Source organism: Eriocheir sinensis, unplaced genomic scaffold (genome assembly GCF_024679095.1).
Source record: "Eriocheir sinensis breed Jianghai 21 unplaced genomic scaffold, ASM2467909v1 Scaffold145, whole genome shotgun sequence".
Lineage (NCBI taxonomy): Eukaryota > Metazoa > Arthropoda > Malacostraca > Decapoda > Varunidae > Eriocheir > Eriocheir sinensis.
Genome location: NW_026110795.1, coordinates 560,959 through 628,090, shown reverse-complemented (window position 1 = coordinate 628,090; position 67,132 = coordinate 560,959). Strand labels below are relative to the sequence as shown.

General features: G+C 45.1%; 1 protein-coding gene and 3 long non-coding RNA genes across 11 annotated transcripts; 3 read left to right on the top strand and 1 right to left on the bottom strand.

The window, feature by feature from the left end:
* Positions 1-14,117: 14,117 nt before the first annotated feature.
* Positions 14,118-18,439, top strand: LOC126990109 (trichohyalin-like). Of its 5 annotated transcripts, none has more exons than XM_050848662.1 (3): positions 14,118-14,358; positions 14,531-14,662; positions 18,074-18,439. In XM_050848662.1, exons 1-3 carry the CDS (start codon positions 14,251-14,253, stop codon positions 18,404-18,406), a joined length of 573 nt encoding a protein of 190 aa, XP_050704619.1. In that variant the 5' UTR covers positions 14,118-14,250; the 3' UTR covers positions 18,407-18,439. The 5 variants fall into 5 exon arrangements, with proteins under 5 accessions (XP_050704619.1, XP_050704618.1, XP_050704616.1 ...); XM_050848661.1 differs by having other exon boundaries at positions 14,507-14,662; XM_050848659.1 differs by having other exon boundaries at positions 14,483-14,662.
* LOC126990110 (uncharacterized) lies at positions 17,340-17,888 on the top strand. Its single transcript, XR_007744019.1, has 2 exons — positions 17,340-17,407; positions 17,606-17,888. It is a non-coding gene; the product is annotated as an uncharacterized LOC126990110 (long non-coding RNA).
* Positions 18,440-19,201: 762 nt separating the features above from the next.
* LOC126990106 (uncharacterized) lies at positions 19,202-25,160 on the top strand. 3 transcript variants are annotated; one of them, XR_007744017.1, is made up of 7 exons: positions 19,202-19,471; positions 19,973-20,063; positions 20,433-20,564; positions 21,480-21,582; positions 24,269-24,313; positions 24,587-24,879; positions 25,026-25,160. It is a non-coding gene; the product is annotated as an uncharacterized LOC126990106 (long non-coding RNA). The 3 variants fall into 3 exon arrangements; XR_007744016.1 differs by having other exon boundaries at positions 24,587-24,882; XR_007744018.1 differs by lacking the exon at positions 19,973-20,063 and having other exon boundaries at positions 24,587-24,882.
* On the bottom strand, positions 24,908-38,916 carry LOC126990105 (uncharacterized). 2 transcript variants are annotated; one of them, XR_007744015.1, is made up of 7 exons: positions 38,703-38,916; positions 36,410-36,507; positions 34,573-34,661; positions 33,500-33,606; positions 28,664-28,746; positions 25,784-25,943; positions 24,908-25,119 (listed from the first exon to the last, which is right to left on the bottom strand). It is a non-coding gene; the product is annotated as an uncharacterized LOC126990105 (long non-coding RNA). The 2 variants fall into 2 exon arrangements; XR_007744014.1 differs by having other exon boundaries at positions 25,836-25,943; positions 38,703-38,915.
* Positions 38,917-67,132: the final 28,216 nt, after the last annotated feature.

The window sequence follows — 67,132 nt, the reverse complement described above, 5'->3', positions numbered from 1 at the left end:
TCAGACTGCACCAAATTTTTCTTCACCAACGTTGTAGTGCGAGAATGGAATAAGCTTCCACCATCAGTGGTCCAGTGTAACACGACTGACTCCTTCAAAAATAAGCTCGACCACCACTTCCTTGAACTTAATATCAACTAGAGTAGAAAGCAACGTTTTGGAGCCTTCTGAGTAATGTAAAATCACTTAGGTTTAAGGACAGACTACCAAGTCTGGACCATGGGGTCTGTGTGGTCTGATTTTCCATGTAATTCTATGTAATTATCTCTCTCTCTCTCTCTCTCTCTCTCTCTCTCTCTCTCTCTCTCTCTCTCTCTAGCTACTAGGAAGAAGGATAGATAAATGCATTTTCTTTACAGTCATTTTCAGTTTTGTAATTTTCGTCGTGCAAATCATGCGAGGCTGAACAGTAAGTAAGTTATTGTGGCGCCCGACACGGACTGACGCACTTATCATAACACTTCCCTTTTGACAAGCACAACAAAAATGGAAGGGAAGCAAAACACAGTGTGCGAGAGAAGAATCACTTTATTAATAAGAGAAGACAGCTATATAGGTGCGTAACATTGTCAGGAGGCGCCGTTGCAAAGGGCAGCCATCATCATCAGCAGCAGCAGCCAAACGTAAACAAACCAAGCCTGACACCGTGCTGGACGCCGCCCACGGGACCCCGCCACCCAGCGCCCTTTCCCTCCCACTGGTGACGTGCCCTCCAGGCTGCTGGCCCATCACTGCCCCTGAAGTAGATCCTGCCCTCCAAACCCCGCCCATGCATGACCTCGCACACACCCACACCCCTCCACTGCACTCCACGCCTCCATCTTGCTTGCTTACTTACTTACTTGGTTGTGTTGTTTAGAGGCCTCACAGTCGTGGCTGCTGCTGCTCCCGGTCCTGCTCAACAGGGCGATTTGGTCCGATATGGTGTTGGTAGTCCTACATCTTGAGGTGTAGCCCGGCACTGGGACTGTTTGTAGCAGTTTGTCCAGCCCATTCTTTAACCTGTTTACCGGGCAACCTGTTAGGTTTGGGACTTCCTTAGGCAGGCTGTTAAAGACTCGTGGCCCTTCATGGGACAAACTGGAGGCCAGCAGGGTCCTGCCTCCACCTGCTGGGGCTCTTGTGGGGAGGGATCTTCTGCTGCACTTTCGTCCGGTCCCCTGATTGACGTGCTCTTGCACCATACTAGGCTCATTGCCAACCTACCTACATGAAAAAAAGTTATCTTCAACAAAAAGTATTCAAGAATGCATTCACAAATACTCTTGTGAAGTATTCATATTTGTATTGAAATTATCAGTATTTAAGAGTATTCGTATAAATATGAAGTATTTGTATTCGAATACACAGTTCTTGTATTCACCATCCCTGTCTGCAATTCACTATTCCGCTAATCGCTAATCTGCAAATTTTCCTGCTTCGCCGGTCAGCTATCGCAAATCCGCTAATGCTAACACTAATAATTTTTTTTAGTCCACTAATGAAGTCCGCTAACCATTTTTTAGTCCGCTAACCCTTTATTGGTAGTTGAAAACATAATTTCCGATAACATTACATTACAGTTTATATATTTATTTATTATATATATATTTTTATATATGAGAAGTTTTAAAAAAGCCAAACATAAAATCCTCCCTCTGGCCCAGCCTTCAAGAGGTGCATGTTTCCCTTGACAGCTTCTCAAAGTTATCATGACGGACCTTTGCAACAGGCCGCACCATTCAGCGTTACGCCGCCATGGACAACTCAAGCAGATCTCACTCTCGCACAGCCATGCAAAAGAGAGAGAGAGAGGTAGTGACCCTCTCTGAGGAGAGTGACGTGGCACCAACGTCGTCTGGTGGGGAATCCCTGCGTCGCGCTCAAGTTAGAATCGATAGACTATAGTGGACTTATTTTTAGTTGAGCTATGAGACAATGAATGTGGTTAGCAGCTGCCATATCCACTCCACCAGTTCATCATTGAAGAAAGGCTAGCCCAAGAATCTTGACATTTATCCTCCTTAACTATTTGGGTGTTATTCCAGAATTCAGATGTGGTTAGCTTAGATTAATTGGTCTTTTTTATTGACCTTTTCCGTTATTTTGAGCACTTTTTACCATTAAACATTTACTGGTCGGTTCGGTCAGGCTGTGGCACTGCTCTGTTGTTACTGGTGGGTGTACTTCTGGAGTTTGCCTGAAGGTGATAAGCCATGTTAATTATCACTATATATTGTTAATTTTAATGCCATTTGCTGTTGGAGGGTTTGCCTTAATTATGTCTCTGATGACCACTGATTGCTTCATTTCATACTCACCACTGTCACCAGACAAGTTCACTTGCTGCCTCTACAGTATAATTATATAGTCCTCCAATCACTGTGACTGCACCTTACACCTAAAATCAAGTAATTTTGAGAGGCAAGAAGGAGAGAAGGCACACTTACGACTTTCGTGCTCTCCCTCTCTCTCTCTCTCTCTCTCTCTGCCAGAGCCATCCCAATCTCGTATTCCTCTTCTTCCTGTCACCCGCTACAAACACCCGTCCGCCAGTTGACAGCTTGACATCGCAGCACTCTACAGACAATTTTATGAGCCCATCATTTAACGCCTTTCTTTTTTTTCACTCAGAGCAAACCTTATGTCCTACCATTAACTCAAAACAAAACCAAAGGGGAAATAACTCGGTCACTCGGTGCCACTGAGCTCTCAATTTCACACACACACACACACACACACACACACACACACACACACACACACACACACACACACATTCGTAATCGTAATACTAATATACATATTCCTATTATTTTCCCGTAACATTTATTTATTCATTATTATTTTTCTTTGCAAAAGGAGGGGCCCATGCCCCTCCCCCCCTCGGTACGCCACTGCTTAGAAGGCTTACGGTGCGTCCTTTACCGAGGTGCCAGTCTTGTGACGTCGGCGATCACGGACCTCCATCTCTCCCTATCATCAGCCATTCTCGTAACTTCTGCCACACTGTGTCTTCCATCCATGTCTTGTAGCAGGCTATCCATAAATTTAATTCTTTGATGTCCTCTTGCTCCTCTTCCTTCCACTCTTCCAAGCAGGCAGTCACTTTCTAGTCCTCTCCTTCTTAGCACATGACCCAGAAACTTTAGTTGTCGCCTTCTTATACTTTTCATCAATTGCCTATCTACTGCTGCTCTTCGCAGAACTTCCTGGTTGGTCACACTGTCTGTCCAGGGAATTCTCAACATTCTCCTTAAAAACACATTTCCGCCGCGTCTATCTTTTTCTTCGTATTTGCTATAATTGTCCATGTTTCGCAACCATATAGTAAAGTTGACCACACAAAACATTTTAATAATCTCAATCGCATTTCGATATTCATACTCAAATTATTCAGCAGTTTCCTCATATTTCCGAATGCCGTCTTTGCTATACATATTCTCCAGCCTATTTCCTTCTCACTTCCTCCGTCTTCACTAATCATGCTCCCAAGGTAATTAAATTTTTATACTTGCTCAATAAGCCTTTCACCAATCCGTATCCCCACTCGAAATTTGCTTTTTCTTTGTAACCAACATAACCACTGTTTTACTGCCATTGATTTTTAGCCCTTTTCTCTCACAACTCTCCTGTATCCTGCTCACCAGTGCTTGTAGTTTCTCCTCTGAGTCAGCCAAAGGTACAGTGTCGTCTATATACTTTATATTGTTAACATTTCTACCTCCAATTAAAATTCCATCCATGCCTTCCAATTCTTCTATCACTCGTTGACCGTATAAAGAAAAGAAGTCTGGCGACAGGACAAACCCCTGTCTGACTCCTCTTGTAATCTGTACCCAGTCTGTCTCCTCCTATCTCCTCGTCCCTATGCTGTCAAATTCCCATCTTTGTTTTTTCATCTCTTCCGCTGGTAATCTCTGGAACAGCCTTCCCTCGCCTCCTGCCTATAACTTTAGCTCTTTGAAGAGGAGAGTATCGAGACATCTCTCCTTTCGAAGTTGACCTCTCTCCTGGCCTCTCATTATTTTCCCTCTGAATCTCAAGTTGTTGTTGTCCTTATCTTCTTTCTCCGTTCTTGTTTTTTATTCTTCTTTATCCGTTGATCTTCGTATCCTTCATTTACCTTTCTTGTTGTTCTTCATCTTCTCCACCATATAGATGGTTCTTGTTTTTTTTTTTTGTTTTTTTTTGCTTTTGTTTCTACTTTTTTGTTCTTTGTCTTCCATTTCCTCTTTTTTTTCTTTTTCTTCTTGTTTCTTTTTCTTTTTTTTCATGTTCGTCTTCTGGTTGTAGCGTTGTTGTTGTTGTTGTTGTTGTTGTTGTTGTTGTCATTTGAGCAGGTTCTAGCGGGCTTTTTTTTCTTGAGCTTCCTCCCTTGCTATAAAAACAAACTTTGCAGACAATACGGAAAAAACGACGTAGCCGGCACTCACGTGATCAGTAAATTTCTGTGCATAACACTAGCATGTCTGCAATGACACGGAGAGAGAGAGAGAGAGAGAGAGAGAGAGAGAGAGAGAGAGAGAGAGAGAGAGAGAGAGAGAGAGAGAGAGAGAGAGAGAGAGAGAGGGGTGGGTGGGTATGAATGATACATGAAGCTGCTGCATATATTTATTTTCCTGGGGCGGTTATTGTAGATCACTACAAGGATGCTACTAAATCTGTTCCTCGTTTAAGTTATATCAGCTGACTTGGCTCACCAGTGATATGATTTTAAACAAAGAAACATCGTGGGCAAGAGGCAAACTGAAAGGATTGCAGGTGTAATAATGAATTCGTGCCCGTACAGATACATTGGAGTAGTGATTGCATCGTCCACGGAGTGAGCGAGAAAATCCAGGAACGTTTGACTTAGATGACGGTATACTTGATAGTGACACCGCGGCTGCTGCTGCTGGTGCCTTGATAAGCTGCGTACATCTCATTGGTCTTGGATGTCAGAGGTGAAGACACTACCCTCTTGCCGCAGATAATTAAGCTGGTGTCTGACGGGTACATCTTCTCACTCCTTCCGTTCAGCAAAAGCCAGTCACTTTCACAGTTCCTTGTCCCTAGAATCCTTGATGTAACTTCATCGACCTTCACGCGACTTCCAGAAGGAGCCTTTGGACAAAGAAAAAAAAAAAAGTTCCGTTAGCTTAGAGGTAGATATGGAACAGGCCTCTGATGTTTCAGTGGCGACCTGCTCGAAGAAAAATGGGTGTTTGAAGGGGGGATGAGCAAGTGATAATGTTATAAATCACTGGAGTGTTGGAGGAAGCAAGCGCATGGTACGTGTGGAGGACTCAAGTATAATGTAACCTTTTGTGGAGTTGGTGGTGATTGTTTTAACCCCTTGAATGCGGATTTCCTACCAGAAGACATCACCAACTACAGGAATGGAACAAAAACTGGCTGCTACATTTCAATGAAGAAAAATGTAAGGTCCTGCATCTTGGGAGGGGATATCCAGCACACCAATACCACATGGGAAACATTCCACTATCCACCACAGAGGCAGAGAAAGACCTGGGAGTGTATGTTACCAGGCTACCAGTGAAGGGATATCCAGCACACCAATACCACATGGGAAACACTCCACTATCCACCACAGAGGCAGAGAAAGACCTGGGAGTGTATGTTACCAGGCTACCAGTGAAGGGATATCCAGCACACCAATACCACATGGGAAACACTCCACTATCCAACACAGAGGCAGAGAAAGACCTGGGACTACACGTTACCAGGCTACCAGTGAAGGGATATCCAGCACACCAATATCACATGGGAAACACTCCACTGTCCACCACAGAGGCAGAGAAAGACCTGGGAGTGTATGTTACCAGGCTACCAGTGAAGGGATATCCAGCACACCAATACCACGTGGGAAACACTTCACTATCCACCACAGAGGCAGAGAAAGACCTGGGACTATACGTTACCAGGCTACCAGTGAAGGGACATCCAGCATACCAATACCACATGGGAAACACTCCATTATCCACCACAGAGGCAGATAAAGACCTGGGACTATACGTAACCAGGCTACCAGTGAAGGGATATCCAGCACACCAATACCACATGGGAAACACTCCACTATCCACCACAGAGGCAGAGAAAGACATAAGAACATAAGAACATAAGAACGTAAGGAGTCTGCAAGAGGGCGGTTGGCCTATACAAGGCAGCTCCTGTACACTCAGCCCCACCTTACCTCACCATGCACGGCTTTATCTAACCTCTTCTTGAATGTATCTATGGTATTGGCACCCACAACATGGCTCCCAAGCCTGTTCCATTCGTCAACCACTCTATTGGTGAACCAATTCTTGCCTATGTCTTTGTTGAATCTGAATTTGTCTAACTTAAAACCATTGCCACGCGTCCTACCTGGCTCTTTCACTCTCAAAATTTTATTGACATCCCCTTTATTAAATCCCTTCATCCATTTATAGCCTTCAATCAAGTCTCCTCGCAACCTTCACCTTTCTAGAGAGTGTAGATTTAACTGCTTCAGCATGTCTTCATAAGGCAAGTTTCTCACCCCCTAAATCATCTTTGTCATCCTCCTCTGTACAGATTCTAACATCTTGATATCCATTCTATAATAGGGGACCAGAACTGAACTGCATAATCGAGATGAGGTCTAACTAGTGCTAAGAAAAGTTTGAGGATGACTTCAGCGCTCCTATTGCTCACGATCCTTGAGATGAAACCTAGTACTCTGTTTGCCCGATTTTTAGCCTGAATGCATTGAGCCCTAGGACGGAGGTCAGCGCTCACTAGGACTCCTAAGTCTCTCTCACGCCCAGACCTGCTCAGAGGAGTGTCATTTAAGGAGTAATTGTGTAAGGGGTTATTCCTACCTACACTCAAAATGCTACACTTCCCGACATTGAATTCCATCTGCCACTTCCTCACCCAATCATATAGTCTGTCAAGCTCATCCTGGAGAACGGTAGCGTCGCTGTCTGATTGGATTACTCTACCGATCTTGGTATCATCTGCGAACTTACTAACATCGTTACTAATTCCTGTGTCCAAGTCACTGATGTAAATAATAAAAAGCAGAGGAGTATGTGTTACCAGGCTGCCAGTGAAGGCCAAATTCGTGCCAATCGCAGCGGACGGGTTAAGGTTTGATGAAAATAGATGACATGACCAAACAAATCTCTTGTCGACACCCCCGCTGGAGTGGCAGTGTTGTGGAGAGTGTGAGACACTAATACCTTTCTTGTGTTACATCAGTTTTTACCTGGATTCGGTATTCGCAGTATTTTTCTGCTGGAGGGGAAGTTATTGTGCCAGTCTGACCAACAGCTGCCGTGATTATCTGTGGATGGATACCATAGTGATTATGATACCAGGCTTGAGGGTGTATCGAGCAGGGATTATAAGCAGCTCTCGTATGTGCTTGTACGATGGGTCGAATTCAAATACAAACTATGTTCCATAATTTATCTTACTATTATTAAACACAAATAAATATATATACAATGGATAATATTATACATCTACTGTCAATATGTCCATCTGGCGAGAATCTCAACTTAGCAAGCAGCACAGTTGTATATTGCCGAAGTAGCGAGGCTCAGATAAATCCACAATGTTCCTTAAGGGGCTACTATTACTCTGGGCAAATTTTCCGTGGATCTTCAGTCAAACCACGATTTCCGCTGGGGTGGTTCTCATTTGTTTCGTGTTATTGTTGATGATGATGATGGTGAGTAATACCGTTTTCCTTCGGTGAAATCTACCGTAGCTTTGGAAGATCGTGGACACGTCAGACAACCACGGAAATATGAGAACCACGCCAGCGGAAATCGTGGTTTGACTGAAGATCCACGGAAAATTTGCCCAGTGTAATAGGGTGGTATTATAAGACAGTTTCACTTCTCACATCAACTCTTTCTAAAGGTCAAAGAAGGTGTCGGTCGGGTTCTAATGAGTGGTTCTTTAGGCTCATGCTACTGGGGAAAGGTCAAACTACCGCCAGGGTCATAAAACTACTCCTGGAAATGCCCTAACTCAAACGAAAGTCTTGTCAACAATGTGAACTTGGGCGACGAAATGTCTTAAAATACGGCCCATAGTCCCTTTACCTGGTGACAACTTAGCAAGCAGCACAGTTGTGTATTGCCGGAGAAGCTCAGATAAATCCACAATGTTCCTTACCCGGTGACACCTCGTGGTTGCAGGCGTGAAGGAGATGTTGTAGCCCTTATAGGTCCTCGTGGGGTCGGTGAAGAATCTCGCGTTGAAATTGAAAGATGGCGATGTAAAGACTTTCCCTGATTGAGATCCACACAACCTGGTGATTAAATTAAGAACAAGTTTATCTCTCTCTCTATCTCTATATCTATCTCTCTCTATCTCTCTCTCTATATATATATATATATATATATATATATATATATATATATATATATATATATATATATATATATATAATTTTTTTTTTTTTTTTTACGTCTACGCCTATAGCGCCGGTAGGCTCGCTTGAGGGGCCTGGATGGTGTTCGGCCCCAGCCCATAATGGCGCAGGCAAGTGTTTATAGTGGCGCCATCTTCTCTTGGCTCATGCTGCCCCCTGGAACTCCTTCTTGATTCACTTGGACGGTTTCCTCTAGAGTCCGGGTTGATGGGTGGTCTTCAGGACAGCATGTGGGTAGTTTTAAGCCACTCGGCGGTGACTGAAAAATCCCAGGTGGTAGCGTGGGGATTCGAACCCGTGTCGTCCATCACGTGGTGAATGTGGGCCCAGCACGTTACCACTCAGCCACCGCCTACCCAGCGTCGTCTGTAGTGGCATCGTCAACGTTACCAGATTGTCGTACTTGGCGTATTGTTTTTGCCGATTTCTGACCAAAAACTATCGTACCCACAAAGATAACGATATGCATTTATAATTATCGTTAAAAGCGGTAATTATTGCTGCTCTTTTTTTTTGCAATATTTATGGGCCAGGGGTGGGTTTCATCAAAGTTCCCAAGTCCTTGGAGGTGTGCTCAAGGAGTCCCAAGCGTGCGAGAAACCTTGGGCATGTTTCACGAAAGCTCCCAAGCCTTGGAACTCTGCCTATCTCGCTCGCCGCCTTGGGAGGCCGTGCGGAGTCTCCCAAGCGCTCCCAAGGAAGGCTCCAAGCGTCAGACTGTAAACATGGCAGCCCGTGAACAACCCCGCCAGCACCGACCAAGGAATTTTCGCGCGAGAAGGGACATCTTTAACGAGTACGATGACACCGAGTTCAAGAAGAGGTACAGGGTGGATCGTGGCCTGTTGTTCGTCACTGACTTGGTGCGACACGTGACTGGCAACAGGACTGAGAGGAGCCGTGCGGCCACAGCGGAGCTGAAAGTGGCGTTGACTCTGCGATACCTCGCCACCGGGAGAATGCAGCAGTGCAGCGCAGATGACTTTTGAGTTTCCCGGGCCACAGTCAGCAGAATCATCACCCAGACCGTGGATGCTCTCGTGACACAAGAGGATATGAGGCGGTTCATGGGCTTCCCTTTAAACCGGGGGGCGCAGCAGAGAATGAAGGCGGAGTTTGCCGAAATTGCTGGTTTTCTCGGTGTGGTGGGTGCTGTTGATGGCACCCACGTAAGAATAGTGGCCCCACATGAGCACGAAGAAGTGTACGTCAACCGCAAGTACTACCACGGCATCAATGTGCAAGTGTTATTTGATGCACAGTACAAGCTGGGGGCCATGGTGGCGAGGTGGCCAGGGTCTACTCACGACTCACTAAAGGTTTGTTTACACCGTGGTGCCGTTGAAGATGCAGACGGAACAAAAATACGTGCACATATTCCTTACAATGAAGATATTATCGCTGTATTTCAACTAAATATCAATTGTTTATATTTATAACTCCATAACTATACATAAGAAGTGTTATTTAGGTTAACTGAAGACATATTAGACGTCAAAGCGACGCGAAAGATTGGCAACGCTGGTTTCTCCCAAGACCGCCCCCAATCCTACTTGGAAGTGCTTGTGGCGCGGTGATGAAACACGCCCAAGGAATTCTCCCAACTGCGCGTGACGTCACCACGCCTGGGAGACCAATATGATGAAACCCATCCCAGAAACAGGAAAATACAGTGTTATGCGTACGGTAATCTGGTAACGTTGGGCATCGCTCCCATCTCTCGTTGCCAACCAAACATGTGAATTAAGTATGGAAACCCACTCCGCTCTTCCTCTTTAATATAAGAACATAAGAACGTACGAGTCTGCAAGAGCCGGTAGGCCTGTACGAGGCAGCTCCTTTGAACCTAAGCTCCCGTGTATCTAATCCCACCTAATATCGCTGTCCATGAATTTATCTAATCTATTTTTGAATGTGACAATTGTATTGGCACTCACCACATGACTGCTAAGCCTATTCCACTCATACACCACCCTGTTAGTAAACCAATTTTTGCCTATGTCCCTGTTAAATCTGAATTTATCCAGTTTAAACCCATTACTTCGTGTCCTACCCGGTTCTCTTACCAACAAAACCTTATGAATATCCCCCTTATTAAAGCCCTTCATCCATTTATAAACCTCGCCATAACACCATAACTCTCCGTGTCGAGGGACAAAACGCCCAACCATTCCACCCACCCCAGTCATTAACACTAATGCAACGACTACCCATTAAACAAGCGGACCATCCCTTGACACCTACCCTTACCTGCCGCTGTATAAGGGGGGAGCTTCGTGGTGCAGTGGTTAGCACACTCGGCTCACAATCGAGAGAGCCCGGGTTCGATTCCCGGGCGGAGTGGAAAAATTGGGGCGGTTTTTCCGATATCCTACACCCCTGTCCACCCAGCAGTGAATGGATACCAGGTATTAATCGGGGGTTGTGTCCCGTCTCCTGGGGTTACATCAAGGATTCTAGGGACAAGGAACTGTGAAAGTGACTGGCTTCTGCTGAACGGGAGGAGTGAGAAGATGTACCCGTCAGACACCAGCTTAATTATCTGCGGCAAGAGGGTAGTGTCTTCACCTCTGACATCCCAGACCAATGAGATGTACGCAGCTTATCAAGGCACCAGCAGCAGCAGCCGCGGTGTCACTATCAAGTATACCGTCATCTAAGTCAAACGTTCCTGGATTTTCTCGCTCACTCCGTGGACGATGCAATCACTACTCCAATGTATCTGTACGGACACGAATTCATTATTACACCTGCAATCCTTTCAGTTCGCCTCTTGCCCACGATGTTTCTTTGTTTAAAATCATATCACTGGTAAGCCAAGTCAGCTGATATAACTTAAACGAGGAACAGATATCAATAGTAGCATTCTTATAGTGTTCTACAATAACCGCCCCAAGAAAATAAATATATGCAGCAGCTTCATGTATCATTCATACCCACCCACCCCCTCTCTCTCTCTCTCTCTCTCTCTCTCTCTCTCTCTCTCTCTCTCTCTCTCTCTCTCTCTCTCTATATATATATATATATATATATATATATATATATATATATATATATATATATATATATATATCTCCGTGTCATTGCAGACATGCTAGTATTATGCAGAGAAATTTACTGATCACGTGAGTGCCGGCTACGTCGTTTTTTCATTATTGTCTGCAAAGTTTGTTTTTAAAGCAAGGGGGGAAGCTCAAGAAAAAAAAGCCCGCTAGAACCTGCTCAAATGACAACAACAACAACAACAACAACAATAACGCTACAACCAGAAGACGAACATAAAAAAAATGAAAAAACAACAAGAGAAAAAGAAAAAAAAAAGAGGAAATGGAAGACAAAGAGCAAAAAAGTAGAAACAAAAGCAAAAAAACAAACAAAAAAAAAAACAAGAACCATCTATATGGTGGAGAAGATGAGGAACAACAAGAAAGGTAAATGAAGGATACGAAGATCAACGGATAAAGAAGAACAAAAAACAAGAACGGAGAAAGAAGATAAGGACAACAACAACCTAAGAATCAGAGGGAAAATAATGAGAGGCCAGGAGAGAGGTCAACTTCGAAAGGAGAGATGTCTCGATACTCACCTCTTCATAGAGCTAAAGTTGTAGGCAGGAGGCGAGGGAAGGCTGTTCCAGAGATTACCAGCGGAAGAGATGAAAAAACAAAGATGGGAATTTGACAGCATAGGGACGAGGAGATAGGAGGAGACAGACTGGGTACAGATTACAGGAGGAGTCAGACAGAGGTGTGTCCTGTCGCCAGACTTCTTTTCTCTATACGGTCAACGAGTGATAGAAGAATTGGAAGGTAAAGATGGAATTTTAATTGGAGGTAGAAATGTTAACAATATAAAGTATATAGACGACACTGTACTTTTGGCTGACTCAGAGGAGAAACTACAAGCACTGGTGAACAGGATACAGGAGAGTTGTGAGAGAAAAGGGCTAAATATCAATGGCAGTAAAACAGTGGTTATGTTGGTTACAAAGAAAAAGCAAATTTCGAGTGGGGATACGGATTGGTGAAAGGCTTATTGAGCAAGTACAAAAATTTAATTACCTTGGGAGCATGATTAGTGAAGACGGAGGAAGTGAGAAGGAAATAGGCAGGAGAATATGTATAGCAAAGACGGCATTCGTAAAAATGAGGAAACTGCTGAATAATTTGAGTATGAATATGGAAATGCGATTGAGAGTATTAAAATGTTTTGTGTGGTCAACTTTACTATATGGTTGCGAAACATGGACAATTATGGCAAATACAAAGAAAAAGACAGACGCGGCGGAAATGTGTTTTTAAGGAGAATGTTGAGAATTCCCTGGACAGACAGTGTGACAAACCAGGAAGTTCTGCGGAGAGCAGCAGTAGATAGGCAATTAATGAAAAGTATAAGAAGGCGACAACTAAAGTTTCTGGGTCATGTGCTAAGAAGGAGAGGACTAGAAAGTGACTGCCTGCTTGGAAGAGTGGAAGGAAGAGGAGCAAGAGGACGTCAAAGAATTAAATTTATGGATAGCCTGCTACAAGGCATGGATGGAAGACACAGTGTGGCAGAAGTTACGAGAATGGCTGATGATAGGGAGAGATGGAGGTCCGTGATCGCCGACGTCACAAGACTGGCACCTCGGTAAAGGACGCACCGTAAGCCTTCTAAGCAGTGGCGTACCGAGGGGGGGAGGGGCATGCCCACCCCTCCCCCCTTTTGCAAAGAAAAATAATAATGAATAAATAAATGTTACGGGAAGATAATAGGAATATGTATATTAGTATTACGATTACGAATGTGTGTGTGTGTGTGTGTGTGTGTGTGTGTGTGTGTAATTGAGAGTTCAGTGACACCGAGTGACCGAGTTATTTCCCCTTTGGTTTTGTTTTGAGTTAATGGTAGGACATAAGGTTTGCTCTGAGTGAAAAAAAAGTATGGCGTTAAATGATGGGCTCATAAAAATGTGTGTAGAGTGCTGCGACGTCAAGCTGTCAACTGGCGGACGGGTGTTTGTAGCGGGTGACAGGAAGAAGAGGAATACGAGATTGGGATGGCTCTGGCAGAGAGAGAGAGAGAGAGAGGGAGAGCACGAAAGTCGTAAGTGTGCCTTCTCTCCTTCTTGCCTCTCAAAATTACTTGATTTTAGGTGTAAGGTACAGTCAAAGTGATTGGAGGACTATATAATTATACTGTAGAGGCAGCAAGTGAACTTGTCTGGTGACAGTGGTGAGTATGAAATGAAGCAATCAGTGGTCATCAGAAACATAATTAAGACAAACCCTCCAACAGCAAATGGCATGCTCCTCCCTTCTCCTTTGTTGTTTTACTTGCAACAATAAACTATATCAATCAATCATCAATCATAGGAATACTATCGAAGAGCTATTTTTCTCCCATTTTCGGACACCGCTATAGCACAACTCAGGGAAAGGTTTGCATTTGAACACATTAGGAGTTTTTGTTGGGAAATCTAAGTATCGTTAGTTTTGTGGGTGGGACATTTTTTTGCCTGAAATCGGGAAAAATGAGCAGCTGAGTACGACACTTTGGCAACGTTGCGAGCAGCGTATCCATATTGTCGTACTCAGAACATCGCATTTTCCTGTTTCTGACCCATAACAATTGCAGATAAACATCGATAATTAACCATCTGAACTCTAGTTGTGAATGTATATCGTTATCAGTGTAGGCACGGCAGTTTTGGGCCTCAAGCAGAAGAAAAAGTTATGCCCAGTACGACAATATGGTAACGCTGGCTGTGAAATTGCGACTCTGCGAGTCAGTGCTCCGTCCACCACCATCAAGGTTGGACGTACGGCCGTGCTCTCCCTCCTCCTCCACCTCCTGAGTATTCCTGGCGGGCAGCGATGGGCAAGCAGAAGAGACGCAACGCCTTCTTCTACTTCATGATGGCCGAGAAACCCGAGGTGGAGAAGCGGCTCAAGAGAAAGGTGGAGAAGCGGCTCAAGAGAAAGGTCGAGAAGCGGCTCAAGAGAAAGGTGGAGAAGCGGCTCAAGAGAAAGGTGGAGAAGCGGCTCAAGAGAAAGGTGGAGAAGCATCCAGAAAGGTGGAGAAAGCTCAAGAGGGCTCAAGAGAAAGGTGGAGAAGCGGCTCAAGAGAAAGGTGGAGAAGCGGCTCAAGAGAAAGGTGGAGAAGCGGCTCAAGAGAAAGGTGGAGAAGCGGCTCAAGAGAAAGGTGGAGAAGCGGCTCAAGAGAAAGGTGGAGAAGCGGCTCAAGAGAAAGGTGGAGATGGCCAAGCTGGTGACGGCGGAGTGGCAGGTGAGGTGCCGCATGGCACTCACTGGTTCCTCCTTTATTCTTCCCTCCCTCCTTCCTTCCCCCGTGCCTGTCTTATCTAGGAATGCTTAGCTAGGAATAAATAGTGGGGAATTAAGAGGACTTCTTATGATGTCCCCCACCTCTTAGGACTAGTTAGCCAATATCTTAGTTAATCAAATCAAGGTGTCTGTCATAACGCGCTTTAAAAGTGGCTTTTGTTGGGGCAGTTACCACACTCTCATTGTCATCAGGGTTGTGTGGGCTGCCGGGTGCTCCGGTAAGGGCGATTAGGCGAGGTGTGGCACTGTTACGTAAGACTTGCAATCGAGCTTCAAGGGTTCATGGCGCGGGTTCATGGCAGCGTTGACGTGCTTACCTAGCGAAGATAGAGTCGGACTGGGGTGCTGAAGGGGGCCGCGCCATCTAGTGGCTGGAGGGGGCCCGGGCCCATATAAGCTAAAATATCAAAATATTCAAATAATACACATTGGCATGGGTTAAGTCCGGGGGGCCATGTGTCATGCCCCGGGATTTTCTTTTTCTATTTCCTCTATTTCCCAACACGTCCTCTGCGTGTATCGAAACACACGAGAAATTAATCAAGGCAAGGTGTGGGTATTCGCCGGCTGCCTGGGATTGAACCCGCGACCAACGTGACGGGAGAGCCACTCCTTACCGAGTCGGCCGAAAAGGTACCCCGCTGGCTAAGTGGGTTATGGGAGGCTCGTTCATCAGGCATAGTTGCCGCACTACACATGTACCTTGGGGGGCCCATGTGCCATTGACAGTTAACTTAGCATATAAGTTGTGATCAATATTGAAAATTTAATGAATTAAAATATGTGGGTCCTGCAGAGCGCTTCGGCGGAAGTGGGACCAGATAAATAAGAAACACGAGTAAGTACATTGGCACACGGGCACATAGGCCAGTCCGACCCTGAGTGAAGATGCTTACCCAGTGAAGGTATAAGATGCAAGAGAGTCATAAGGGCCTGGTGCCTCTTCTCTGTTTCTGTTCAGCCTCAACCTGGTCATATCTGTTCTTAACCCGGTGGTAGCAGCGGGGATCATGTTTCTTAAAGGCCCCTCCAAGCGAATTAATGAAAAAAAATCATCACTCACGCAAACCATTTCATAATATATATCAACGCATTTGTGATCAGTTTATGCTTCATCTATTTTTTGGGGGTTACGTCATGGCAAAAATTTGGCCCGTTGCTGGTACACGGTAAAGCCACAAATTTGGCCAGTCGCTGCTACCGGGTTAAACATATTCACACTAGTGCTGTTGATTACATGTTCAATGAGGCTGTTCCACTTGTTAGTAATCCTCAGGGTTGGCATTAAGAAACTCCCCCCCCCCCCAAAAAAAAAAAAGAAAAAAAGAAACAGCCAGCCAGGCAGGGAACTCACAGGCACAGGTGGGCAGCACAAGTCGGAAAACATACACTCCATAAAATGCTTGCTTGCACCCTTGACTCCCAGTGGCACCAACCAACACCTGCCATTATTATTGTATCAGAATATTGGTAAACATTAGAAAAAATAAATGCATTTCATATGTTACACTCCCATTGAAAATTATGATACGTTTTTTCTACAAGAGAGAGAGAGAGAGAGAGAGAGAGAGAGAGAGAGAGAGAGAGAGAGAGAGAGAGAGAGAGAGAGAGAGAGAGTCTAACCAAGATAGCCAGCCAGACAGAGCACAAAATATGTACAACATATGCACACCTAAAAAGTAAACTTTCATGTGTTATATAATGAATTAGCTTGCGTGAGTCCCCCATCCAGTACATTGTCCCGTCCACCAGGCTCAGCCCAACAATAGGTCTGGCTTGGCCCGCTCAGGCATCACACATATCACGCTGCATTGAGTTCATTGTATGCTGCACATCATGGTATTACATGTATATCCATAAGATGTTTATTTCAAGGATTATGAGTGCTTGAAGAACAGCTATTTGTGGCCCAAACTCCCCCCTGAGTGAGCCCTTGTGGTCAAAACACCCACCCTTCAGGGGTTCAAGATCATGTGGGATGTGCTCACTACTCCAGGTCCATAACTCATAGAGAATGAACTCCAACACTTAAGCCCTGAACTTAGATATTTAGATGAATTGTATGTTTTTAATCAGTTTCTCATATTCCAACTTTGCCCTGAGAGTCAGTTTTTTACCTAGTTTTTAACCCGTCCGCTGCGATTGGCACGGATTTGGCTTTCACTGCTAGCCTGGTTACGTATAGTCCCAGGTCTTTCTCTGCCTCTGTGGTGGATAGTGGAGTGTTTCCCATGTGGTATTGGTGTGCTGGTTATCCCTTCACTGGTAGCCTGGTAACATACACTCCCAGGTCTTTCTCTGCCTCTGTGGTGGATAGTGGAGTGTTTCCCATGTGGTATTGGTGTGCTGGATATCCCTTCACTGGTAGCCTGGAAACATATAGTCCCATGTCTTTCTCTGCCCCTGTGGTGAATTGTGGAGTGTTTCCCGTGTGGTATTGGTGTGCTGGATATCCCTTCACTGGTAGCCTGGTAACGTATAGTCCCAGGTCTTTCTCTGCCTCTGTGGTAGATAGTGGAGTGTTTCCCATGTGGTATTGGTGTGCTGGATATCCCTTCACTGGTACCCTGGTAACGTATAGTCCCAGGTCTTTCTGTGCCTCTGTGGTGGAAAGTGGAGTGTTTCCCATGTGGTATTGGTGTGCTGGATATCCCTTCACTGGTAGCCTGGTAACATACACTCCCAGGTCTTTCTCTGCCTCTGTGGTGGATAGTGGAGTGTTTCCCATGTGGTATTGGTGTGCTGGATATCCCTTCACTGGTAGCCTGGGAACATATAGTCCCAGGTCTTTCTCTGCCCCTGTGGTGAATTGTGGAGTGTTTCTCATGTGGTATTGGTGTGCTGGATATCCCTTCACTGGTAGCCTGGTAAAGTACAGTCCAAGGTCTTTCTCTGCCTCTGTGGTGGATAGTGGAGTGTTTCCCATGTGATATTGGTGTACTGGATATCCCTTCACTAGTAGCCTGGTAACATACACTCCCAGGTCTTTCTCTGCCTCTGTGGTGGATAGTGGAGTGTTTCCTATGTGGTATTGGTGTGCTGGATATCCCTTCACTGGTAGCCTGGTAACATACACTCCCAGGTCTTTCTCTGCCTCTGTGGTGGATAATGGAGTGTTTCCCATGTGGTATTGGTGTGCTGGATATCCCCTCCCAAGGTGCAGGACTTTACATTTTTCTTCATTGAATTGTAGCAGCCACTTTTTGTTCCATTCCTATAACTTGGTGAGGTCTTCTGGTAGGAAATCCACAGTCAAGCGGCTAAGCAGAATTTTCCAGGCTTTTTTCCCCGATGCAAGTAGCTATAACTTGAGCGGGGTGATGAATGTACCCTCTTTACCCCCCTCCCACAGGCACTCCCGAAGGAACAGTGGAAGAAGTACCAGCTGATGACCGGAGAAAGCAGGGAGAGGCTGGAGTGCCGAGGGGTGCCGCTGCGGTGCCTGGACGAGGCGGCCCGGGAGGAAAAGCACCAGGCCGAGGAGATGAAGAGGGACATTGCCGACTTGGTGGACATGTACCGGATGGGCAATGGTGTCTGGTGTGTGCGTGCGAGTGTATGCGTACATGTGTGTGTGTGTGTGTGTGTGTGTTTACCTAGTTGTGACATATGGGAAAAGAGCTATGTTGGTGCTGTCCCGTCTCCATATCCACTCTTATCCAATTTTTCCTTAACCTGGTGGTAGCAGCGGGGATCATGTTTCTTAATGGTCCCTCCAAGCGAGAAAAATGAGAAAAAATCACCCCTCTTACAAACCATTTCATAATATATATCAAAGCATTTGTGATCAGTTTATGTATCATCTATTTTGGGGGGTTTATATCATGGCACAAATTTCGCCCGTCGCTGCTACACGGTAAAGCCACAAATTTGGCCCGTCGCGTGCAAGGTGCTGGTACATATTACGTCGCGTCCCGTCACGTCACGTCACGTCACGTCAGGTGAAATAGAACCAGCTCTATATATTGACTTGACGCGACGCGACGCGGCGTGACGTGACGTGACTGGACGGAACCGGTGTAAACGCATTTTTCAAATATCCATACAAATCAGTGTTAAACTGGGGTGGCGATTCATGACTTGACGTGACGTGACGTGACGTGACGTGACGGGACGCGACGTGCTTGGTGTAAACGCAGCCTAAAGCCACAAATTTGGCCCGTCGCTGCTACACTGTAAAGCCACAAATTTGGCCCGTCGCTGCTACACGGTAAAGCCACAAATTTGGCCCGTTGCTGCTACACGGTAATACCACAAATTTGGCCCGTTGCTGCTACACGGTAAAGCCACAAATTTGGCCCGTCGCTGGTACACGGTAAAGCCACAAATTTGGCATTCGCTGCTACACGGTAAAGCCACAAATTTGGCCCGTCGCTGCTACTGGGTTAAATTGACCTCTCTTTTGGACACTCCTCTGAGCGCTTTTTGTGGGAGCAGCAAATAGCAGGCTTTTTTTTCATTAGTGTTTCTTTTTTTTTGCCCTTGAGCTGCTTCCTCTGCTGTAAAAAAAGAGAAAGTATATAATCCCTGTGATCACTGCTCTTCATCCTCACATGGAAATACCAGCAACAAGAACAATGCAACTCACACCAATCCTTAATTTGTTCCCTTCCTCAGCCTTCCCCGCAGCCATCGTGCTGCCTCGGGCAGGAAGCACTCGCTGGAGACTCACAAGCTGCTGGGTGACTCGGAGGGCTTCGGGAACAGCCTTGAGGAAACTGCCGAGAATCTGAAGCAGCTCTTGTCCAAGGTGAGGTGTTAGTGACGGGGTGCAGGCCTCCCATAGTTCCCAGTGTGTTGATTTACGATGTTTTGCATATACAGGTAACTCTGGATTTGCGCGAGTATTGTGAAGAGGTCATTGCGTAAATCCAAAACACTGTAGTAAATCCAACAAGAGGTAGGTTTGTATTGCCTCCTGTATCACTCTGACTCCTCTCCCTCTCGTGGTTCCTCCTCTGGCTGCCCTTCCCCTCGTGTTAGCACAGCAGCGAGGGTGTTGTTGAGTAGCGTGGGTACTGTATTGTTGTTCAAGTGGCGCGCGGAAAGAACTGAGCTCAGCTGTGTGACCGTGTGAGTCCAGTTGCTTGAGACATCTGGTGGACACTCCAGAAAATATCGCGTATAAAAGAAAAAAGATGTGTAAATTAAACATTTATTTAGATTTTGGACCACGCGGTATTTAAAAAACGCGTAAACCAAACTCGCGTAAATCTACAGTTACCTGTATTAACTCTCATGATCTATACAGTGATGATGCTCCCAGCCAGGACTGGGATGAGGACGTCCCTGTCCACACCCTGCAGCTCAACAAGCACACCACATGTTGAACACTGTCACAGGTGGGTGCTCAAACACTGAAGGTTTGAACAAGACAAATAGAAAAGAATATACACGTAAAGTTCTTGAGAGAGAGAGAGAGAGAGAGAGAGAGAGAGAGAGAGAGAGAGAGAGAGAGAGAGAGAGTTAAAGAGTTAGAAATGAAGAGGAAGGGTATGGATCAACTTTCTCTCTCTCTTCTCTCTCTCTCTCTCTCTCTGTTGAGGGGTGCAGGCTGAGGTGGAAAATGTTATGGCTAAGTTGAATGCATCTTGTAAATTAATATAACATAAATAGTAATGTTGAATCTCTCTCTCTCTCTCTCTCTCTCTCTCTCTCTCTCTCTCTCTCTCTCTCTCTCTCTCTCTCTCTCTCTCTCTCTCCCCCCAAAGGTCAAGATCTTCTCCCCGGACCTGCTGTACCGGTTGATGTACTTGGCGGCAGTGAGTGACATCCCCCTGTCCGTGGCCACTGACATGCTGGAAGAGTGTGGCCTGGACTACCTCCCCAACACAGCCTGCTCGGTGAGTCCCTGGCATGTTAGTCCTGTATATTTAACCCGGTAGCAGTGGGGATCATGATTCTTAATGGTAGCATATGAGAGGAAGGGACAGGTGTTGGGGCTGTGTGGCAGAGCAGAGGGGAGGAAAGAATCCACGGAATTGAACGCCCAGACTATATGAAATGGTTTGACTATACTAGAATTCTTACAGTAGCATCATTAAGCCATGTATGTACGCAAACTAAACATTATTTAAGATATTTACAACAGAATGGAATGAAAGTGTGTGTGTGTGTAATTCAGCTCTTGGTCTGCTGCGGGTCAGCCAGCCAGCCGTTCCCCTACGGAAGAGCACAGAGCTCGTAGTACCAATCTTTGGGCAGGACTGAGACCACTCACACACAACACACCGCCACAACGAGGTCACAACCCCTTGCCTGACGTCGCGTACACTGCTAGGTGAACAGGGGCTACACGTGAAAGACCCAACTCATCTTCACCCGGCCGGGGAATTGAACCCCGGCCCTTCTGGTTGTGAGGCAGACGCTCTACCCACTGAGCTACCGGGCCGTGGGTTGTGGGCTGTGGGTGAGTTTTGGGCATTTCCAGGGTTAGTTTTGTGCCCCTGGTGGTAGTGTGACCCTTCCTCTGTACTGTGTGTGTGTATCACAGCCTAGTTCAGACTTCTTCAAAGCATGCATTGTGTTCAAGTGATATACAAGCAAGCATATTAACCCAGCAGCAGCGACGGGCAAAATTTGTGCCATGATATAATTATACCCCCCAAAATAGATGATGCATAAACTGATCACAAATGCTTTGATATATATTATGAAATGGTTTGTGTGAGGGGTGATTTTTTCTCATTTTTCTCGCTCAGAGGGACCATTAAGAAACATGATCCCCACCGACGATCTATTCACCCCGTCTTTTGCAGCAGCAGCAGCGTTGAGGCGGGATGCAGCGTGCTCTGAGGCGACCCCGGGCAGGAGGCAACACGTGACCTCGAGCACCAGACCTTTTACCTCTATTCAGGAGCAGTAAGTACCAGGCTTTTTTTTTTTTTTAACACCCTTGAACTGTCTCCTTAGCTGTAAAAAAAAAAAAAAATACTGACTCATTGCCGTCCTGGGGTGAACAGACTGTGATCCAGGTGAACGTATTACTCGGGTAACTTATTCACTGAGGCGTGTGTTGCCGGCGAGAAAATGAGTCATCCTCACTCTGCTCCGAGTCTATTATGGAACATTCTCTCTCTCTCTCTCTCTCTCTCTCTCTCTCTTTCTCTCTCTCGGCCCACATTTCGACTGCCACACACATTTGACCAGGCTTTCCTAGGAGTTGTAGGCATTTCCAGGGGTAGTTTTGTGACCCTTCCTCTGTACTGTGAACCTAAAGAAACACATATGACCAGGCTTTCCTAGGAGTTGTGGGCATTTCCAGGGGTAGTTTTGTGACCCTTCCTCTGTACTGTGAACCTAAGAAAGCACACATTTGACAAGGCTTTCCTAGGAGTTGTGGGCATTTCCAGGGGTAGTTTTGTGACCCTTCCTCTGTACTATGAACCTAAGAAAACACACATTTGACAAGGCTTTCCTAGGAGCTGTGGGCATTTCCAGGGGTAGTTTTGTGACCCTTCCTCTGTACTATGAACCTAAAGAAACACACATATGACCAGGCTTTCCTAGGAGTTGTGGGCATTTCCTGGGGTAGTCTTGTGACCCCTCCTCTGTACTGTTAACCTAAGAAAACACACATTTGACAAGGCTTTCCTAGGAGTTGTGGGCATTTCCAGGGGTAGTTTTGTGACCCCTCCTCTGTGCTATGAACCTAAGGAAACACACATTTGACAAGACTTTCCCAGGAGTTGTGGGCATTTCCAGGGGTAGTTTTGTAACCCTGGTGGTAGTGTGACCCTTCCTCTGTACTGTGAACCTATGAAAACACACATTTGACCAGGCTTTCCTAGGAGTTGTGGACATCTCCAGGGGTAGTTGTGTGACCCTGGTGGTAGTGTGACCCTTCTTCTGTACCATGAACCTAAGGGAAACACATTTGCCAAGGCTTTCCTAGGAGTTTTGGGCATTTTCAGGGGTAGTTTTGTGACCCTGGTAGTAGTTTGACCCTTCTGTACTGTGAACCTAAGGAAACACATTTGACCAGGCCCTTCCTAGGAGTTGTGGGCATTTCCAGGGGTAGTTTTGTGACCCTAGTAGTAGTGTGAACCTTCCTCTGTACCATGAACCTAAGGGAACACACATTTTACCAGGCTTTCCTAGGTGTGGGCATTGCCAGGGCAGTTTTGTGACCCTGGTGGTAGTTTGACCATTCCTTTGTACTATGAACCTAAAGAAACACATATTTGACCAGGCTTTCCTAGGAGTTGTGGGCATTTCCAGCGGTAGTTTTGTGACCCAGGTAGTAGCTTGACCCTTCCTCTGTACTGTGAACCTAAAGAAACACACATTTGACCAGGCTTTCTTAGGATTTGTGGGCATTTCCTGGGGTAGGTGTGTGACCCTGGTGGTAGTGTGCCCATTCCTCTGTACCGTGAACCTAAAGAAAAACACATTTGCCAAGGTTTTCTTAGGATTTGTGGGCATTTCCCGGGGTAGGTGTGTGACCCTGGTGGTAGTGTGACCCTTCCTCTGTACCATGAACCTAAGGAAACACACATTTGACCAGGCTTTCCTAGGAGTTGTGGGCATTTCCCAGGGTAGTTGTGTGACCCTGGTGGTAGTGTGACCCTTCCTCTGTACCGTGAACCTAAGGAAACACACATTTGACCAGGCTTTCCTAGGAGTTGTGAGCATTTCCCAGGGTAGTTGTGTGACCCTGGTGGTAGTGTGACCCTTCCTCTGTACCGTGAACCTAAATAAACACATATTTGGCAAGGCTTTCCCTAGGAGTTGTGGGCATTTCCCAGGGTAGTTGTGTGACCCTGGTGGTAGTTTGACCCTTCCTCTGTACCATGAACCTAAGGGAACACACATTTGACCAGGCTTTCCTAGGAGTTGTGGGCATTTCCCGGGGTAGTTGTGTGATACTGGTGGTAGTGTGACCCTTCCTCTGTACTGTGAACCTAAGGAAACACACATTTCACCAGGCTTTCCTAGGAGTTGTGGGCATTTCCAGGGGTAGTTTTGTGACCCTTCCTCTGTACTGTGAACCTAAAGAAACACGTATTTGACCAGGCTTTCCTAGGAGTTGTGGGCATTTCCCGGATTAGGTGTGTGACCCTGGTGGTAGTGGGACACTTCCTCTGTACTGTGAACCTAAAGAAACACACATTTGACCAGGCTTTCCTAGGAGTTGCGGGCATTTCCCGGGTTAGGTGTGTGACCCTTCCTCTGTACCGTGAAACAAGGAAACACACATTAGAACTCAACCCACCTCCGTTTTGGCCCTGGGAGGTGGTTGGTGTGAGGGTCTGAACCAGGCTCACCAGTAGGGACTTGGCACGACGCACACTATAACTTGTGACTATAATTCAGCGTCTAACTGCTGCTGCTGCGGAGGTCATAACTTTGGTGTGTCAGAATTTTTGTGTGTGTGTGAGGAGGAATAGGAAGGAATATTATAAATATTCCTTTTCAGATGTGGAGGTAACTCTCTCTCTCTCGCTCTCTCTCTCTCTCTCTCGCTCAGGAATGAGAAAATACAGATTAATTTTATATACTCTTATTATTATTATTATTATTATTATTATTATTATTATTATTACAGATCGTGCAACTGATGGAAGCTGGCACAGGAAGTTGCTGATATGTGGTAAGTTACTATTGTCTCTTTCAACCATGATTTCTGCCAGTCTACCACAATCTACCAGGGTCTAACCACCACACAATATTTGCCCAACATCCCTCTACCAGTCTACCACAATTCAACCATCAGTCATCACAAGTTCAACCCCAAAAACTCAACTTGTTCAAAACTTTTTCAACTCTGTAACCCCAGAATTTCAACCCAAGACCTGACATTCAACCACAATTTCTACCACTCCACCACAATCTACCGGGACCTAACCACCATATATCTTTTCAGGGCTATGGCTGACTGGCTGGTGCTGTCTGGTCACTCAGCTCAGCAAGGGACTGGAAGCTGGAACTCTCTCTCTCTCTCTCTCTCTCTCACAAAAAAAAGTAATGTAAAAGTGTATAAGGTCCATTGAAAAGAAGAGAGAGAGAGAGAGAGAGCCATCTCATCCTCTCTCTCTCTCCCCTCAACATCCAGGCGGCATCTTGGGAGGGGAGGGGAAGAGAAGAGAAGGGAAGGGAAGGGAAGAATACAATAGCTCACTGGTGGACAGAGGAAAGAGACAAGGAAGAAGAAGAAGAGTAGTAGGTTTAAATATATCCGTTGTAATATATATTTCCAAACTTTATTAGTCTTCTCTTTATAGAAATACAGAGAGAGAGAGTTAGTTCCATCTCTCTCTCATCTCTGCCCTTCAATCAATCTCCCTCCATCTTCTCCCCAACAGGACTCGTCTCGTCTCGTCTCCCCCAGCATCCAGGCAGCATCTTGAAGGCCTGACTGGTTCCCTCGGCTCAGTGGTCTCGTCTCTGTCTCCCTTCCTGCAAGAGTCTGGCAGAGTTTAGTGCCAAGAATGTGTGTGTGTGTGTGTGTGTCTCTCTCTCTCTCTCTCTCTCTCTCTCTCTCTCTCTCTCTCTCTCTCTCTCTCTCTCTCTCTCTCTCTCTCAGCTCCCAGGCCCAACAGGGTGTCCCCCACAGTGTGTTGACAACCCCACAGACACATGCCCCCCAGACATAAGCCCCCTCTCTCTCTCTCTTTTTCTCTCTCTGCAAGAAGTGTCAGTTTGCTCAATAAATAAACAAGCAATTTCTGGTGTTTTTTTCGTCCATTCTGCAAAGTTTACAAAGTCATAGACCTTGATAAAAGTGGAGATAACAGGGAAATGAAAAGGATGAGGAGGAAGAGGAAGATGGGAGGAGGAAGAGGAAAGATTAAGCTATTTTTTGGTATAGGAGGAAAGGAGGAAGAGAGGAAGGAAAAGGGAGAAAAATGGACTTGAACTTGGAGGAGGAAATAATGAAACCACCAAAATCACATTGGAGAAATACACAGACCTTGATAAAAGTGGAGATAGGAGAGGAACGAAGAGGAGGAGGAAGAAGCAGAAGACAGGAGGAGGAAGAGGAAAGATTAAGCAGGATTAACAGGAGAAAAATGGAGGAAAGTGTGGAGAGAAATGACTTGTTCTTGAGGCAGCCCCTGACCTGACGTAGCCTGGGACCTGAGCATACACAGGGGGTGCATTGCTTCACTCACCCACCACCTTCATGCATTTTCCCCTAAGCCATGAGGTGCGTGGGTGTCCCCCTGGTGGTCACCTGGGCTCACTGGAGGGCTGAGTCTGGTCTCATCTCGGCTCCTTCCCTGCAAGAACCATCGCAGAGTTAGTGTGTGTGTGTGTGTGTGTGTGTCAACTTCAAGTGCCAATATCTCGGTAAGCACAAGAGTTAGGAACACAAGATTCCAACACAAGATGCTCCTAACACTCACCTACAACACCTATAACTGGCAGTGCTCATAACCTTATAGTTCATGAAATATCTGTACTTAGCTAAAAACTTTCCAACACAAAAATATCCAAAATTCAATGACAACGACAACTCTAATAACTGCCAATATCTCAGAATCTACAACAGTCAGGAACACAATATTCTGACACAAGATGCTCCTAACACTCACCTACAACGCCTGTAACTGGCAGTGCTCATAACCTTATAGTTCAGGAGGGTTTAATTACTTTCAACTTAAAAACCATGCCAAAAATGACCTCAATTTAACTATAGCTCTAAATTCAACTGCCAATATCTCAGAATCCACATCTGTTACAAACACAACATTCTAACACAAGAAGAGAGGGAGCTGTTGTATGACCTGGTGTTAATGGGAGGAGGAGTTTAGGGCGGGGAAGAGAGCTGAGGGTGAAAAAGACAAAGGTCGTGGCGATGATAGGAATGGAGAGTAGCGGGAGATATCCGTGAAGAGGGAGTGTGCAGGAGGTGGTGTCATGGGAGGTGTTCGGGTGTAGGAGACATGCATGGAGCTGGTGCAGCCTTCCCTTGTGTTGGAGGACAGAGGTGGAAGTGTGGATGGTGACGCCCTGTAGTGGACACCTGGGGATGTCATACGGAAGAGCAGTGAGAGGCAGGCCAGCTTGTGCTTGGAAGAGTGCAGGGAACTGGCAGACTTACTAGTGAACCAGAATATCCCGCCTGGCAGCAGTGAGAGGCAGGACAGCTTGTGCTTGAAAGAGTGCAGGGAACTGGCAGGCTTACTAGTGAACCAGAATATCCCGCCTGGCAGCAGTGAGAGGCAGGACAGCTTGTGCTTGGAGGAGTGGAGGGAACTGGCAGGCTTACTAGTGAACCAGAATATCCCGCCTGGCAGCAGTGAGAGACAGGACAGCTTGTGCTTGGAAGAGTGCAGGGAACTGGCAGGCTTACTAATGAACCAGAATATCCCGCCTGGCAGCAGTGAGAGGCAGGACAGCTTGTGCTTGGAAGAGTGCAGGGAACTGGCAGGCTTACTAGTGAACCAGAATATCCCGCCTGGCAGCACAGGTGTGTGTGTGTGTGTGTGCGGGGCAGAGACCTGGGCTGGCAGGAAACAGCTGGAGGCACTAGTGTGGTGTGAGAATGCTGAGATACTTGACGGCAATCACATGGCAGGATGGAATCTCAAATGAAGAAGTGGTAGGGAGGAGTGGCCTGGAGGAGTAAGGCCAGATTAAGGTGGTTTGTGAGGAGAAGAACACATCCTGAACTGAACCTTGAGGCAGAAGAGAAGGCCAAGGTGGAGGAAGATATGAGGAGGCTGAACATCACGGAGGAAATGGACAGTGGAGGAGGAGGCTCATACCCCGTCCACCACAAGGAAGAAATGGACGTTAAACGATGATGATGATGATGATGATGATGGTGATGTATTTGTAATAAGTTTATGTAAAGATGACCTACTATAAGATGCTTTCAGGTAAGGGAAATCCTTCATTAGGTACAGTTTGTGTAAGAGTGACCTGCATTTTTTAGCATTGTGGAAGCTCTTTTTGTGGGCGCACCAAACACTGCTGGAAATGTACTGTCTGCAGCCCCTATTATTGACTCCTCAGGAGACACTTCCCACACTAAAACAGCTGCACTTTATTGTTCTTCTTGGGCAAGAACAGTTTTTCAGTAAGGCACAAGCTCACTAAATTATTGTTACCCTCAGCTAGCCAACGCCGGCCAAACAATGCATGGTGACCTTACATCCCTGCCTGCCGCTGCTCTAAAGCAACTCCCTCCTACTGCCAAACACCAGGTTATCTTGGTAAATTACTCTCTATATAATAAACCTTTACCCAACCCCTCCCTTTAGCACTCTCTGGTGAAGACAGCATTATTCCTTCCTCTCTGTGCACTCCAGGAGTCCCTGGAACACAACAACAACCACTTGCTGCACTATAAGGCAAGAAAGGTCTGTCTGCACACTCCAGGAGTCCCTCACTGGAACACAACAACAACAACCACTTGCTGCATTATAAGGCAAGAAAGGTCTGTCTGTACACTCCAGGAGTCCCTCACTGGAACACAACAACAACCACTTGCTGCATTATAAGGCAAGAAAGGTCTGTCTGTACACTCCAGGAGTCCCTGGCCCTCACTGGAACACAACAACAACCACTTGCTGCACTATAAGGCAAGAAAGGTCACGTCTTATCATGCTGTTTTAAGGATCTTTTTAGTTTAGTTTTCCATAATGTTACTTACTGACCAGCAAGTGTGTCTTAGGGATCTATCTACCAGGAGACAAAAATACACACAAAACAAATCTATCTATCTATCTATTATCGAGAGAGAGAGAGAGAGAGAGAGAGAGAGAGAGAGAGAGAGAGAGAGAGAGAGAGAGAGAGAGAGAGAGAGAGAGAGAGAGAATCCCTATAAATCTATCTGTGTCCCTCCCTCCTTTGTTCCTTCATTCTCTCCTTCCCTTTCCTCCCTCCTTCCTGCCCCTCCTACATGTATGCAAAGGAAGGAAGGAAGGAACAAACAAATAAACACACACACAAAAAAAACATTGGGAAGAAATGAAAAATTAATCAATATTACCTTGAGTCTCAATGCAGTGAGGGACTTTCCTTCCTCCTGAGCCTTCCTCTTCTTCCTCTTCTTCCTCTTCTTCTTCACACATCCTGCAGGTTGGAGGAAGAGTTAGTAGTAGTAGTAGTAGTAGTAGTAGTAGTAGTAGTAGTAGCAGCCAAGAAGCAGTGTGGTCGCCTGGATGAGATGCAGGCTGTCCTTCTCCCTCCTGAGGTCAGCCTTGGTCTGCCTGAGAGGAACCAGGTCACCTGCACCCAAAACCACCCGCATTGCCGACCTGGACTTTGAGGCGACGGTGGTTGATAGTCGTATCAACCACAAGCTCGGTTAGCTTAAAAATAATATGTTTAGTAAGGTTTGTAATATTAAATAAGGATGGTTGTCGGCCACAGTCATTGGCGGGGTGGGGCCAATGAATTGCTTTGTGAAAGGATATGAGAGAATATACCGCTCACAACGCAACTCTAATAGATGGAGGCCCGTAAAAAAAAAAAAAGTAGTAGTAGTAGTAGTAGTAGTAGTAGTAGTAGTAGTAGTAGTAGTAGTAGTAGTAGTAGTAGAAGTAGTAGTAGTAGTAGTAGTAGTAGTAGTAGTAGTAGTAGTAGTAGTAGTAGTAGTAGTAGTAGTAGTAGTAGTAGTAGTAGTAGTAGTAGTAGTAGTAGTAGTAGTAGTAGTAGTAGTAGTAGTAGTAGTAGTAGTAGTAGTAGTAGTAGTAATCCAGTCACTTTCTCACTTTATTCTGTATCTCTCTCTCTCTCTCTTTTTTTCAGCAGTAAATATTTTTCCTCACTATCTCACTTTTCACTATCTTTCATTTTCTCACTTTTTTCTCTCATTTTCTTATTTTTCATTGATATTTTGTTCTCACTAATTATTTATCCTCCTCCTCCTCCTCCTCTCCTTCTTCTTCCTCCTCTTCCTCAATGTTCTTGTATGCTGAAAAAATAAATAAATAAATAGTTGGTAATAATAATAATATCTTTGTCGTATGTCCTATCTATTACTGCAAGCCATGAAGTTGTTGAATAAAGCATGTAACAATCTATGTATCTATCAGTCTATTGTATGAAGGTTCACTACAGCTGATAATTGCAATGTGTTAAATCTATTGCCAAGTTTGGGTTCTTCATTATGATCTATTCTACAGAGGGCACTGCAGCTGTCAATTCTTCTATTTCTCGTCCAAACACACTCTGAGTGTCATGATCTAAGGTGCTGGCTGTACTTGTCCTAACAAAACACTCACTGCAGGTCTTGTTGACTCACAAAACTCATACGTACATGCTGCCTTGCTAAAGAGACTTTCTATACAACACATCATTCTGTGTTGATTTATACCGTGGCTGTCATGTGTCTCAAGATGGCCTAGACTCAGGGATGTTTCTTGTTATGTGCAAACAGTTGCATAGGCCCCCCAAGCTGCCATTGTTATTATTTTTTATTATTATTATTACTAAAATGTGTGTTGTGTATCAATAGATTTACTGAATTTTCTTTATTAATCCAGAAATTCATATATTTTCAAGTATTTTGCCATATTCTCCTGAAATTTGGATCAGGCCTCCAGAACGTACATGTAGTGCTTTGCCTCCAGCAAGCTGTACGCAGCATCACTGTGTCAGGCTCAGCGTGGAGTGAGGAGTGGCGGCGACATGGCGTGGAAAAGGACAATACACCCTTCTGGTGCCCAGCAAAGAACAAAGAAGAAAGCTGAAGGAGATAAACGCTCACAGAGCAAAGTGTTGATTTCCTGCGAATGGGGAAAACTTGGCTAACCTACTGAGAAGAAACATGTACTTTGCTGCAAGCTATTCTCAAGAAAGGACGTTAAATTAATGGCAGAGGGACTCTCTAACTGGACAAACACAGGCACACTTCTGAAAAGTCATGAAGGCACTCCAGAACACAGCCACATGACAACATGGAAGGATTTGGAACTGCCTCGGCACGACCATGGATCAAGGCCAGAGGACAGAGGCAGAGAAGAGGGATGTCCTGACCTGCCTGATCTCTATCGTACAATCTCTAGCTGAGAGAAATCTTGCATTGTCTACTAACACAACAACACAATGGAAATGTCTTAAAAGAGGTGGCCGGAGCTGCTCGCCAAATTTGATCCTGCCATGAAGCAGCATCGTGGGCAGTCCAGTCATTCCAGCTACCTTGGAAATGTGATACAAAATGGGCTGACTGCTTCAATCACTAGGAAAATGTTGGACTCCGTGGTGGCTGAGATTAAACGGTCCAAGTATTGTTGAGTCATGGTACTCCTGACGCAAGCCAGATGTTGGTTGTCACAAGGACTGTCAACACTGATGAAGCGCTGGAACTCAAGGAACACTTTCTAGCATTTCTTGTGGCTTCCCAAACAACACAGGTCTTTGTTTATCATCTTTGATTCAGAACAGGCCTGAGTATTCCTTCTGACAACTGCAGAGGACAGTCGTATGACAATGGGGCCAAGCAAGGAGCAGGCTCCTGCCACAAGGCAGCTTGATGTAGCACTTGACCTCCTCATGAAGGCAACAACCTCAGTGAGAAGATACAGAGCTTTGCTGCTGTATGCGACCAGATGAATCCTGTGCTTAAGAGGCACAGAGAAACACTTTGCCTATGAAGCCCCAGGCTATCAAGAGGTTACCAACTGAATTCTTTAACATGGTTGTGGACACCACCATTGACTCATTAAAGGAAAGCTTTCAAACACTGGCAGAAATCAGAGACAAATTTGGAGTGCTGCTGTTCAACTTTATAAGACTGGCTGGTGAGGCGTTGTCCAAGCAATGCCACAAGCAGCTCTGTACCACTCTAAGCACTGGGAATAAAAACCACATTGATGGAAAGGCACGGGCTCTTGAAATCAACAACTTGTCGCCCGTGCCTTCAGATGACTTGACTGCATTGGGGTTTCTCTCCAACATCCACAAAAATCAGCTGAAAGAACTTTACGGCAATCTGTGGATTGCTCTACAGACTGCCGGCACTCTCCCAGTGACTGTGGTCTCAACAGAGAGGAGCTTTTCAGAGCTAAGGCTCATAAAGTCCTACCACCCATGGGACAAGATGGCCTCAGTGGACTTGCAATAATCAGCATCAATCAGGAGACTGGCAAACAGCTGCCATCACACGACCATGTCATCGATGGCTATGCTTCTAAAAAAGCCAGAAGGCAGGAGTTTTGAAGGCAGTGACGCTGTGACCATGAGGGATCACCTCACACACACACACACACACACACACACACAGATACACACACACACACACACACACACATGAAGGGGCTCACTGTGTTACCAGAGGTCCACATTCACCGCACCAACAACAACAACTGTCTTACTGGTTTCTCTTTTTAGACGTTGCTCTTTTGTAGGGATGCAATGAATGGCCTAATGTATCCTATGTTCTTTACTGCAATGCCTAACACATGTTTTTATAAGTTGCTCTTTTGTAGGGATGCAATGAATGGCCTCATGCATCCTATGTTCTTTACTGCAATGCCTAACACATGTTTTTATAAGTTGCTCTTTAGTAGGGATGCAATGAATGGCCTAATGTATCCTATGTTCTTTACTGCAATGCCTAACATATGTTTTTATAAGTTGCTCTTTTGTAGGGATGCAATGAATGGCCTAATGCATCCTATGTTCTTTACTGCAATGCCTAACACATGTTTTTATAAGTTGCTCTTTTGTAGGGATGCAATGAATGGCCTAATGCATCCTATGTTCTTTACTGCAATGCCTAACACATGTTTTTATAAGTTGCTCTTTTGTAGGGATGCAATGAGTGGCCTAATGTATCCTATGTTCTTTACTGCAATGCCTAACACATGTTTTTATAAGTTGCTCTTTTGTAGGGAGGCAATGAATGGCCTAATGTATCCTATGTTCTTTACTGCAATGCCTAACACATGTTCATCTTGTGCAGTGGCCTAGCTTTTGGGGAGGCATATTTTTATATGTTTGGTTTTATTCCTATATTATATTCAAATAATATCATTTGTACTAGTACATTCCTCAATGAGTGTAACATTTCCTAACATTTATAATAAACAAAGGAAAGACACCACTTGGGAGATGGCATGATGCAGGGCTGGTAAGTCCTGGAGGGAAGGAGGAGGCAGAGGAGGAAGAGAAAGAGAGGAGAAGGAGAAGGAGAAAGGGTGGTCAATGGGGGTGTAGTAGTAGTAGTGGTGGTGTTCAAATGGTTTATGTTAGAGATCGTGATGAAAAAATTTGGTGGGATTTTAGTTTTTTGAGTGATATATGTTGACCTTTTTGCTGCTTCTGCTAAAACTATACAATTAAGGAGACTATAATTTAGTGTGGTGTTAGGACAAGGGTGTGGCCAGGTGTGGGTAAAAGGGGGTTACTGGCGGTGGAGTAGCAGTTCAGTTATAGTTGAAAAAGTAGCAGTTGTATGAGAAAAAAGAATATCCTCATTTGAATTTTCCTAGTAATATATGTCAACTTTTTTGCTTCTCCTGCTAAAAGTCTACAAGTTAGGAGATTATAACTTGGTGTGGTGTTAGGACAAGGGTGTGGCCAGGTGTGGGTAAAAGGGGGTTACTCTAAGTGAAGTAGCCGTTGAGTTAAAGCTGAAAAAGTAGAAGTTGTATGAGAAAAAAGAAGATCCTGATTTGAGTTTTCCTAGTAGTGGTAGTAGTAGTAGTAGTAGTAGTAGGAGGAGGAGGAGTAATAGTTGAGAGAGAGAGAGAGAGAGAGAGAGAGAGAGAGAGAGAGAGAGAGAGAGAGAGAGAGAGAGAGAGAGAGAGAGAGTCTTTAGTCACTCCTTTAGAAACACACACACACACACACACACACACACACACACACACACACTTACTTGGCCAGACTTGAAGGCAGGAGGAGGAGGTCTGTCAAAGTTCCATGGTGTAGAGTCACTCCTTCTTGCCTCCTGGAACACTTGCCGATAGGTGGTGGGTCCAGCGGCTGTAATGAAGTGTTGTGTATCTTATAACAGCATGAAGGGCTTTAGTAAGGGGGATATTAATAAGATTATTATGGTTAGAGAACTAGGCAGGACATGTAGTAATGGGTTTAAACTGGATATATTCAGATTCAACATGGACACAGGCAAGAATTGGTTTACTAACAGAGTGGTGGATGAGTGGAACAGGCCTGGCAGTCATGTGGTGAGTGAGTGCCAATACTAACAGACTGGTTAATGAATGGAACAGGCCTGGCAGTCATGTGGCAAGTGAGTGCCAATACTAACAGAGTGGTGGATGAGTGGAATGGACAGTGATGTTGGGAGGGGTTAGTTGACGAGCTGCCTTGACAAGACCTACCATAGGCCTATTGCAGACTTCCTGTGCTCTCAGCTGGTGCGTGGCCAGGCAGATGTGTTCCTTGACATGGCCAGACTTCAACTACCTGTGTGTTGTGTGTGTGTGTGTGTGTGTGTGTGTGTGTGTGTGTGTGTGTGTGTGTGTGTGTGTGTGTGTGTGTGTGTGTGTTAGTTTGATTCATTTCAATGTGTTTGTTTGTTTATTAATTAACTAAATCAGCATTGGTATTCCTTCCCTTCTACCTCCACTCTTTCCTCCCCTTCCCTTCCCTCTACTTTTTCTCTTCCTTTCACATTTTGGTTGTTCACTCCTTTTTTTTCCTTCCATTTCCTTTCCTTCACTTTTTGCTTGTTCCTTCTTTTCCTTCCCTTCCTTTCCTCTTCCTCTATCTCTTCTCTTTACTTTTTAGTCGTTCGCTCCTTCCCTTCCCTTCCCTTCCCATGAACAGCAGTGTGTCTGTAATCCATCACAGTAATAACAATCCCTTCAACCTTCCTGTGTGTGTAATCCATTTTATTTATCTCCATCTTGAGGCCTCTAAGAGTGGTGTATTACCCCAGCCACTGCCAACCCACTCAATTATAACAGTGATATAACACTCACTCACCTCAACCTCCACGTTACTTCTCAACACCTTGGCGCAGCACAGTAAGCCACTGGGACACTCACACAGCGTTGGTCTCCCTGGCACCGTCCCTGAAATCAGAGAGAAGCAACAATAATTTGAGCAAGTTGCAGGCTCCTGGGTCCACTGTGTTCCAAACAGCTTGAAGCAACACACTACATGTAACACTAGGAAACAACACACCACTGACACAGCTATGTCACAAAATAATCACAACTTGCTAATACATAAGATGCAGTAAAACCCGGGATATAACAGATCTGCTTACAACAGTTCCGGCCATAACGGACAAGGTCAGAGGGTCAGAAATCCACGGGGATCCACCAAGAATAATTTCTGGACGAACCGGTAAGTACAACTGCTAGCCAGCTTGCTCTCCTCTGCTGACCAATCCTTGGGTTACTGTAGTCTTTCCAGCCCACCCGTGAAATATTTCCCTGCTTGTGGTTCACATTCAAATGGAGAACGTATTCACACCACAAAAAATGTCACGCATCAATCCAGGACGTAAATGTAATGGGAAATTGCCAAGCATTTGTGAGTGTCGGTGCTGACACAGCTTGTGGGGGTCGCTGGGAGCCAAGTTAGGTTTGGTTAGTTTGAATTCATTGGCTTTGGCGTGGTGGAAATAAGCAGCAAACATGGCGGGGGTTGTTTACTACCAGAAATACCTCCTGTAAGTCACTCTGCTGTTCAGTACAAGCACTGTTCAGTATATGTCACTAAATGGACTGTAGCTCTTGATCTAATCATAATTATAAGTTGACTGCATAGGATGCACTATCCAGCTCTTTCTTCAGTATTTGTTTTTGTCTATGTAATTATGTACTGAGACCCTCAGCAGAGTGCGGCTTCCCCTCATCCCCATGGGGACTGTGGGGTTGGGAAGCCCACCAGGGGAGTAAACCAGGTGAGCATGCACACCTGGGGAATACACAGCAGGAAAAAAATTGCTTGATTTTGTTCTATCTTGTCCACTTTTGATCTTTGTGAGCACTGAGTGAAATGTAGAAACAGTAAGCAAGCTGAACCTGTTTTGTGGCTGCGGCAGCACAGCAGGCATTGAAAGTCATCAATCCTTTATGTGATAAAAAAGAGCTAGCAGGTTATTTCACAACACAAACTAACTAACGGTTTGGTCTTCCAGTGGTGCACTTGTAAAATTTTATCCATATCCGTAACAATACGGCCCACTGCCAACCTGGCAGCCTCAGTGCCTCGCCAAGTGTGCTGTGCAGCTATACAGACAATGTGCTGACAACACACACAGTAATATAAACTATATGCTTACATTTATTAGGTTCGCCGGTAATATTATAAGTATTTTAAAATAACAGCCACTCATAACGGACTCTCGGCAATAATGAACCAAGTTCCCCCCAATTAGTCCGTCTCATCGAGGGTTTACTGTGCTGCCAGACAGTCTCCTTGATAGTGTCAGTCATACCTCGGTTTATGAGCTTAAATCCTTCTGGAATTTTGCTTGCAAACCATATAAAATGAATGCACATTGCAGTAGTGCTGAAAACACAAAGATTTCACACAGGGGCACCAACACAACCAGGCGCTGCCTCTGTGAGTCTACCACAACGCAGTGTGAGCGCCCTCACCTTGCAGCGAACAAAGGCTTGTGTCCTCAACGTGTACAGACAGGGTGCTCCTACACCGTCACCAATCATAAACCAAGGCATTTTTAGTGATTTTTTTTGCTTGTGAATCAAAACACTGGTAAAGTAAGGCACTCGTAAACCCAGGCATTACTGTAGCGACACTGAAAACAAACAAAAGTCTCCACAGGTCAGCGTGACGTGGTACTTACAAGTCTGGTTCCATTGGAGTAGTGTCCTTGTTACAGGTCCCCAACCTGCTGTGGCAGCCAGAGGACTGCTTCACTCATGTCTGCCATCCACTGATGACCTGTAACAAGGCACAAATTAAACTTAACTTGCCAGGAATATTTGTCAAGAGTAATTTAAAAAAAACATACCAATAGCTAACAAATATATGAATGAATAAAAAAAATTGTTTTGTCACCAGAATTTGAGGATAGATAGGGAGAGAAAGGGAAGAATGAGATAGGGAGAGAACATTGGAGGAAATAAATAGGGAGAGAAAGGGAGGAGTGAGATAAGGAGAGAACATTGAAGGAGTGAGATAGGGAGAGAGAGGGAAGAATGAGATAGGGAGAGAACATTGGAGGAAAGAGGGAGAGAAAGAATTGGAGATAAATTTTAAAGACATCAAAATCTAACATAAAGATGGTGCCTGATTACTTCTGGACAAACTATAATGTTGATGTTATTATGGAGACACTGTTTTGTTCATGAAATCACACGATAATCAACTTCTGCTTCATCCGAAGAACCAAGTTGCAAATTTCCACCATCCACGCCAAATGCCGAATGAATTTAAACCAACCCAACATAACCCCCCTTCTGTTTTCCAGAAGTCCCTTGTTGCTGCACTGCATTCACCGACCAAAACAGAATTCATATTGTAGCTGTTAACTTGTGGCTGGCTGCCCTGGCTGCAATATTATAAAAAACAGAATTAAAGAAATCACGGGCCGGGCCAGCCAAAAGTTTAGCAGGCAGAGTATGGGGCCACCTCGTCCTCATTAAAATGAACAATATATAGTAATAATTAGCACAGAGCCATCACCTTCAGGCAAACTCCAGAAGTACACCCAGCAGTAACAACAGAGCAGTGCCTAGCAAGGCAGCCTGCCCTAACAGACCACTAAATGTTTAATGCTACAAAGTGCTCAAAATAACGGAAAAGCTCAATAAAAAAGACCAATTAATCTAAGCTAACCACATCTGAATTCTGGAATAACACCCAAGTAGTTAAGGATGATATATGTCAGGATTCTTGGGCTAGCCTTTCTTCAATGATGAACTGGCGGAGGGGATATGGCAGCTGCTAACCACATTCATTGTCTCATAGCTCAACTAAAAATGAGTCCACTATAGTCTATCGATTCTAACTTGAGCGCGACGCAGGGATTCCCCACCAGACGACGCTGGTGCCACGTCACTCTCCTCAGAGAGGGTCACTACCTCTCTCTCTCTCTTTTGCATGGCTGTGTGAGAGTGAGATCTGCTTGAGTTGTCCATGGCGGCGTAACGCTGAATGGTGCGGCATGTTGCCAAGGTATGTCATGATAACTTTGAGAAGCTGCCAAGGGAAACATGCACCTCTTGAAGGCTGGGCCAGAGGGAGGATTTTATGTTAGGCTTTTTTAAAACTTCTCATATAAAAAAATATATATATAATAAATAAATAGGCTATATAAACTGTAATGTAATGTTATCGGAAATTATGTTTTCAACTACCAATAAAGGGTTAGCGGACTAAAAAATGGTTAGCGGACTTCATTAATGGACTAAAAAAAATGATTACCGTTAGCATTAGCGGATTTGCGATAGCTGACCGGCGAAGCAGGAAAATTTGCAGATTAGCGATTAGCGGAATAGTGAATTGCGGACAGGGATGGGTGAATACAAGAACTGTGTATTCGAATACAAATACTTCATATTTATACGAATACTCTTAAATACTGATAATTTCAATACAAATATGAATACTTCACAAGTGTATTCGTGAATGCATTCTTGAATACTTTTTGTTGAGGATAACTTTTTTCATGTAGGTAGGTTGGCAATGAGCCTAGTATGGTGCAAGAGCACGTCAATCAGCGGACCGGACGAAAGTGCAGCAGAAGATCCCTCCCCACAAGAGCCCCAGCAGGTGGAAGCAGGAACCTGCTGGCCGCCAGTCTGTCCCATGAAGGGCCACGAATCTTTAACAGCCTGCCTAAGGAAGTCCCAAACCTAACAGGTTGCCCGGTAAACAGGTTACAGAATGGGCTGGACAAGCTGCTACAAACAGTCCCAGTGCCGGGCTACACCTCAAGATGTAGGACTACCAACACCATACCGGACCAAATCGCCCTGTTGAGCAGGACCGGGAGCAGCAGCAGCCACGACTGTGAGGCCTCTAAACAACACAACCAAGTAAGTAAGCAAGCAAGATGGAGGCGTGGAGTGCAGTGGAGGGGTGTGGGTGTGTGCGAGGTCATGCATGGGCGGGGTTTGGAGGGCAGGATCTACTTCAGGGGCAGTGATGGGCCAGCAGCTAGAAGGGCACGTCACCAGTGGGAGGGAAAGGGCGCTGGGTGGCGGGGTCCCGTGGGCGGCGTCCAGCACGAGTGTCAGGCTTGGTTTGTTTACGTTTGGCTGCTGCTGATGATGATGATGGCTGCCCTTTGCAACGGCGCCTCCTGACATTGTTACGCACCTATATAGCTGTCTTCTCTTATTAATAAAGTGATTCTTCTCTGATTTTCCAACACTCGCACACTGTGTTTTGCTTCCCTTCCATTTTTGTTGTGTTGGTCAAAAGGGAAGTGTTAGGATAAGTGCGTCAGTCCGTGTCGGGCACCACAATAACTTAATTACTGTTCAGCCTCGCATGATTTGCACGACGAAAATTACAAAACTGAAAATAACTGTAAGGAAAATACATTTATCTATCCTTCTACCTAGTAGCGAGAGAGAGAGAGAGAGAGAGAGAGAGAGAGAGAGAGAGAGAGAGAGAGAGAGAGAGAGAGAGAGAGAGAGAGAGAGAGAGAGAGAGAGAGAGAGAAATGATGGGTTCATAAAACTGTGTGTAGAGTACCGCGATGTCAAGCTGTCAACTGGCGGAGGGGTGTTTGTAGCGGGAGACAGGAAGAAGAGGCATACGAGATTGGGATGGCTCTGGCAGAGAGAGAGAGAGAGAGAGCGAAAGTCGTAACTGTGCCTTCTCTCCTTCTTGCCTCTAATATTTACTTGATTTTAGGTGTAAGGTGCAGTCAAAGTGATTGGAGCACTATATACTGTAGAGGCACCAAGTGAACTTGTCTGGTGACAGTGGTGAGTATGTAATGATTCTGTATTGTGACGGGGAGAGTGGCAGGCGACGCGTATGGCACCTGTGAGATCGACCTTTGCCGCTATATTACCACCTTTAATGACCGTTTTGTGCTTGACAGTGTAGAGTGGCCGAGTAACTACTGTATGTTCAGCACCTGAACAATGGAGCTGCTGAGTTGAATAAGAGCAGGTGATCCATTTTGAGAAACATTCATTGACGACGTAGGCTCACGTGGCCGTAGCCTATTCATGTTATCCGTATAATATTTTCTGACCACAAATTCCAAATTTCTGAAAATTATGATTGATAGACTTAACTCTCCTGCCCTGCAGGAGAGTGAAAAATTACATCAGACACCGAAAAAAAAAATCCTGCCTGAGCATCCCGTCCACCTCCGCATAGTAAAGCCCAAGGAACCTTAAGGCGGTGTCACACTAGCACTTTTTCCGTCGATTAATGCGATTTCCGTCGACTTTTCATCATTCCGCATGAACTTATCGCATGAATTTGTCAGACGATCAGGATCGTTTCCGCCTGCAAATTTCCGCCTTTGTTTACATTTCCAAGACCAAGACCGAGACTTTCCGCGTGGCTTCAACCTGTCTCAAACGCTCTCCTGCAGTGACAGCCTTCCTCATCCTGGTGTCACTTCTGGCAATAAGAGGTGTCACTAACTCCAGAAGTCTGTGGTACTGGCTCTTGTCCAACCTGATCCAATTCTTCAGAGTCTCATGATCCTCTAAACTCAGCTCTTTTAACAGCCTGTGGTACACATTTTCTCTTTCCCGACGAGCCAACCATGAGCGCATCCATGCACGCTTTTTGGCTTGTTTAGCTCGTCTAAGTCTCACAATACACAGTATTAGGTTCAGAGCAGCGTATCTTTGCCGCAGCGTGGACTCCATGTTTGTTTACACTCCTTGGTCTGTGCCGACGGAAAGTTTCAGACGAAACACCGTTTGTGTGTGACAGGCCGCAGCCAAGACATCGACGATTTTCAGAAAAACGACGGAAAAAGTTGACGGAAAAAGTGCTAGTGTGACACCGCCTTTAAAGGAGGAATTTTTTAAAGTTTGGAGGACAGCGTCCAGAGCTATCTAGCGGCGGCCGGCTTCGCTCCCCAGCTCTCTAGCTTTTTAGGGATATCTTAAATATATTTTATGTTTTCTCAATTCATGGTTATTTCAAATATTTTAGTTATCCTAATATTTTTTTGGGAGGGGCCCGGGCCATCTAGCTCCCCACCCCCGTATCCGCGCCTGCACATGCCTACAGCCGACGACACATTCCGTATTATAGTTGCGGCACATTATAAGCGAGTCAGTTCTGTACCCACTATCCGCATGCACTCGAGATTTTCTGGGGGGTCGGAGATTTTTAGGGGGGCCCGGGCCCCCTGAGCACCCCCCTGTATCCGCCCCTGCCTTATGGTATAAAGCCACAAAGAATAACCTTACTTAGTTGTATAGAAAGTATCATTAGTAAGCAAGCATATATGAATTTTCTGTGTCAAGACCTACAGGTTTTATTAGGATAAGTTTAGGGTATCTTCAAACCCATGATAGCCAGCACCCTATGGTATAAATCAGCAAAAAGTGGCCTAATTTTGTTGTCCAGGAAGTCTCACTAGTAAGAAAGCATAAATGAATGTTCTGAGTCAAGAGCAACAGGTTTTGTTAGGTTAAGTTTAGAGTATTTTCAAACCCATGACAGCCAGTGCCCTATGGTATAAATCAACAAAAAGTGGCCTCACTTTGTTGTATAGGAATTATCATTAGTAAGGAAGAATATATGAATTATGAGTTAAGACCTATTGTGGTTTTGTTATGTTTGGTTTGGATTTTTTTTATTTGAATCAGATATTTTTCACAAACAGGACCAGTGCCTTGCTCAGTCCCTAATCACCTGACAGACAGACGGCTCACACCTCTTACCGTCCACAGGTGAGGTGCCGGTCAGCAGAGGACAGTGACAGTGCCAGGAGCTCAGGAACCAAGACCTTACCAGTAGCAGCAGAGGCAGGATGACCCAGGACTCACTTTGCCCAGGACCAAGCATAGTAGTAGTAGTGATAGCTGTTGTAGTAGTAGTAGTAGAAGTAGTAGTAGTAGTAGTAGTAGTAGTAGTAGTAGTAGTAGTAGTGGTTGTAGTAGTAGTGTGCATGATTCTTACCATCTAAAACTCCATCCTCCTGCCCTTCATGTCTTCCCTTGTGTCTCCTCTCTGTCATCATCCTCCTGCCCTTCATCCTCTCCATGCTTTTCCTTGTATCTCCTCTCTGTCATCATCCTCCTGCCCTTCATCCTCTCCATGTTTTTCCTTGTGTCTCCTCTCTGTCATCATCCTCCTGCCCTTCATCCTCCCTCCAAGTCTCCCCTTGTGTGTCCTCTCTGTCATCATCCTCCTGCTCTTCATCCTCTCTCCATACTTTCTTCTCTCCTTTGATCATGTTTTTCCTCCATTCTAATATTCCTCCCTCATGTCTCCTCTTTGTTATATAATTTACTCCTCATTTTATACTTTTTTTTCTTCTTATTCCTCCTTCCTAATATTTATCTTTCTCTCTCCTCCTCCTCCTTCCATAACCTTCTCTTCTAAGATTCTTCCCTCATTTCTCTGCTTTCTATAATATTGTTTCCTCCTCCTTTTATACAGTTTTTTTTTTCCTAATTCCTTCTTCCTTATATTTATCCCTTTCTCTCTTCTCCTCATCCTCTTCCATTTATAATCTTCCCTCCTCTCTCTTCTTACTGTTCATTTCCCATTTCTCCTCTTCTTCCTTCATCCCTCCTATTCCTGGTTTCCCCGTCCTGTCTAATATTCTTCCATCATTTTCTCCTTCTCCGCATTTCTTACTCTGCCTTCCTTCCTCCATTTCTCTTCCTTCTCATATTCCTTCTTTTCTATATTTCCCATCTTAGCTTCCTTCCCTTCCTCTATCCTCCTCCTCTTTCCTTCTCCTCTTCCTAGTCTTCTTTCCTTCTCCTACTCCTCTTCCTTCTTTCTCCTCCTCCTCCATCTCTTATGATTTTAATCTCTCTCTCTCTCTCTCTCTCTCTCTCTCTCTCTCTCTCTCTCTCTCTCTCTCTCTCTCTCTCTCTCTCTCTCTCTCTCTCTCTCTCTCTCTCTCTCTCTCTCTCTCTCTCTTTTTATTTATACAGTTTTAAGTAACTGCAGACCCTGGCTTGACTGCCTGGGTGGGACGCAGACCCTGGCTTGACTGCCTAGGTGGGACGCAGACCCTGGCTTGACTGCCTGGGTGGGACGCAGACCCTGGCTTGACTGCCTGGGTGGGACGCAGACCCTGGCTTGACTGCCTGGGTGGGACGCAGACCCTGGCTTGACTGCCTGGGTGGGACACAGACCCTGGCTTGACTGCCTGGGTGGGACGCAGACCCTGGCTTGACTGCCTGGGTGGGATGCAGACCTTGGCTTGACTGCTTGGGTGGGATGCAGACCCTGGCTTGACTGTTGGAGTAGTACGCAGGCCCTGGCTGAACTGATGAGGAGTGGGACGCAGACCTTGGCTTGACTGTCAGGATGGGATGCAAGCTCTGGCTTGACTGTTGGGGTATGATACAACGCCCATGGTTGTCATAGCGCTAAACTTATACGTATAACCTTTAATGGATTGACTCCTTTTTTACTGTGATAATACAAAACCTGTAAGCTGTGATGTGGAGATGTTATATACTTACCTGAAAGAAAACTTTTATTATGATGTAATAGAACTAGACTTTCTCTACCTGACTGTGATGATACAAAACTTGTTTTATGTGATGGGAAGTAGGAATTCCTCTAATTGACTGTTAAACATGAGCAAAAACATTAAAGTATTTATATGTGATTGAAACATAACTTACCAAGCTAGACTTTGATAGATGCATAACTGTTGTTGCCTGTGATAGGTAAAAAAAAATATGTTGCTGTATGTCATGTCCTCTCTAAGCACAACAAGACTGTTTCTGTATAGTATTTCCACAAGAAACTGGCAGGTAGGGTAGTGTTGTGGTATTTTTACAAAATCTTTGTTATAACCCTAAAAACAAAACAATCTTAACACTATATATATGACCTTATTATGCTATCCAATTATCTAATTAAATTCGTTTAAAGGTAGTAAATAGCTGACATATAAGAGAAAGGGAGGTGTTGAGAGTGTGTGGCAAGGTACGGGGCTTAGATGACCTTGCAGCCGCCACTACCCCACCAACCAGTTCTCGTGGAAATACTATAGTTCCGGTACCATGTAATCATCTTTGTTTTTCAATAATGATTAGTGTAAATCAACTGTGGTGAAAAATATATTTATTGCATAGCTATCTGTATTATCAAAATGACATTTCATTTTCCTAAAGAGTTGTGTTCCTTTTTGTTATTGTAAAAAAATTGAGAAAAAAAGAAATGAGACAAAATATATAACTTTCCTGAATACTTGTGTTTCGTTCGTCAAGAAATAAACAGATAACGGAGTGCAGTGCATCATGCCTCTTATGACAGTATAAATAGTTGATGTGCTAAATGAGTATAATGACTCAGAACTTGTAAGATATAGACTAGACAAAGGGGGAATACTTTTCGTGACTGATTTGGTTAGAGAGGCTCTGGAAAGCCCTGCCAAGAGAAACATGGCCCTCACCCCAGAGATGAAAGTTTTGGTAACACTAAGGTATCTTGGTACTGGAAAAATGCAACTTTGTAGTAGTGATGACCTTGGGAGTGTCGCAGTCATCAGTTAGTAATGCAATAACACAGACACTTCATGCCATGGCTACTTCACCCAACAAATTGCTCCCCAGTTCAAGTTCCCCTTGGATCACAATGAACTTAAGCAAACTGCAAGTGATTTACAAGGAGTGGCGAATTTTCCAGGAGTTGTAGGGGTGATTGATGGAGCTGATATCAGACTATGTGAATAGGAAAAATCTACCATAGTGTTAACATCTGGTTGAAGAATTCTTGATGCTGCTGCTAAGTGGTCGGGTCTTGTTCATGATGCCTGAGACAGGAATAATTCCGTATTAAGGAGTTGTTTAAGGGTTACCTTCTACCACCTGACTTCCACTAACTTACTGTCCTTAAGCAAGTGGACTGAAAAACAATGAAAACAGATTATCAGTAATAAGATTGTGTTTGGAGGTGTCTATTCCTAGTTGTGTACTAAGTAATTTTTTCATTTGTTTGCTTTTTTTACAGCAAAGAAAGCAGCTCATGGGTAACAAAAAGTAAGTGTAGGAAAAAAGCCCACTAATTTCTGCTCCTATAAAAATAAGTGAAGTGGCCAAAAAGAGGTCAATTTCAAGTGGAGAGGTGTCTTGATACACTCCTCTTGAAAGAGGTCATGTCGTAGGCAGGAGGAAATACAGACGAAGGAAGACTGTTCCAGAGTTTACCAGTGTATATATACATGTAATGGAAGTGACTTTATATGCCCAAGCACTGCACCATATTACTTACTTAAAATATGCATTGACGAATGCATCTCGGAATACTAATCCGGCACGTGGTCCAGCAGGTAATGCTGGTGGCATAGGGTTGTGGTCACCTGCTGCAGGTCCATCTCCATGAACATCATACTCGTCTTGTGGCATGTGGATGTTCATGTCCTTAAATAGGTTGTGCAACATGGCACAGGCAACAACAATTTGATATGTTTTGCCTGGCGCAACCCTCACTTCACTGTGGAGCACATGAAACCTTCTTTTCAGTTGTCCAATCACCCTCTCAACAATATTTCTTGTTGCTTTGTGTGCCCTATGAGATCAAGATATATAAAACTAAACTTGGTTTTGTTACTGTTTTATTAGGTATAGGCCAAGGAAGTCAATGAACGTATGATGTCGATATTAAAAGTGTTTACTCACATAAAAATCCCATACAATACTTACAATTATAAAACAGTCAGCAAAAATCTATAGTGTTTGTAATTTCAATTAAAAATGGGTTGCAACCACTTTCAAATATGGTAATCTATTAGTTCATCCTGCAAGGAAGAGTTAAATATCCACTTCCAGTAAACCTTGTGATGTAATGAAAACCTTGCATCTGAATATGGCTATTCCCTTAAAATTAACATAAAGGAGTTACTTTAGATTGTTTATTCGTCATTGTTTTCTTGGCCTTCTCAAAGGACAATATTAACACTACCTAAGTAAATAGAACTGTTCTACTTATTCCTTCCCTAATTTTACCCAGGTACCCACTTAAAGAGGAGAATTATGGGGGTGTTATTGGGTGTGTGAAGGGGGATTTTCGTGTGTAAGGTACAGTAGGTTAAGGGTAAGGTTGTGGTGTGGATGAATGTAGATCGAAGATTGCTGAAAGGGTGTGGGTGGGGAGTTGGGGTAAAGTTGTGTTTATCGGATAACATTATTAGTGGAAATGGTTAATGAAAAAAAATAGCATCCATGAAATGGTTTAGAGGCACTTCTTTTATCATTTGTGATAGCTGCTATTTTTGAAATTGACACTCATAGCAGCATCACACATTTAGAGTTAGCTCCTACTAAAACGGTTAGGGTCATTTACTATAACAACAACTATTCTAATTGACTGGACCATCCCGCAATGCGTCATTACTTAGCTATGTTATGTGAATTCTAGCTCTTTGGGTAGGTAGTGCTTTGTATATTTATCTCTAGTAAAGGAAAAAAATACATGGGACTCAAAAGACTAATCGGCAAGAGGTTACTATAATATGTTTGATAGCCAGATTAGGTTATTTAACTTTTATTCATCTTTGACGGCAGTTATTGATTTAGGTTAGGTAAGGCAGGAGGGGCTTTATTAGATGCAGTGAGGCATAAAACAGCTACCCAGGTATTCTATTATTTTTTCAATATCACTTAAATTAGTGGAGCTGAGGGAATTAGGTTTCCTCTTTAAATTGGTCAGTTCTGTAGGAAAGTACTGGACAACAATAGAGGCTTCATCAAGTAATATATGTGAATTCCCTCTCAATATGTAAAACTATCTTCTACTATTTATGCCGTACTACAAGGGAATCAATGGTTGTTGGTCCAAGTCTGTTATATGCTTTTTTTTTGTGTCTTTATGACCATTCCACTAGCACATGCACCTCTAGACATGACCATGACCCCACTAGTTTAGTTGTATACGTGCTATTATAATATAATTACACCATGTTTGACATTTTTAGGTCTTGGCGAACCCAGGAAAAATGCCTGCCGACCCCACTTGAGGTCACGACCCCAGGGTTAGGAAAGGGGACACTGGCCAGTCTAATATTTCATTATAAAATTCAAAATAGGGTCAAATGGAAGTGCCTGTAAAATATTTTACCTACAATAATAAGTCAACATCACCGAACCTGTTGTACTGAGTCTGTGGACCAGGGTGCGGACGAAGGTAAGGGGTTAGCAGGTATTGCTTGCAGGGATACCCGCTGTCCCCTAGCAGGTGGTACTTGTCTGGAATGCGGTTGCCCTCAAACAACTCCTTCAGTCCGCAATTATTCCAGACTCTGGCATCATGAACAGAACCATTATTTAGCAACAACATCCATAATTTTGTCATTTGCATCAACCACAAACTGGATGTTAACACTATGGTAATTTTTCCTATTCACATAATCTCCTTCAAACTGTTTTGGAGCTATTATTTTGATATGGGTTCCATCAACTGCTCCTACAACCCCAGGAAAATTTGCCACTCCTTGAAAATCACTTGCAATTTGCTCAAGTTCATTGTGATCCAAGGGGAACTTGATGAACTGTGTGGCGATGTGTGTGACAGCCAGAGCACGAAGTGTCTGTGTTATTGCATTACTAACTGATGACTGCGACACTCCAAGGTCATCACTATTACAAAGTTGCATTTTTCCAGTAGCAAGATACCTTAGCGTTACCAAAACCTTCATCTCTGGGGTGAGGGCCATGTTTCTCTTGGTAGGGCTTTCCAGAGCCTCTCTAACCAAATCAGTCACGAAAAGTATTCCCCATTTGTCTAGTCCAGTGGTTCCCAACCTTTTTCAGCTTGTTACCCAATTTAGCATGCCACATTAAGCATGTTACCCCTTTCACAAAATGAGTCATCGGGGTTACTGAGTGACTTGTGTCCTGAAGCATACTTGTGAAAATACTTTTCGGTTACCACACACTTAGCTATATATTTTTTCTTTTCTAATACTGTATATTAGTTTTTGATATTTATTGTTATTTGGTTTAGCTTTGTTACTTACTTATAATAGGTTTACTTTACAACTTAAAATACTAAGACTAAGTTAACATTAATCCTAATACCAATGCTTACTTGATTTTCAGAATTCTTAACATTTTTCTGTCACCCCTCCATTACCCCCGAAAAATTGCTAAATTACCCCCAGGGGGTAATTTACCCCCAGGTTGGGAACCAATGGTCTAGTCTATATCTTCTTACAAGTTCTGAGTCACTATTCTCATTTAGCACATCACGGCGGTTCCGGAAGTTCCTTCTTGGAGGACGAGGAGGCCCTCTGTCTGCCCCTGATCCTTCCATGACAGGAGGAGGAGGCCCGCCGAGTGATCATTAAGCTTCCCGGAACCCAAGTGATCACGATGCTTCGCGGTACCAGTACCGATACCAGGTACCGGTACCTGGTACCGATAACTGGTATCGGTACTGGTACCGCGAAGCATCATGATCACTTGGATTCCGGGAGACTTAATGATCACTCGCCGGTACTGGTATCGATAACTGATATCGGTACTGGTACCGCGAAGCATCATGATCACTTGGGTTCCGGGAAGCTTAATGATCACTCGGCACTGCGCATTGCCGTTAGGATCTTAGTGACGCTCGGCGCTCGCCCGCCTCCATGTGGTATGGGCCCTGTGTGTAGACGCTGAGTCACTGCCCCGCTGACCGTCTCCCCAAGTTCCCACCATTTTGTCCTGCTTTCCGTTTCCATCACAGCTCCCGTTTCCATTATTTTATTTATTTATTGGAGTTACTGGATAATTCTTCATGTCCGATTCTTTTTCTTTTTTAGGTTGCTAATAAATATTTTTATTGTTATTAGACTATGATCGAGTACATCCATAATAACTATACATGCTATTTTTTTTCTCGAAAAAATAAATATTCACTTCATTCAGAGAGAGAGAGAGAGAGAGAGAGAGAGAGAGAGAACATAAGAACATAAGAACATAAGAACGCAGGAGTCTGCAAGAGGCCGGCAGGCCCGCACGAGGCAGCTCCTTTGACCCTAAGCTCCCGTGTATCTAACCCCACCTAATATCGCTGTCCATGAATTTATCTAGTCTATTTTTGAATGTGACAATTGTATTGGCACTCACCACATGACTGCTAAGCCTATTCCACTCATCCACCACCCTATTAGTAAACCAATTTTTGCCTATGTCCCTGTTGAATCTGAATTTATCCAGTTTAAACCCGTTACTTCGTGTCCTACCCGGTTCTCTTACCAACAAAACCTTATGAATGTCTCCCTTATTAAAGCCCTTCATCCATTTATAAACCTCGATCATGTCTCCACGCACCCTTCGCCTTTCTAGAGAATGCAAGTTTAACTGTTTGAGTCTTTCCTCGTATGGCAAGTTTCTCAACCCCTGAATCATCTTAGTCATCCTCCTCTGCACCGATTCTAACATTTTGATATCCATTCTATAGTAGGGTGACCAGAACTGAACCGCATAGTCAAGATGAGGTCTAACTAATGCTAAATATAGTTTGAGGAAGACTGGGGCTTCTGTTGCTTACGCTCCTTGAAATAAATCCCAGTACCCTATTAGCTCGATTTCTAGCTTGAATGCATTGTGCCCTTGGACGGAGATCAGAGCTCACTAAGACCCTAAATCCCTCTCGCACCCAGACCTACTTATGAGAGTGTCATTTAAGCACTAGTTATGTGAGGGTTGTTCCTACCTACACTCAGAATACTGCACTTCCCTACATTGAACTCCATCTGCCATTTATCCGCCCAGTTATATAATCTGTTGAGTTCACCTTGGAGAATACTAGCGTCCTGATCCGACTCAATTACTCTACCGATCTTGGTATCATCTGCAAATTTACTAACATCACTACTAATTCCTGTGTCTAAGTCATTGATATAAATAATAAACAAAGTGGACCTAATACCGAACCTTGTGGGACCCCACTCGTAACACATCCCCAGTCAGATCTTTTACCATTGATTTGCACTCTTTGCTTCCTATTGCTAAGCCACGCCTTGACCCAGTTCAAAACTTTACCCTCTACTCCGTGAGCCTGTAATTTAAGCAACAGTCGTTGGTGAGGAACTTTGTCAAACGCTTTACTAAAATCAAGATAGATTACATCATAATTTTCATCTCTGTCAACCGCCTCAAATACTTTATTGTAGAAGGACAAGAGATTGGTGAGGCATGACCTACCTTTTGTGAACCCATGCTGCGAGTCGTGAATTAAGCTATGTTTCTCTAAATGCTCCCGAATGTTCCTGGCTATTATGGACTCCAGCATCTTCCCTATAACCGATGTTAAGCTATTTGGGCGATAGTTTGAAGCAACTGACCTGTCCCCCTTTTTAAAAATCGGCGTCACATTAGCTACTTTCCATAGGCTCGGCACATAGCCAGTATTTACCGACATCTTAAAGATGTCGGTTAGTGGGTCACTGATTATATCACCTAGCTCCTTTAATACCCTCGGAAATATCCCGTCAGGACCTGGCGACTTGTTCTTCTTAAGCTTATCTATCTCATCCTGAACTACTTGCCTGGTAATGATTATATCCCTCAATTTATCGCCATCCCCGCCCTCGTACACCTGAACTCTTTCCGGTATAGTCGTTCGATCCTCCTGTGTGAATACTGAAAGGAAGTAGTCGTTCAACAATGTGCTCATATTTTCGTAATTTTCTACTAGCCCCTGTGTTTGATTTCAGCGGTCCAATTTTCTCCCGTGTTTTTGTTCTATACATCTGAAAGAAGCCCTTAGGATTACTTTTCGCCTCATTTGCTACTCTGATCTCATAGTTCTTTTTTGCTATCCTGGTGTTTTTCTTAACTAATCTAGATAGTTCGACGTACCGGCCCCTGAGATGTGTTTCCCCATTCTTTATTTTCTGATAAATTCCCTTCTTTAACCCAATCTCGTGTTTTAGTCCACGAGTCATCCACTTAGGATCATTGTTTTCTTTTCTAAGTGTTCGCTGTGGTATATGCTGTTCTTGCCCCTCTACTATTACTCTAACTAAATTATTGTAAGACATTTCTACCTGGTTCTCCTGGCTCTCCAATTCGCAGTTCTGGCCCTCATGAATCCCTAAATTATCCCAGTTTACCCCTTCAAGATATCTTCGAAGCCCCTCGTAGTTTGCTCTTCTAAAATCTGGCACTAACACTGGGTTTGGATCACGGGTTACCGCCCAGTCTAACCTAAAACGAACCGTTCTGTGATCACTATTTCCTAACTCTCCGCCCACCTCCAACTCACGTAGCAAGTTCCCATTATTGGTTAGGACTAAGTCTAATATGTTATCTCCTCTGGTAGGCTCAGTAACTACCTGCTTAAGGAAATTATCTTGTATAACTTCAAGAAAGTCCTCGGCTTCCAGGTCACCCACTAGATCTTCCCAGTCTATATTCCTATAATTAAAGTCCCCATTACGCAGACATTTCTACTCATACTCGCCCTGCCAATCTCCTGTAGTAATATACTCGTGTCCTGCCTGTTAAGGTTGGGTGGCCTGTATATAACTCCTAGAGTTAGTTTTTCTTTCCTTTGTAAACGTCCACCCAAACTGATTCTGAATCCATGTTAGTTTTGACTGAGTTGTTAACTAAACATTTAAGTGAGTCTTTAACATATAGCGCAACTCCACCTCCCTTTCTGCCCTTCTGTCTTTGTGAAACATCTGATAACCCGTTATTTCAAATTCTGACCTAAAATTTCTATTTGCAAAGTCTATCCATGTCTCAGTGATCGCTATTATGTCAAAATTTTCTGAACAAGCTTCACCCCTTAGTAAGTCTATCTTGTTTCTGAGGCTCCTGCTGTTAGTATAGAAGATTCTTAGCCCGTCCTCTGTTACTCCTCCAGAATTACTTCTAAGCTGCCTGGTTATATTATGAGCTAGATGTCCCCTCCCATTACTCCTCCCATTGCTCCCATTACTCCTCCCCCCCTCGCCTATACTAAAAAATCCCTCAGGGTACCAAGTGCTCGCTCAAGGGAGTCTGAGAGAGCCTCAACACCCTTGAACGTCAAGTGTATCCCGTCACGGGCGTAGAGGGCGTCGTTGCCAAAGAAGAGGTCCCAATTGTCGACGAACAGCCACCCATTGCGCTCGCAGTGCTCAGCAAGTCTGCTGTTCACTGCTATCGCCCTGGACAGCCATCCATCGCCAACGCCCCTCCTTGGCAGGACGCCACACACTACTGGTGACCCGTCAGCGTCACGTATCCTGCCTAACAATTCTCTAAAACGCCTGAGAAGGTCCTCGCTTGGCACACGAGAAACGTCGTTTCCGCCACAGCTGAGAAAGACAATGGGGTTCGATCCCTCGCTTGCCATACACGCCTCAATCCTGTCTGATATATGGCCCACCCCTGCCCCTGGGAAACACACCCTCGTCCTGTTCTTATCCTTGGAGCAAAAATACCTGTCAACATAACGAACCTGACTATCACCAACAACAAGAACCCGACGGTCGGAAGGGGGGCCAGGAGGGGTGGGTGAAGGGGAGGGAGAGCAGGAAGGAGGAGGGACCTGCTGTGAAGAACGAGGAGAAATTGTGGAAGAGGTGGAAGGGGGAAAGGGGGAGGAAGAGGAAGAAGGAGAAAGGGAGGGTGAGGTGGTGGAGGGAGGAATGGACGAGGAGAGGGAGGAGGAAGAGGGGGAAAGGGAAGGTAAGGGACAGGTGTTGGAGGGAGGGACGAGCGAGGAGGCGGAGGACAAGGAGGAGAAAGAGGGAGAGGAGGAGGAGGAGGGGGAGAGTGGGCGGGAAGAGGGGAGAGGGGGGACGGAAGAGGAAGGCGAGGAATTTGAGGCGGAGGAGGAGGAGGGGGAGGAGGAGGAGGAGGAGGAGGAGGAAGGAGGAGTAGGTGAAAGGGAGAGTGAGGTGGGGGAGGGAGGGAAGGACGAGGAGAGGGAGGAGTAAGATGTGGAAGGGAAGGTGAAGGACAAGTGTGGGAGGGAGGGACGAGCGAAGAGGCGGAGGACAAGGAGGAGGGAGAGGAGGAGGAGGAGGAGGGTGGGCGGGGAGAGGGGAGAGGGGGGACGGAGGAGGAAGGCGAGGAGGAGGAGGAGGAGGAGGACGAGGAGGAAGAAGAGAAGGAGGGTGGGAAGGGGGAGATCGGAGATGGTGGAGGAGGAGGAGGAGGCGGATGGGAGGGGGTGCTTTGTGGTTGATGACTATTCTCTAGGGGAGGAGGACGAGGAAGATTAGGAAGAGGAGGGGGAGGAGGATGAGGAAGAAGAGGAAGGGGAGGAGGAGGAGGCGGGGCTTGTTGCTGCTGCACTAACCAGTAAGTGTACCTGGGCGGCGAGAGTCGTAACCCTATTCTCTAACTCTATGATCCTCTGATCATCCTTCTGAGTCTTAACGCAGAACCTACAAACGTCCTTGGAAAGAAAGTACTGCTTGGCCATGCGAAGGCCACACCTAGAACAACGCTTGAGGGACGTCATGGTGAAGATATGGGCGAGGCAAGACGGAAACAATTAGGCGCGTTAAGACGATAACAAAGTACGCAGCTGCGGTGAGGTCGTCAGGTCAAAAATGTGTATCTAGGAAAACAAACCAACAGCTGCTGTGAGGTCGTCAGGTCAAAATGTGTATCTAGGAAAACAAACCAACAGCTGCGGTGAGGTCGTCAGGTCAAAAATGTGTATCTAGGAAAACAAACCACAGCTGCTGTGAGGTCGCAGTCAGGTCAATTCCCAGGGAAAAGGGTGTGTCTCGGGTAAAAGGCGCGGTTATTTCTACACACCAAGACAAAACATAGGCCAATATTAATATACTGAGAAATCACTTATGTAAAGAAGATAATAACTGTGTTCACTAGGTTTGCGCGGAAAGTGGATTATCTAGTGTTTTGTGCGGGACTTAGAAATTAACGTAGCTTGGCGCGCCTGATTCACGTAGTCCTATTATCACAACACAGTAAAGTATCCTAATAATAGAAGGAGAAGAAAACACAAAAGCAATATAAAAAACACAAAAGCAATATAAAACCGTGTAGCACTGGGTTGGCGTGAAAGAATGTTGAATTTAGTGTAGATGTGGGAAGCTTAATACACTTGTCCTAGGAGTAACTGTGGATCACTATCTAACTAAGTAAATACTAAATCAGAACACTTAGCGGTCTGTAGTAGAAGGCAGGGTAATCCTCCAGGTTATGTAGTCCTTCAGTACAGCAGCAGTTACACAGAAGCACAGAACGCCTCACACCGCGAAAGCAGAGGAAAACAGAGGAAAGAGCGAGTTGGCACCACACAGCAGCGGGGCAAAGTCACGTGTGAACCCAAGGAAGGTCGCGCGCTGACTGAGGAAGGTCGCGCGCTGACTGAGGAAGGTCGCGCGCTGACTGAGGAAGGTCGCGCGCTGACTGAGAGAGAGAGAGAGAGAGAGAGAGAGAGAGAGAGAGAGAGAGAGAGATTTACATAGATTTACATAGAAAATTAGACCACACAGACCCCATGGTACAGACTAGGTGGTCTGTCCTTAAACCTAAGTGATTTTACATTAATCAGAAGGCTCCTAAACGTTGCATTTCTACTCTAGTTGATATTAAGTTCAATGAAGAGAGAGTTTTCTCTACAGGAAATTTGTTTGGGAATTTCATCAGAAGTCATTAAGAAAAAAAAAACTCCTTTGGGTACCGGTACCGGTACCGGTACTAACGGTACTTGAGTTTTCGGTACCAGTACTATCGGTACTCAAATTAACGGTACTTGCCCATCCCTAGTGACGGAACAGCTGTTTATCTTGGTCTTGGGCTTGATTGGATCATCGCTCTGTTATAGCATCTTCCATTTAGCGTAACCCGTTTCTGGGTCGTGATCTGTAGAGTCCCTCATAGAGTCCCGACAACCTAAGATTTGGACGCCATTATTGGCCCTGTGTTTTCGCCGCGCTTTTCAAACACTAGCACACGGTCTCGCGGCGAAGACAGGGCCAATAATGGCGTCCAAATCTTAGGCTGTCGGGACTCTATCTATCAAGGGACTCTACAGATCATGACCCAGAAACGGGTTACGCTAAATGGAAAAGGCTATTAGTCGGTTGTCGTATTTTTATTTTTAATAGTACTATACTCGTCTTTCTTGCATTTTGAACAACTCCATGGGCCTGGCTCCAGGGGCCCTGCCTCTCCGACAACGACGCCCGCGGCCGCTTCACCACTTATCTCTCTTATATTGCGGCGTTAATGTCTCGTGTAACCCTTATCACCGGCTCGGAGTCAGTAGTTTTATTGGCACAACACGTCTGACACGATAATTAATGCGCGAGGACCGTCACTCAGCTGCAATTATCGTTATTATATTGAATGCGACATCAGAAATTTTAGCTTTTAAGGCGCTAAAAGTCCTCCACGAGGACTTCTACATTTTCGGCGAGTGTTGCAGTAAAGTCGCGATTCCTAGCAGTAAACTCGCGACTTCTAGAACTTAGCAGCAAAGTTAGGAGGAAACTCACTTTGAAAGCTGAATTTCGCTCCTAAGACCCTCAGAGCCAGCCTCTCTCTCTCTCTCTCTCTCTCTCTCTCTCTCTCTCTCTCTCTCTCTCTCTCTCTCTCTCTCTCTCTCTCTCTCTCTCTCTCTCTCTCTCTCTCTCTCTCTCTCTCTCTCTCTCTCTCTCTCTCTCTCTCTCTCTCTCTCAGGGGGAAGATTACACACAGTTATCTTTTGATTTTATTTATTTATTAACATATTTCTTAATACATTTTATTGTTCTCCTGATCAAAGTCCAGGGGTATGCTCTCTCTCTCTCTCACACACACACACACACACACACACACACACACACACACACACACACACACACACACACACACACCTTAAATTCAAAGCAAAATTGAACAGAAACAGATATGAAGACATGACAATACAAGTTTTTCTCAAATCATGTGTACTACAACCAGGTAATCACACACACACACACACACACACACACACACTCTACTAACAGGGAGCATATGCCAAGGGTGGTGTTGCTTCAGAGAGTAAGGGGGAGGGGGTCTTATATATCTGGGGGGGCATGTGTCTGTGTGGTTTGTAAACAAACCGCACAGCGCAACCCACTCCCGGTGAGGTCTATGGGAGGTGAGAAGGGAGCTGAAGCCCTCCAAAAACCCTTCCCATGTCCTCACTAACCGTTTCCCTATTGTCTCACCAACACCGGAGAGTAGTTCAGCATGCTCTCTAAAGACAGATCCTCTCTTTATCCACACCACACTACATTCACACAACATATACACCTATTCCCAAAATTAAAATTTCAAAATGGCGCACATACACCAAGCCTCGGAGTCCCCGACTGGGGGGGGACCACAAATTCCCCCAGGGAGGACTCCCCTTCTGGCTGCCGACCCGAGAGGTGTCTTGATAACTCCTCGAACCTCTTTCTTCTCAATTTCTGCAACATTCGCGGTCTTCGCTCTAATTTTCATTCTGTGGAACATCATCTCTCCTCCTCTAAACCTCACCACCTTCTCTTCCTTACCGAAACACAGGTTTCTGAGGCTACTGACAGCAATCTCTACTCTGTTCCCTCCTACTATCTCTATCCTAAATTTCAATCCAAAGCTGGATGTTGCGCCTAGGTGCGCAACGACATCACTTGCTCTCGTGCCCACGACCTTGACTCTTCTGAATTTTCCACCATCTGGCTAAGACTTCATTGTCATTCTATTACTAAATACATCTGTGCTGTTTATCTCTCACCTAACTCTACCAACTATGTAAAATTCTTTGACTATTTGAATTCTAAAGTGGAGCACATCTTGACCCACTCTCCCTTCGCTGAAATCTCCATCCTAGGAGATTTCAATGTTCACCACCAGCTTTGGCTTTCATCCTCTTTCACTGACCATCCTGGTGAACAAGCCTACAACTTTGCTATCCTCAACGACCTAGAGCAGTTGGTCCAGCACCCTACACGTATTCCCGACCGTCTTGGAGACCGGCCCAACATTCTAGACCTCTTCCTTACCTCAAACCCTTCTGCTTATTCTGTCAAACTGTTCTCTCCGTTGGGCTCCTCCGATCACAATCTTATTTCTGCCTCCTGTCCTATCGCTCCTGTACACCCTCTGGACCCACCGAAGAGGCGATGCTTCTGGCATTTTGCTTCAGCTCGGTGGGACGACCTGAGGATGTACTTTCCGATTTCCCGTGGAATGATTATTGCTTCCAGGATAGAGACCCTCTGTGTGTGCTCAGCGCATCACAGAGGTGATTGTCTCTGGAATGGAGGCATACATTCCTCGTTCTTTCTCTACTCCTCACGCTAAAAAGCCTTGGTTTAATCACGCTTGTTCTCGTGCTGTCAATGATAGAGAGGTAGCTCACAAAAGGTACCAGAGCCTTCAAACTAATGCTAATTATGAACTTTACATTTCTGCCCGAAATCGTGCCAAATCTATTCTCCGACTAACCAAAAATTCTTTCATTAATAGAAAATGCCAAAACCTTGCTTTCTCTAACTTCCCGTGACTTCTGGCATCTAGCCAAAAACATCTCCTCCAACTTCACTTCTTCATCTTTCCCTCCACTCCTCAGTCCGAACGGCAACACTGCCGTCTCATCTATCTCTAAGGCTGAACTCTTCTCTCAAACTTTTTCTAAAAACTCCACTCTGGACGATTCTGGGCATATTCCTCCTACTCATCCCCCCTCTGACTCCTTTATGCCTGTTATAAAGATTCTTCAAAATGATGTTTTCTATGCCCTCTGGCCTCAATCCTCAGAAGGCTTATGGACCTGATGGAGTGCCTCCTATTGTCCTTAAAAACTGTGCCTCCGTGCTGTCACCCTGCCTGGTCAAACTCTTTCGCCTCTGCCTGTCAACATCTACCTTTCCTTCTTGCTGGAAGTATGCCTTCATACAGCCTGTACCTAAGAAGGGTGACCGCTCCAATCCCTCAAACTACCGTCCTATAGCTTTACTTTCTTGTCTATCTAAAGCTTTTGAATCAATCCTTAACCGGAAGATTCAAAAGCACCTTTCCACTTCTGACCTTCTATCTGATCGCCAGTATGGGTTCCGCAAAGGGCGTTCTACTGGTGATCTCCTAGCCTTCTTAACTGACTCTTGGTCATCCTCTCTTAGCCGTTTCGGTGAAACATTTGCTATTGCGCTGGACATATCAAAAGCTTTTGATAGGGTCTGGCACAAATCTTTGCTTTCTAAACTACCCTCCTACGGTTTCTATCCTTCTCTCTGTACCTTTATCTCCAGTTTCCTTTCTGACCGTTCTATTTCTGCCGTGGTAGACGGTCACTGTTCTTCCCCTAAATCTATTAACAGTGGTGTCCCACAGGGTTCTGTCCTATCTCCCACTCTTTTCTGTTGTTCATTGATGATCTTCTTTCCAAAACGAACTGTCCTATCCATTCCTACGCCGATGATTCCACTCTGCATTACTCAACTTCTTTTAGTAGAAGACTCACCCTTCAGGAACTTAACGACTCAAGGCTGGAGGCTGCAGAACGCTTAGCCTCAGACCTTACTGTTATTTCCGATTGGGGCAAGAAGAACCTGGTGTCCTTTAACGCCTCAAAAACACAGTTTCTCCACCTATCCACTCGACACAATCTTCCAAACAACTATCCCCTATTCTTTGACAACACCCATCTATCACCTTCCTCAACACTAAACATCCTCGGTCTATCCTTAACTCAAAATCTCAACTGGAAACTTCATATCTCATCTCTTACTAAATCAGCTTCCTCGAGGCTGGGCGTTCTGTACCGTCTCCGCCAGTTCTTCTCCCCTGCACAGTTGCTGTCCATATACAGGGGCCTTGTCCGCCCTCGTAAGGAGTATGCATCTCATGTGTGGGGGGGCTCCACTTACACAGCTCTTCTGGACAGAGTGGAGGCTAAGGCTCTTCGTCTCATCAGCTCTCCTCCACATACTGACAGTCTTCTACCTCTTAAATTCCGCCGCAATGTTGCCTCTCTTTCTATCTTCTATCGATATTTCCACGCTGACTGTTCTTCTGAACTTGCTAACTGCATGCCTCCCCCCCTCCCGCGGCCCCGCTGCACTCGACTTTCTACTCATGCTCATCCCTATACTGTCCAAACCCCTTATGCAAGAGTTAACCAGCATCTTCACTCTTTCATCCCTCACGCTGGTAAACTCTGGAACAATCTTCCTTCATCTGTATTTTCTCCTGCCTACGACTTGAACTCTTTCAAGAGGAGGGTATCAGGACACCTCTTCTCCCGTATTTGATCTTCCTTTCGGCCACCTCTTTTGTATCTTTTTTAGGAGCAGCGAGTAGCGGGCTTTTTTTTATTATTGTTTTCTTTTTTAGTGTGCCCTTGAGCTGCCTCCTTTGTTGTAAAAAAAAAAATACTGTGGGGGACATCCTGTGGGTCCTGTGAGAGAGAGAGAGAGAGAGAGAGAGAGAGAGAGAGAGAGAGAGAGAGAGAGAGAGAGAGAGAGAGAGAGAGAGAGAGAGAGAGAGAGAGAGAGAGAGAGAGAGAGAGAGTCAATTTTCAGACTACTAAGCATATGCAACCCACATACATTCAATATCAACGTGGCTTACTACTATGTAAAGTGTAACCATTTTAGCGAGTCCATTGGGGCGTTGGTTTATCAAAGGTCCTTTCCTCCCCTTTGCTCTGGCACACAGTCCCAACACCTATTTTTCCCTCTCATGTGTTGCCTGTAGCTGACATACGAAAGGAAGTGACAGGTGTTGGAGCTGTGTGGCAGAGCAGAGGGGAGGAAATGACCTGCAGGAGCCTACCCCACAACAGACTCGCTAAAATGGTGTTACTCTACCACTACTGTTATTATTACAACCATTTCTACTGCTGTTGCTACTATTACTACTACTACTACTACTAACTACTACTAACTACTACTACTTCTATTACTACTGTTATATCTGCTACTACTACTACTACTAATATTACTGTTATTTCTGCTATTACTACTACCACTACAACTGCACAAAGGCATATATATACCAATAATTCATCTCTTTTCAGGTACATAAAAAGACATCTGGCTATGTAAGTGGAAATAAAACGTTTTTTTTTTCTAATTTACTGTGATGTTTAGTACCTTTTCTTCTTGTGAAGACTTTCTCTTGGGAAATGTTGAGGGCCATGAGAAGAAAAAAGAGGAGAATCGGGCAGAATGTGCAAGTGTGATGGAAAGGATATCATGTGTCCCTCCCTGAAAGATGTTAAGCATTGTGCTCGGTCACCAGCCACACACACACACGCACACACATACACAGACACAGACACACAGACACACACACATGCAAGACTCTCCCAGATACTACCCATACTTATTATGATGTGTTGTGACCCCTGTGCTGATCTAAACGTCCAGCCAGACACACACACACACACACACACACACACACACACACACACACACACACACACACACACACACACACATGCAAGACACTTGGGTCTGCTGCTTGATCCAGAGTACCCGCTGCAAAAAGGCCTGGAGGACAACACTGAAGTCTTCTCCTGCACAAGCAGCATGACTGGTGGAGCTTTCCTCACCAGACAAACTACTAATGGTGTCTCTCTTCTCCAAGGAGTCGTGGTAACTACATGTTCACTTTTCAGCTCACCCCTGCAGGAAGGTTTGCATAGATATGACACTTTCTCTTGAGCGTTCCCCTTGGCTACTGAAGTATTCTCAAAATCACACAAAGAAGTAAAGAGAGCACCTTGCTGGGATCCTGCTGAAGCCTGATCTCCATTCTGGCCAGCAGCAGTATTTTGTTGCCAGTTTTATGTAAAATGTCTCCTGGTGACTGTAGTGCTGCTTCCTGCTTGTGTACATGCCTCACTGTTAAACATACCTCTTGGGAGATGGTCCAGGCTGCTCTCCTCACCCACGATGAGGCACGGATGAATGCTCTTGTGGGAGATGGTGCAGGCTGCTCTCCTCACCCATGATGAGGCACGGGTGAATGCTCTTGTGATCTCCAGCGAGCAAAACTTGCATCATATACCGAAGTCTTTTCTGGTGAGTCTCCTGAGTTTGGCCGCCAAGAAACACCTCCTTCGTCCAGGGGTGAGCAGCTGAGGCTTAAGGGTTGTGCTTCACCTCCACCTGCTGCCTTGGCCCCAGCAGCCATTTCCCTCCTGGCTTGTGGTGGCTTGACATCCTCACACCTGCAGCAATCATCAGCAGTAGCCCAAGCTTCACCTCCTGCCCAAGTGTTGCCTCTTACCGGCTGTCACTAACAAGGACTGGAACTTACAAAAGAGTCTGTTGGAGAAAATCCTGAGCTGACTTTGCCTTTTTGAGAATGCAAGAGGATTTTCAATAGCAGTTTTGATGAACAATATTCCTGGATATGTAACCTGGGGTATCTCACACCCCACCATTATTTTTCAAGTTTTATTTTTTTATGAACTTAAGACCGGGAGATCTCTCCTTCCCTTTACCTTCCTGACTTGTCAAGTCCTTCATGGGGATGGGAGGGTCATCCCGGTAACAACCCCTCAGTTTGCTCTATAGATCCATTTGGGTATCTCGTACCCCAGGTTACCTATCGTGTTAGGTTCCTGAGGTATGACATACCCCAGGTTACCTATTGTGGTAGGTCTATATTTCTAATAAACCAGCTAAATATGGCATAAAGGTCATCATGATTTGTGATGTGGGAACTGAATACATGCTGGGGGCCACCCCTTATGCACAAAACATACAAAACCACCTCAGGGTATATCCTTAGGCCATTGTGTGACAATGCAATTGGTGAAGACTTACAAACATACTAATATAAATATTACAGGAGACAACTGGGTTCACACCTATGCAACTTGTGAATGACCTACAAAACTGTGACCTGATGTACTTAGGGACACTGAGGCTCAACATGCCACACAAACCACACGTGATGACTGATGAAAAAATCATCCTAAAAGATTGCTCTCCTTTCGTCTTTGACCAAGCACTGACCATGTTGTCTCACCACTCAAACAAAAAGAAGACCAAATTTGTTCTTGTACAAGCCAATGGGAAGCCTGAAATTGAGGAATGCTACAATAAGACTGAAGGCGCTGTTGACGCATTCGATGAGATATTCGATCACATCCAATCAGTTTTATCAAGGATTATCATTCATTATATCTGCTAAATACGTTGGTACGTGTACGTATTTATATCCACACAGATCGAAACAGAAGCCATTAGCTATATTAAAAATTTGTGAGAAATGTCCCCTGAAAATGACCATGCAAAAATTACAAAATTTTGTATTGATTATTTTTTACCTCTCGTTTTTTCTCCTTTTTTCTTTATTTCCTGCAGTCTACTTTTGCTCACAGAATGTCCCAGCCTCGGTCTACTGTGGGTGACCCAAGAAGTCAGCATTTTAGTTTACATTTCTCCTGTAACGGGCTTGTCGGGGGGCGTTTAAAGGGTGTTGATTAAGACTTCAGCTTCCTTAAGGCGAATTATATTCGTAGCCTTTATGTACAAGAAGCGTCGGAGCGAGAGCGACTGTCGTTGTGTGTCAGTCGGACTCTCGTGAAGGAGTCAACGCACTGTCCTTTGCTGAAAAAGGGAACGGGACAATTTCGTGTGCCTCAAACACGTCCGCCGTCTGAAAAGGAACATGAATGATTATGGCATCGGGGGTGAGGCTGGACTCAATCAAGGGGTAAAAATATTGACTCATGTCTGGGGTGAATAAAGGCGTTAGGCTATAATTTTGATACCCGATCTGGACAGTCGTTCTCAAATCGTGTAGAGGAACAAGGCAGGTGACTCTACCGTGCGCTGCATCAACCATGTTGCTAATAACCTGCTGATTTGCCGTTGCGACGGAGTTAATGACGTTTTCCAATACATGCAAGGCCTGATCTAGGAGGAGAAACTGATTCACCTGGTCGATCTGTTTGACAACTATGTTGGTAACCTCTACCATCTTATTTGTCTGCTCTAGCAGTTCCTCAATGTTAGTATGCAATCACGCAAGTTTTCTACAATTGGCGTTGATCACCCTGCGATCTCGGGCAGCAAAGGAAAGTACATGAGCATAGTGGTCCCGCAAATCGCGAACGTCCTCGTCGGTAGCCGTACCGAAAAGGAACTTTGAGGCGGACCCAACGATGTTGAGTAACCCCCTCTTTACCCGAGAGTGAACTGAGTGAAAACTATAATCCATGTCTACCTCATCAACTTTTTCGCGTAAGAACAGAATCCTATCCTCCAGTAGTTGAAAAAGAGTCAGAGAGTTGGTACTAGAAGGTGCCTTTGATTCCCTAGTCATGGTAGCCCGTATGGCGTCTGCCATGCCGAGTAGTTTTTCTGAGACTATCCTGATTGTGTCAGTTGTGTTGGTCAAGGAAGTATATGGATATTTTACGAGGAACACATCTTCTATGAGGAAGACCTCTCCTATGTGTGCCGTGAGGGCACCAGGCTTCAGGTGGATGGGTGTTGTTGCAAGCAGGGAGCCGAGGGACAACAAGATGGTCAGAAAACGCAACATCATGATCTGAAAGTGGTGGGAATGAAGTATTTAAACCCGTGGTCTCAAGTTATAGCTATGGGTGTTGGGATTATCTTGTTGAATATTTGACTCTGAGGGGGAAGTATCAATATCAAGGTCCAAAGGTAAAGGAATTACTTTCAGACGATCACTGTGAACTTCTAGACTGACTCCACTATTCGACTCGAGAACCTCGAACCGATTTCCCCTGACATTCCGAACCACTCGGTAAGGACCCACAAATTTAGCCCCCAGTTTCGAACTCCTTTCCGCTTGCTTAATTATGACAGTGTCACCCTCTTTTAAATTCACCGGGACGGCCTGTTGGTGTTGTTTTGACATCATTTCAACCTTCGTAGCTTTTAACGTACACCTAACTTCTGAGTGTATCTTGGAAAACATATGCATCTGCTGTTGTGCGTATACCTATCAATGTTGTAGAGAGGTTGTTGTGGGATTGTTAGGAAGTCGTACGAAAGACGTTTCTCCACCCCATATAAGATGTAGTAGGTAGACTTCCCGTAGAGTCGTTTACCGACGTATTTATGGAAGCGGCTATATGCGACAGCCAATCCTCCCAGTTATCGTGGAGATCGTTCACGATAGGCCTGAGGACCTGTAAGATTTTCCTATTAGCCCTCTCCGCCAACCCATTAGCAGCTGGGTGGTAAGCTGTGATGAAGGATTGCGTGATGTTAAACTGAGCGCATATTTCGCTCAATACTGAGTTCCTAAACTCGGTGCCATTGTCACTCAAAAGAATTCGAGGAGACGAATGTGGACACAACACGTGAGTCACGAGGGCATGGGCCACGCGTGTGGCTGTCTTGTCCTTGAGAGGCGCTAGAACTAGAAACCTAGAGAACTGGTCGACGCACACCAATAAGTAGCGCGAACCATGTTGGCTCTGGGGGAGCTGTAATAAGTCAATATTAACAACATCCCATGGCGCCTCTGGTACTGGGTATTGCAACATAGGTGCTGGCCCTTTGACGGACCCCTTGTGCTTAGCACAAACGACGCAATGTGCGACATGTTTTTCTACATCAACCCGTAATGTGGGCCAGTAGAATTTTCGTCTGGTGACAGATAGCGTCTTGTCTCTTCCTGGGTGACCCGCAGTGGGTGTGTTATGGACCAGCTTAAGCGTCACGGGGACGTATTTGTCTGGGATGACCAGTTGGTCTATAGGTACCGGTTTGGTTGGCCATGACCTACAAAGGAGGTTGTCCTCTGATAGGAAGAATTGTGAAAAGGGAACTGGCAATTCGCTGAGCAGTGTGTAGCTCAGGTGAAGTGAAGTTGTGGATGACCTCTGGGGTGGTAATCGCGCCTATCGGAATATTTCGAGATAAGGCATCTGCGACCACATTTGTTTTCCCGGTGATATATTTTATCTCCGGATTGTATGCTTGGATCGTTAAGAACCATCTTTCCAGACGACCGTGTAGGTTTTTTCCCTTGAAAAGATCAGTTATGGCCGCGTGGTCCGTGTACACCACAATTATGTACCCCATCACTATGTCACGAAAATGCTTCAGAGCCCACACAATGGCAAGAGCCTCTAGGTGGGTAACAGAATAGTTATTTTCCGGAGCTGTTAGTACTCGACTGGCGAACGCTATCACATGCTTTTTGCCGGACTTATCTGCTTGCATCAGAGCGGCTCCTAGTCCACTAGCCGAAGCGTCGGTACAAAGCTGAAAGGGGTCCTTGAAATCCGGAAAGACAAGGACCGGAGCCTGTGTAGGCGCTTTCTTTAAATCCTCAAAACTCCTTTGTTGAGCTGGGAGCCACTGAAATGGTACGTCTTTCTTTAAAAGATGGGTTAGGGGACTCGCGCGTGCTGCGAAGTCCTTTATGAAAGGCCTGTAATAACCTGCGACACCCAGGAAAGACCGTACCTTGTCTGCAGACGTTGGCTGAGGGAACTCGGCAATAGCCTTTATTTTGTCGTACACTGTGTGGATGCCGAATTCGTCCACGACATGCCCCAAGAACTTGATCCGAGGCTTTAAAAATTCACATTTGGTGATTTTGAGCTTTAATCCGACCTTTTGAAGTCTGTGTAGGACTGCTTTTAGTGTTTCCATGTGTGCATGCACGTCTTTACTTGCCAGAGCCTTAGCAGTAAACAGCAGGCTGGCGGCCCACTGTAAGCGAAATGGTTGGCTTTTCCTTGACAATTGGGACCTCTTCTACAATAAAGGCACCTTGTATGCCAAGGATGGCGTGCACCTGTCACTCCAGAGGGTGGAGGTTCTCGCAGACTCCCTCGAGCGATCACTTAGCACCCTACAGGATTTTTTAGAGTAGGCGAGGGGGGAGGGCCTGTCAGTGCATCGCAGACTGGGACTAGGGGGCGCAGGAGAAATCGAAAGGATATAAGGAAGGATGGGCTAACGGCTTATTACACCAACAGTAGGAGTCTCAGGAACTAGATAGATCTACTGAGGGGGAAAGCATGTGTCGAGAAATTCGACATTATAGCTATCACGGAAACATGGGTGGATACTGCCAACAAAAACTTCATGTCTGAGTATGAAATAGATGGTTACCAGATGTTTCACAAAGATAGAAAGGGAAGAAGGGGAGGGGGGGTGGGACTTTATGTTAAAGACACACTTAAATGTTCCGCTAACAACTCTATTCAAACAAATGGCGACTCAGAATCAGTTTGGGCGGACGTCCACAAAGGGAAAGACAAACTAATTCTAGGGGTTCTTTACAGGCCACCCAACCTCAGCAGGCAGGACACTGATATATTACTATAAGAGGTAGGCAGGGCGAGCAGGAGCAAAAATGTCTGCATAATGGGGGATTTTAACTATAGGAATATAGATTGGGAAGGCGTGGTGGGTGATCTAGAGTCTGAGGATTTTCTAAAAGTAATACAAGATAATTTTCTCAAGCAGGCATTAACAGAGCCCACCAGGGGTAACAACATTCTGGACTTGGTCTTAACTAACACCGAGTATATGATCAGCGAGCTAGATGTTGGGGGAGAATTAGGTGGCAGTGATCACAAGGAAATTAGGTTTAAATTAGACTGGGCGGTGACCCATGAACTCAACCCTGTGTTGGTGCCCGACTTTAGAAGAGCTGATTATGAGGGGCTCAGAAGACACCTTGAGGAGGTAAATTGGGAAGCCTTAGGGCTGGATGAGGGCCAGATCTCAGGGCTGGAACCGGAAAGACAGGGGAACCAAGTAGAAATGACCTACAATAATTTAGTTAGAGAAATTGCAGAGGGTCAGAGACAGCATATCCCTTACCAAGCACGTAGGAAGGAAAATAACGACCCCAAATGGATGAACCGCAGACTCAAGCATGAAATAGGCTTGAAGAGAGGAATTTATAGAAAAATAAAGAACGGAGAGGTCCACCTCAGGGGTAGGTATGTTGAGCTAGCCAGGTCGGTGAAGAAGAACACCCGCCTAGCAAAAAGAAATTATGAGATTAGGGTAGCCAACGAGGCCAAGAGCGATCCCAAGGGCTTCTTCAAATTGTACAGGACGAAAACAAGGGACAGAATTGGACCGTTGAAAACAAACACGGGCGAGCTCGTTGAGAATGGAGAAGATATGAGCCAAATGATGAATGACTATTTCCTCTCAGTTTTCACGCAGGAAAATCTAACAACCATTCCGGAGAGAGTACAGGCCTACCGGCCTCTTGCAGACTCCTGCGTTCTTATGTTCTTATGTTCTTATGAGGGTGACGAGAACGACAAGTTGAGGGATGTGATCATCACTAGGCAAATAGTCCAGGATGAGATTGGTAGGTTGAAGAAAAACAAATCGCCGGGCCCAGACGAAGTATTCCCAAGGGTTCTGAAAGAGTGCAAGGAAGTCCTTAGTGGCCCTCTTGCCGATATCTTTAAGATGTCGGTAAATTCTGGGTATGTGCCCAATCAATGGAAAGTAGCTAATGCGACGCCGATTTTCAAAAAGGGAGAC

Excerpts from the sequence above, each read along its gene's own strand:
- LOC126990109 (XM_050848657.1), top strand. The coding sequence starts at position 14,251 with ATGGGCAAGCAGAAGAGACGCAACGCCTTCTTCTACTTCATGATGGCC. Across the intron at positions 14,431-14,482 it reads AGAAGCGGCTCAAGAGAAAG|GTGGAGAAGCGGCTCAAGAG; the intron begins GTGGAGAAGCAT and ends CTCAAGAGAAAG. Across the intron at positions 14,663-18,073 it reads TGGTGACGGCGGAGTGGCAG|GCACTCCCGAAGGAACAGTG; the intron begins GTGAGGTGCCGC and ends CCCCTCCCACAG.